This window comes from Myzus persicae, unplaced genomic scaffold (genome assembly GCF_001856785.1).
Source record: "Myzus persicae strain clone G006 unplaced genomic scaffold, MPER_G0061.0, whole genome shotgun sequence".
Classification (NCBI taxonomy): Eukaryota; Metazoa; Arthropoda; class Insecta; order Hemiptera; family Aphididae; genus Myzus; species Myzus persicae.
Genome location: NW_019101898.1, coordinates 246,401 through 318,489, shown reverse-complemented (window position 1 = coordinate 318,489; position 72,089 = coordinate 246,401). Strand labels below are relative to the sequence as shown.

The following is a 72,089-nucleotide window of genomic DNA, read 5'->3' as shown; positions in this document are numbered from 1 at the left end:
TGATCTACCTACTAATATTTCTTTTTTATAAATAGGTATTCATTTGTGTGACAATTTTGTAAAATGTGCTTAGTAAATATTGATGACAGATATAATCGTGTTATCAAATATTATGGTTAACTATTTAGGATTTATTTTATTTGTATAAAATATTACAAGAAAAAATATTCTTATGCATTGAAACAATTTTTCTGTTTGATAATGGAGGAAGATTGTTTAAATTGTTTTAAATTGTATTTTTTGGAGTATACCGCATCTCATTGTCGAATTACTAGGGCTCAAAAACTATAGTTAAACGCAATAGGGATGTTGTTTTATCGGATCAACAATAATGGCATTGTAGTCCGCCGACAATATAACAGTGATAAGCCGATAACAAAGATGGCGAAGAGCAAATGAAACCAGACTCCCAGACATTTAAGTTACTACAACAGAGATAATTCAAATTTGATTATGATTATTCCCTCCTATTATTACTCTTTGTTTAATGTTTTACACATAAACCAGTACTTATGTATTCTAGCTGTATTACCAGGCGTTGCCCGGGAGAGATTAGTCTGTTTTAAATATTATTTTTATCTTTAAAATCTTCTTTGTGTATGACATTGCTGATATAATTGATTACAAGGCGATGAGTATCATTATTGAAACATTGAGCATCTACCATTCCGTGTGAAATTTCCACATACATTATTGACCACGAGAGAAAATTTAAATAGAAGAATACTTCGGAGACTTGCGCCACTTACTTTTTTATTTTTGAATACTTTTTAGTTTTGTGTTGTTGCAAAATATTGGATGTTTAAAATTAGAGATGGTCCTGAAAGGTTAAGCGAGATTCAATCGGATAGTGGATGACTTCGTCTATATTTACTACCGTACTTGCGGATGTTTGTGATTTGGTGGATATTTTTTGGGAAAGCCTTTAATTGCTTTCCTCTGGGGTTTGATTTTTTGTTGTTACTATACATCTATGTTTCGACCACAAAATCAATCTGTACCGTTTTCTATTATACGCTCCATATCTCGATAAACATTTTCAATACGTTCTAAGCTATCGGCAAGGTTAACACCATAAACTGAGTGAGAATTAGTAGTTGTTGATCTCGAGGATTAAAAATTATGCTGTTTGTATAGAGATTAGGTCTTCAAATAGTTTCGGAATCAATGTAGAGAAGTGGGACGATAATTAATTACATGTATAATAATGAAAAATAACTAAATATTGAACAATTATTTTTTATGGCAAAGGGATACTAAACTAGAAATCAGTAAAAATACCAGATAAAAGGGAGAAGTCAAATAGATAGTGATGACTCCTGAACAAGATTGCAAAAACATGTTTTCATTTGGAGTTAAGTAGGAACATCTGGAATCTTGGTTGACGGAACCTTGGGAGACGTTTTTTTTGTTGGTTTAAACTTTTAGAAAGAATTTAATGTTTCTTGTCATAGATAAACTGTCAATTTAAATTACTATGAAATCATAAAAGAGTAATACAATCAACCTTTAACAATAAACATTTTATATTTTATAGATTGTACTGTTCACGGAGGAGGATTTTTTGATTAGTTATTGTTATATGTTTATTAGTGAAGAATGTTGATGCACTATATAAACCTCTAAAATTTCTCTAATAAAAAATATGCATTATTCATGACATAAAAAATTGTACATTTTGTTAATGACCTACAAATACATAACAAGGTACGACGCTCATAAGACTATTAAAGTTTATTATCAATTTCATAATTAAAAATTACAATTTATAAGCATGTGTGATTAAAATTAAAATTTGATTTTAAATACTGATATTATATAGAAAGCATTTGAAAATTTTGTTCAAAATAATTTTTCTGATAATAGGTAAAATTAAATTATTTGATATGTGGAAAATACAAAAATAAAATAATGGCAAATAATTATTAATTCCTAATTTTTCTCTCAACCAGGGCTTGCATTTGAAAAATAAATTTTATTTTACGTTACTTACAATCAAAACGTTATTCAACTTTTGTGTTTATCGTTATTCAGAATTAAAACGTTATACAATTTTTGCGTTTATCGTTATTCATAATTAAAACGTTATACAATTTTTGCGTTTTTCGTTATTTAAAATTTAAAAGTATACGACTATGACCTTTTTTTGGGGACATAATTTCCCTATTCTGAGTTTTAAGTAGGTATTGTTTAATTTTATTTATTTAATTAAATGGGTTAAACTAATATAAAGAAAACGTATGCACGTTACAACTATAAGTATATTAGTATAAAATATAAATATTAAACATTTGACAACAATTAGACAAACACTGACGAGTGAATAAATCTGAGCAAACTGAACACCGAACACAGTAGTTGAATAACTTGAGTGGTATAAATTTCGACCGTAGTACAGATAGTACAGTACAATATTATCGGAGCATCACTATTATTAGCTATTGGTAATTAAATTATTCTATTAATAACTTCTTATTAAGTTTTAAAATAATATCTAATACGGGATCTCCCGGATAGGCCGGATACGGAATAAAATTAATTCTTGGATTGAATAAATAATTGAATACAACTAAGTATTATTAAATAATTGGGAATTAATTATTTCGTTTAATGGAATACAATATATACCGTTTTGCGTTATGTTTTGTTTAATGATACATCATATATTTTGTTAAACGTTACGTTTTGTTTTGTGTTATTTATTTATTTACGTTTATCGTTTTCCGTTATAATTACGTTTACAAATTTCAATCGTTTTTTATCAAATATAACGTTATAATCATAACGTTATTATAACGTTTGCAAGCCCTGCTCTCAACCGTTAAAAAAAATGACTTTAAATGTCAAAAAAATTGCCTAAAAACTAAAATCCTAACAATAATTAGTTGTATGTATTTGTATGTTATTGAAACACATTTTAAGCATGGAAAGCATCGTCCATCATGTCCCAAAAAAAATTAAAGAGTCATAAACATCCGGGCTTTTTACTTATTACTTGGGTACTATTCAGTTTCTGTTATTCTGTAATTGACGTCATGGTAATATTTATTACTCATATTGGAATATTGCTTTCTCTCTTGTTAATTTACAAATTGAAATTCTTGTTGTGAGAAAAACTCGGGAGATACCAAAAGGTAACAAAAAACCTTCTGTATCCTATTCCTGTAAGTTTGTTTGCAACAGCTTATAGTCTTTGAGTTCGGTAAGTGGCGAGTTCCGGTTAACTAGTGAATACGCTGCCCATCGAGGATTTCCCGATTTCCCGATGGCCCAATCCGTTCCTGGCATCATGTATAATGTATATAATTTTGTTTTGTCAGTATGACTGTTCTTATAGTATTAACGAGTGCGACGCATGTGCACAGTGCGACGGTCGACACAGAATTGAATTATAGTAATTTTACTAATTATTGATATTGGCATATTTTTCGTTGGAATTTGATGTTGTATACATTTCCTGAGTGTAATTTATTAGTACTTGATTGAATATTACCGGCATCTATTTTATTTTTGATGCGAAACATTCATTAAGGATTTTTATTTTTAGGACCTAAATACAGTTTAATAACTCAGAAACTACTCTCTCAAATTCTGATTAAGTCACATCAACATTTTCAAAAAAAAGAACTTGTATTTACATAATTCAATGTATATAGTAACGATTTACAGTAAAACGGATGTTTTCATCTCAAAAAAATAAATTTTTATCGCCTCAGGACACTCTTTAAACAGTAAAAATTCTCAGTAGTTGAAATAGTTAGTTTATAGTTTATTTTGTGACCAACTAATAATAACAACGTACATACAAATTTAAATTAATTAAAAGTAGAATATTCATCCCCTGTAAGCCATTGTTTGAATTGAGTTTAGTTAACACTTTTTTGGTTGAATTTAATATTCAAATAAAAAGTGAACACTACTCATAAGAGTATAAGACGATTGGTATTTAAGTTCATTTAACATTAAAACGCAGTCGGGCTCTGACAGTCATAGCGATAACTATTACGCGGCCGTTCCGTACTAGATATAGGTTTATAATAAATTATATTTTAGTGCATCTCAATATATTATGTTATATGTTCAATATTATTCATAATTCCGAAATTATTTGTTTAACGAAAACATGTTAGATGTATAATAATTTCCAAATTATGCAGTTTGAATGATTTTGTCTGGCACTCGTTGGATGCATTTTTAGAGAACTTCTGACGTGCTGCTTACCCGTAACGATATAATTTTGGGAAAAAAAGTCAGAGAATGCTTTAAACAGTTAGCATTTTATTCAACTTATTGGCGCAACATGTCGGCGCCATGATAGGTAATGTTACATAATATTATGTAAAATATCCGACCACAATGGATGTTTTTCACGTTTCAACGGACGGCTCTCGACGATATTTTGTTTAAAATTACATTATAATATTATTATGCGCAACACAGACTGTCCCGATGATAATAGTATATAAAATGTGCAAAATCCACTGATTATACACGGCAGTTAATTTATCGATGACGACGGTGACGACACATCGGGGATGGCACATACACCCACCACGTGGGGTAGACCGTCGAGACATACGTCGCGAAAAACACGGGTATACACAGTAGGACGAGTGGGGCCAAGCGAACCGGAAAATTAAACGTCATTTCCAGTTAAAATATTTATTATTATTATTACTATCGAAGCTTTAGACGGATATTTTTGTTTTCGAAACGTTTTACCGTCTGCTCCAATTATAATATTTAACGCGGAGACAATATATTGTCTGATAATGCATACAATGTACACTATATATGTATATTAGTGTTTAGAAATCTCTATAATCTTACATTATTACACGTCATATACTGTTCGATAAAAACGTCACCACCGTTAAACTCGAAAATAAAACATCTGACCGCTCGTACGTATATTTATAGAACGTTTATTTTCGACGATTTTTATGTGTAGCAACTGCACTACTGCAGTTTATATTATATAGGTAGTAAAATATATAGTTATTAACCGACAAGTAATATATTATGTTTAGATCACGGGGACTTCATTTCGGAAAATGGTTTAACAATGTTTCCCTTCCTTTTGTCTGAAGATTGGATCGTCCTGCAGGAAATACAGACGAATCGCATCGGACGTATGCCATATTATATACTTACACGCATCTACTTGATTAAGTATTTAATGTATGTATGTTAATATGTTATACAAGAAGCGTACAATTCCATCGCATCATTATAAATATGAAATCGTGTTTTCGGTTCAGTGGTCAGTGTTAAAGTCAGTGATAATAAGGGTGTTATCTCATCTATAGGATATTTTTTTAATAGAACGCTGTAATACTTTGATTACCCAAATATTAAAACGTCACACCAAAAATGTTGGATACATTACGATCATGACAGTCTCGACAGTATTGCTATAATACAATGCTCAGAAATGATTTTTTCTTTAACACGTGACATTTGGACAACAGAACATACCTGTAATGTTTGTACAACGGGTAAACAATTGTTAGCTGCAACAAAGTAACTCTGAGGTATTTTGAGATTACATTCAGTTGACAAAAGTAGCCATCTGTCATTTTAAAAGAATGTCTCGACGAGCACGTTAATTACATCTACGTGATATATTTTGTTTTAAACGTTTTAAATTAAATCTTAAATATTTTGTAATATAATTGAAATTATAAAAGCATGACATATATTTATAACATGAATGAATCCAAGCTTAATACGAACACCATAATAATCAAAACTTGATGGAAATTAATAAAAATCTACACCCACTGCGCCCGCTCACTTTCGAGAGCATATTATGCAGTAGGATAAAACTTAAAAACCATAGTATATAGATTATAACTTATTACTCGTCTGGGCGGCACAGAGCTGGATGATTAAGATATATATATACATACAAATGTAATCGCTTTGATTGATGCACAACAAATTGGGAAATCAAGCGTCGTTGCTCGTTACCCATCAGACTTAATAACTGAATTCATATTAATTTTTTTATGCATTTTTTTTCCAGTTTAGTTGTATTACTACAACGTATACTGACATTGAGATTTATCGTTAAATACAAAAATGAATATGCCCAATCGTGGTTGGCAAATGTGACGTTTTTTTTCCTTTTTAAATTGGCGTAACTGATGTATATAGGATATACGTTAACAATGACGACAGTGCACTAGTCCTGGGTCCTGCGTAGTTACATGTATTGTACATATTGTAATCTGACGCTTTCATCAATGGACGGTAACGTTTCTGTGGATAATTTGATCAGCTATATCGTTATATATTCGTAGTCATGTATACAGTATACTTATTATTGTGAGGTATATTATATAATGTCGCCATACAGCTACTATACGCGAATTGGGTACTCGGTGATCTCCATATTATATTAACTTAGTTATTCCTCATCAAGTTATTAATTAGAATACAATTTTTGTATTTGATTGTGAGGCGCCTCACATATTATTATCCTTTTGTGCGTAATCGGCATTGGCGGCTGGTGCACAAACGGGGTGCTACTGCATGTTAGCCCTTAAATTAGCATCACCTACACTCCTCCCGCCCGTATTTTTAACTAAAATACTTTAAATATAAGATACACATTTTATAATTATTATTTTATTATTTTACTTTAACGATTATAGACTATAGCTGGGTACAACTGTTTCGTAATTAATAAACTCATGTTTGCGGTTTGTTAGTTAGTTAGAAAAGTATATAAACATTTGTATTTCATAGTTATTGTAACAACTCGATTCAAAATCACTTGTTTTGTGTAAAAGCAATTATCTTGTAAAATATAGTTAAAATGTATAGCATTACAAGCTTGTAAATAAAATACATTTTTTTTTAATCACAATGGTTATTTAATAAGGTTTATAGGTAGGTACTTTTTATCAAATAGTTACAAGTACAACTATATTCAATATTTAATTGTATAACAAACTGAAGCAGAATATTTGTTTGAAAATGTTTATATAGTAGTCAGATATTAAACCGACAAAATAATATAGTTTATTATTAATTAAAAAAAAACATCTACAATTTAGCGGGGAGTACTGGAATAGCAGAGTAGTAAAAATTCGAAAAGGGGAGTCGGTTATACCCTCACTGGTCTTGTTCAAACTTAAAACGTTTATTAAAAATAAACTATTAGTTGGGTATTTTTTTATTTGTAAAAATCAATATTTTCAGAAAAAAATGTTATTCGAATACTTAAGATCAAACCGTAGAAATTATTAAATTAAGATAATAAATGAGTTTCGTCATAATAATAAGTCTTATTGTTATCGCTCTAATTTACAATGATCGATTAATATTTTCTTGATAAAATAATTACAAAAATTATACCTCTATATATACAGTGAAACCTTCCTTAACGGACACCTCTAAATAGCGGACACCTCCAAATAGCGGACGTTTTTCGGGGTCGGGGACATTTTTACCATTTGTGTATAGGAAAATCTCTAAATACAGGACACTCTAAATAACGGACATTTTTATGACACAGATATTAATAATTTTTATCTTAAATTAAGAATTATTTTGGAATACCAGAATAAAAACCTCAATTATTAAGTTATCTTATGTGTACATTATTAAACTGTATATGAAAATCTTATTTTTTCCGTTCAGTCACTTTATCGCGTCAACGAAATATTGTAACTAATGCATTGTCCTATATGCGTTTAGTTGTGTTTATGATGCCAATATAAGAACGTTTTGGCATTGCTAGCAGTAGAAGGCATACGTAAATATATTTCTTCTATCGAGATACAGAATAGTTCATTGTACTCAAACAAAGTGAAATTAAAAAATGCTTTAACACACGAAATAATTACGCCTGCCATTAGTAAACAAACTAAAGTAACAGATTTTATTCAGAAAATAAATGTTAGTTTTTATTTTTATCGTGTACCTATTTAATTAATGTAAAAATAATACAAAATAAAATTATTGAATTTATTTATCTATTGAAAAAATTGTTTTCCTCTAAATAGCGGACAAAATTTCGGCGACCGAGAGTGTCTGCTATTCAGAGGTTTCACTGTATATATATTATATATATATGCGTTTACAGACAATACATTTTGAATAACTAACTATAATCTCATACAAACATAAATATAACACATTGGCCTACAAGTCAAAAATAAACGCCGTGTACACAATTCACGAAGTGCCGAGGTTTTTTTTCATCGACTATAGTGCTATAATTACTACAATAATATAATACACAGAAGCCACTTTTGCCACGTATCTACACACACACACACACACACACACACACACACCACACACACACACACACACACACACACACACACACACACACACACACACACACACACACACATAGATTATGAAATATAAGTCCTGTCGTCGTCGTCGTCGTGATGGTGATGATCGTTGTCGCGCGAGGCTGCTGCACCGGCCGGAAGATTATTTTTCTCGAAATATATAAATAACACTACGAACTACTAGAATTTTCAATTAATACCGGAACGTGACACATTACCGCCGGAAGCAGCTTTCCGCAATCTGAAAAACACCGCGAGAAACGCGATATCATAACACACACACACAATAACAATAATAATAATGATGAACCCTCCGTTACACGTAATGGCCTACGCGAATCTTCCATTTTTTTTGGTCATTATAATTTTAAGTTCCGGTGCAAAATTATTTTGGAAGTTCATCTTGTCCTGTCAAAATGACTGCAAATAGAATAATATGAATTTTGTTCAAAATTAGTCGTGTAGAATAATAATAATAATATTAGTGCTCTGCAAAGAGATTTAAGCGAAAGAGTAAAATTAAACTTCTAAGAGTTCGTTAATATCAGATGTTTACTTTGATGTTATAGAGATCACAAAAAGTAGTTCCACAACGAGCACCACGTTGAGTTAGCCACGTGGTCTCTTAAATTTTATTATTTTACGTAAAACAATCCACGTGCAAAGATTTCGGGTGCTCAAGAATTTTCTACGAGGAGATGGGAAATTTTTCGAATAGACCCTGATTTTAAGAGACATTATATTATTGTTTCTGAGAATGAAGGTAAAATATGAGAGCCAACCTTTTTTTTTACTGTAAACTGTTAATCAGGTGATTTTATTTGAAAATGAATAATCTGAATCCAAATCCGAACGTGTGGTTTCTGATAAATCTGAGTTATTAAAAGTATATAATATTCTAAATAATAGTCAATAAAAATCATTTAACAAAAATAGATGTAATATTAAACATGATCATATAACATTTATTATGCTCAGTTAATTATCACAAATTATAAAATGTTGATAGATTAATATTAATTACTATAATTTTTAAATCAACATAACCCCCATATCTACTAGACATTTATTATCATTAATCTATAAATCAGATCTGAAATAAATCTATCAGTGAAAACTGTCTAAAGCGGACCCTGAATAAAACGGAAAACTACACAATACGGAATTTTTCTATGGTTCCGGCACGTTCCTATAGTTTTATATAAACGCTGAACCTCAATAAAACGGAACCTTCTTAACGCGGAAACGGAACGATTTTGTAAGTCCCACACAAGTAAAAACCTTGCATAAACCGGAAAAATGACACGCGCGTGTGTACTTTAAACCAAAAATAAGTTATAAAATATAGCCTAGATATGCGTACGTACAATGTACATCGTTAAATAGTGATAGATAAAGAAGAAAAAGTTGTTCTACACATATTCGTACAACATATGTAAATACAATGCATATTATCGCATAAATGATACGATACTATACGATACTTTCAAAAAAAATAACAGTTATCGATGCAATACAGTGATTAGATGGCGCTGTAAAACTATTGAAGCGAGACACGATCAAAGCGTGTTTCACTAAAGCTGGTTTTACCTATGATGATACAAATGGTACAGATGTAATAGAAAAAACGAATGAACACATCAAAGAAAATATAAGTGAAATGAACTTAACCGTAAGTGAAAATAATGTTAATGAATTTTTGATGATTGTTGTACAAATTTGGTAACGGAGAGCCTTGAAATACATTCACAAAATGACTGTGAAGAAGAGATAATGCATGAAGAAGTCACATTGATAAACACATACAAAGAAGCATTAATTGAAATAAAAAATCTATATCGGTTTGCTATTGATCAACAAGATGATAATCTTTTTCAAATGGTTTCATCCATCAAACAACACACAGAAGAAAAAATAGCAGCAACCGTGACAAAACAAAAAAACTCTTCATAATTTTTGGAAATTCTAAATGTTTGTATGTACGTCATATTTAATTGCCTTAGTATGTAATATGTAATAAAAAACCAATATTTTAGTTTAATTTTAATGAATTATATTATTTAAAACAATAATTTGAAAAATATTCTTTGGTATTTATTTGAATTGAATAATCCGGAATTTTTCCATTTTATTGAAAAAGCGGAAAACTGCTTAAAGCGGAATTTTTCGTTAGTCCCATGCGATTCCGCTTTAGACAGTTTTCACTGTATATTATCCTCAGTATACAAAGTTAATTACTCATCTGACTTTTGATTTAATCATATAAATAAAGTTTGAAAAAATCATCTGCTTACAATTTAGGTACATTAAAAATAGGTTATAGTTCTTTTTTTTATTTTTTTATTTAAATACCAACATTTAAAAGTTAATATATATTTTTCATACTCAACCATTGAATTCTGAAATTAATGTAGGTACCTTTACTTATAATAATAATTGAAAAAATATCAACAATTGTTTTTACGTATAAATATTGTATGACCAAAAATGTGAGCACATAACAGAAAGATGAAAAAAAAATTGTTAAGTTGATCTCGATAGGAATAGTGTGGCCAATCTCATAACGCCGCCGTCGGGATAAAATTATGAGTACAAATCACCCCCAATATGGTCTCCTGGTTTCGACACATCGTGGGTTATGTATGAACGACAACGATATTATCCGAGTTTTATATTATTATATAAAAATTATGTTCATTTTCGATTTTGTAGGGCGGCTGCTGTGGAAACGAACCGCTTGTCTCTCGTCCGCAACCGACGCGGAATATAAGAAAATACGAAAACAGATTTCATATTATTATATTCGATTATATAATAATATATCCCTCGCGCCTCTTTGTTTCGATGAATTTATATTACAAGGATATTGCACTGAGTATAGTGTATATAAGCTACTGGAGGCGCTGCCTTGTTTTCCCAAGTTTTTTACCGTTTCAATTTAGACACATCCTTCGCCCTAAACACTTTCGTCCCCTGAATGTATCTACGGCTATACATACACGCGTTATCTGGATATAAAATGAGCACTCTCCGATGGCTATGTTATTATGTAATATTATGGTATTATAATATAATGTGTATAATGTGAATGTTGTTTCAGCTAAACATCAGGTGAGTTGAAAACAGAATTCGACGAAAGGGAAAAGGACGCTTATAATACATAATTATTATCCACTAAACCAAAATGAATTTCCACGTCATAAATGATTTTCACTAGAGTATTATAATCATCGGTGCTTTTATGGTATTATATAAGCGTTACCTCGATCTTTTGATCTCATCGTATGGTATATCGATTGAATATATTTATCGCAATTACATAATACGCGTATAAATAGAACGACATATAATGTATTATAAACCTGTCCTATACATGCAGGGTCGAGTATAACCTAATTAAAATGTGTAGAATAATTTTACTTGTAATTTATGATACCGATAATATAAGTTGAATCGTTTAAATCCCCGCGAAAGCGTCGATTTGTATGATAAAATCAAAATCGCTATTGTTAAAATTTGATTAGGTGCTGCAAGCAAAGTACCTTTTTTTTCTAAAAAAAAAAAAACCGAAAACGGGTAGGAACTGTTTAGCACAATACTGCTACCCGGTTCCGTATCGTTTATTCGCCAAACCAAAAAAAGTACCTACTTAAAATAGTAAATATTACGATTAGTTTTTACTATCATTATTTAAATAGGTATTATAATACAATTTAGGATAACATTTATAAACCATTTAATATGGTTTCTCAAACCAATTTATTTCTGCCAATTTTCGTATTTTAAAAAGTAAAACCATATTAACTATAGGTACTTATTATTTAACTGGTAAATTTAGTAAAATATATTTTTCTAATGATATTTATTACTAAAAGGTATGTTCTATGATGAGGTTTTGCTTTAACTGTCTATAATTCACCATTTCAGCATACCATATGATTACCCACAAATTCTTGTACCTATATTCTGATATTATATAACCCAGCTGTAGCCAAGTTTAAAATAATATATAAGCAATATAAAGTTGGAAAACAATGAACTCATCGAAATTGTACATGTTGCAGGAAATCTGGAAATTCAAACAAGACGATTTTGATGTATACGACTCGATATTTAAATAATGTTGCGTATTTCGGTAAAAGATTACTGACTAGGTTAATGATATTATATAAGTTAAATTTATGTGATTGTATTTTTTCTCGAATTTGGTGCGAAATGCACTGCACTCACTAAAAATCATAAGCCGTGAAATACGTGTAAGAAAAGAAATTTCTTCAAACGATACACTCGCGCAACAAAAATATGCCCACCAGTTTACCTGCAGAGACCGCAATAAACGAAAAACATCGAGACTCTAGATAGTTTCGGAAAACGAAGGTCGAAGACAAAAATCTAACAGGAAAAACAGCGCTATCGTGTCTGCTGTCTTTAACCTGAGGTCTATTTCGTAAGCCGTACAGTCACATATGTGGTTAAAAAGATATAATAAAATACCGTATTGTCATCATTTTATTTACTATACACGTGCTTAGAGAGTAAACAATATTTGAGAGTGCTCGTGTGGTCGCTAGCCAAAAAACAAAGATCACTTATACGGTTGAATTAACCATCCCTTCTCAACTTAAATATCTTAAATCACATATTTCCTTTAGGTGTGCTCATATTATACATATGTCTGTGACTTGGTACAAGAATGGCTCAAATGTCAATGTTTGGTAAAATTGATATTTCTATGTCAAATTACGTTCGTCTAAATCTTTTTAATATGTTTTTAGTAGTTTTGTTTGAAAGGGCCAATATATCAGAACCAAAATGTCACTTGAAACATAATATTGGCCATTTTAATTTGAATTAACAGCAATTATAGTGCAAACTAGGCAACAGATAATTAATATTTGATATAATATTATGTGCAATATATACATTTCATATTTTATCAATATAAATATAACACTAAATAATATGATGTTCTCGTCCCCTTCCACTTTACGACACTATTTTATTCGCAAACGTCACGTGGTTAGTTTAAAAGGGTGTTACATGACGCGTATACTATGATGTGACATTCTGAACTTTCTCTCTTTTTTGAATGTCATTAGGTTCCGAGTTAAGGGAAAAATGTGTGATGTACATTTAGTATTGTAATACTCCAACTCCGTTGCAATTAATTTGAATTACTTATTATGAATTTGTTGTCCGTCATCTTACGTCATTTCCGTCATTTCCGTCTTATTAGAATGAATTTATAATAATATTATTCCCAGACATTTTGTACCTAGTAAGTTATTTCTTCTCGAATGATATAATTTTTTTTTTCACTTCTAAGTGGCTGAATTAAAGCTTCCTATATTCCTTTCGGAGTAAAAAAATGAAATTTTTTAAATTTCAACAAGCCTTTATTTAACGTGCCCGGAGTATGCGCTTGTAATATTTTCCAGAATTTCAACAATGCTTTATTTTTGAAGAAAAACAATTTTGTTTACTTTTTATATCTTCATTTTCATGTTTCAACATGTATAGCATGTAAATAGTTTAGTACTTAATAAACACGAGTACACGACTAAAATTAGAATTGACCGAATTTTCAGTTTCAATGATCAAGAGTAGTTTTTTTCTCTTAGCTAATTGGAGAAAACTATATTATAAGGATAAAAATAAGGACAATCGATATTCAAATAATTATCGTAGTACCGACTTCAGCACTTGCCAATTAAACGTATTTGTCTACAACACGGATTCGAATTATCCAAAATCACAAATTACGAAAAAATCAATCAAGTTGGTATAACAATGTGAAATGTGAAATTTTAAAAACTCAAAGAATTAACATAGGCAATAGTGCGCATAAATCCAAACTTAAAATGATGTATAATTACCGTTTACGTTCACGATGAGGTTCGGGTATAAAACGCGTACCTAGGTACCTACTACCTACAGTATTGAAATAATGTCCACACGCCTGCTGTATTCGGTTCGATCGTGATATTTATCTATACACATTGCACTATACACCTAAACATACGCGCCATGAGCTCCTATTGTGTGGACTGAGTGTTTGTGTTTTCGTGTAGCAACTGGAAGTAATTCGATGTATCTCGAACCATCCACGGAGTAAAAGCTAGAACAAAAAAAAAAACAAAAAACAAAAAATCGTTTACAATAAATCACTAATAACAATACGTCTTAAGATGATGTTTTTCGGAACACATACAAAGATCGATCCGTATTATTCATCGCCGATGGTGCGGTATATACAAGCAGTGACTATATACAACGTCTCTGGCACATACCGCGGTAATACACAATAACATAATATTATGTACCCACACCGCGGTAACCGCCGCGCGAAGGTGTTATCTACACCGAGCACAAAGCCGCGGCCTGTTGAACTGGAAAATAGGACGGCGTGTATCAAACGCGTATTTCTATATACCGTTTCGTTCGATTACTCTTCACGATGAGTTTTATCTTTCGTAGCTTTATATAATACAATTTAACGACACGTCACATTTCAAGTAGGATCTCCGTGTTTTTATTTGAGCCGACGAGCGGAAAACCCGGAAAAACCGCCCATGTAAAATCAAACGAAATATCTAAAAAAACATTTCAAGTAAGTACCTGTATATATCTGTTGCTGCAGTCTCAAATTATTGCACCGTCGAACTTTTCGAATTATGCAAGTTAATATATGAATGTATAGGATACAAATTCGCAAAACGTAAGTCAATATCGAGTTTTAGTTTTATGATGATAATATATTTTATAGTATACATATCATGTTGTATTCCTCAGGTACCTAATACTTATCATGCATAATGCATAATAATTATAATATAATGATGATAAGTTGTATATTATTGAATCGTTTGGTCGGCTATTCGAAAAACAATAAGATATAATATAAGAATCTTTGTTTCAGACTCGTGCAGTGTGTTATTTATTATTATTACGGTTTCTCGGAATTGTTTCTGTTGGAATAATAGGGTCTTACGCTAAAGATCGATTTTCATTTATGAATTCGGCAGTCATACGATACCTATATGTAATACCTATATATATACAAACTGTACATAGAAATAACTGACTAATGCGATAAATTTTGTTATGCCTTATCAATAATATTATCAACATTTTTTTAATATATGATTTTTTAACGCTTGCACTATATTTAAAGTATACATTTTTTCATTTTTTTTTCTTGAAACTGAAAATACAAACATCAAAATTTCAAAATAAGCATTTTATAAATAGGATTATAAGAACAATTTTGATGTTAAAAACAACTATCTAAATCAAGTAGTTTATTTTTCAGAATTTTTTTAAAAATCAATATTTTTCTGGAGTAAATCAATTTGAAACGTAATAACTATTTTCAAATTATTTTTTTTTTGGAGAATTGCATGACATGTTTCTTAAACGATCTATGATCTATAGAATTTCAAAATTGTTGTTATATGTTTAACTAGAATAAATTTTTTTACTCAGATATTTGTTACTCCTTGTATTTATGTATGTATATGTCTATATACAAGTCGAAATTTGATTGAAAACGACTTACAATAATAATAATATATGTATAGGTATGCAGATTTTTAATACAAACATGTACCTATGAAAGATCATATAATATCGTGTATACTGTTTCAAACATAATAACATACGTTTTGTTTATTACTTACAAGTAAGTACACATTAATATATTATACGTACTGCAAACAGGACGTTGTATAATATAACGTGTATACAAAAATATATGATATAAGTATACCAATTTATCTATAGATACTGCATTTTTTTAACGTTGAATTTATTCGGTTTAAAGTTTTCATATAAATTATAATACGTTTTACGTCCATATATTGTAATCGATTTTTTGCATAAAGAATTGTGCACACTTTAAAAAAAAATACATTTTCATATTAAACGTATGTAGATTTTACAGACAAGTTGTTGAGACGAGCATAACATTAATATAATATCGTATTTAACGAAATGGAAACTTTTTATTTTTTGACATACTGTACAATGTACATGCATAGTATTCATAAAGATTTTCAAAATATATTTGCTTAAGTATTTGTCCATTGTTATATATTTATTAAACAAAAACGTTTATAAAAGTACAGAGTTTCGGTTATAAATTATATTACGTATTCGTGTAGTACTGACGTACTGTAGTATATAATGCAGCATTGGTCAAAAAATCTAAATGTTTAAAAAACTCTGACCAATGATTAAAATTAATAAGGATTATATCTATAGCCGAAAATTCATTAATTTCATAAAAAACGCATACATAATTCATTGAATTTGTCACTACATATATATTTCAATAAAATAATATAATAATTAAAAATTTATTTTATGACTAATATAACTATAAAATAAAGCTAAACAATAATATGATGGCGTTTTAATTATTGAGTATGCATAATTTTACCATCAAGTATTTTCTATAGACAAATTTTATTTATTTTAACATAAATATTCAACCAACTTAATCCTGTAGTATTATCAAATTTAATAAATGTTATTTATTTATTGAAATTTATTAGTTTTTAATTACAAAAATAATTTTTATAAAGTATAAACTATAACTATCTGTTGATCATGGAGTGTATTTGTAATTGGATAATTATTATTAAATTATTAGTACCAGATACTCAGATACTCTGTATCGTTTCCGGCAGCATTTAAAATGACGGTTTCCGCCAATTTTAAAAAAGGTTTGATTCCTGTTTCCACCAATATAACTGCTGTGATGTAATTAGTACACTTTTTTAATCAAACATTTACAAAGGAAATTGCATTTTTGTGTCATTACATGATAATTTTTAGTGTATGTTTGAATTATAAATCTCAAAGTCTTAACTTGAAATAATTTTGCCTGGTTTAAACTTATGACAATGATTGACCTTAAATATATAATAACAACATATTAACAAATTGAAGTTATGTGAATATATATATTGATTTTTAGTTGTTTCTCAATATTCTGATCAAATTGGTGGAAAGTATAGGATATAGCCTTATAGGCTGTACTAGTGGAAACGGGTAATTTATCTCAGATGTTATTTACTAAATGCACATGTTATATACTCGTATAGGTAATACCTAGGTGTATCTAAATCATAATTATGTTTGACCGAGAATCTCAGAGGTGGTTTACTGTTCATTGCGTCTTAAATTGTGTTTATTGATAATTATTAAAATATTTTAAGGATTGTATGTGTTCAGAAATGAAATTATTTTTACACTTGATATTTTCTACCATAGTAGGTACTTACGACAACAACTTGGACAGTAACTAAACACGTTTAGAATAGTAAAAAAAAATTCGAAATGGTGAAGTACATTCAAATAATCGAAATGCCACGAATTTATCTGTAATTTCCACATACCTATAATATTGTAATGTTTTATCGCAAACATAACTAAATGTTTACAAAATTGTTTTATATTCAAAACTATAGCACTTTATTTTCGGATGGTGCTTGGTATTTTGTACAACTGCTGCTGGTATGTAAAATGAAATTCATAAGATTTTCCTAACTGCGCAGCGTTCAGTCATAACCTGATGCGTAGGGCGTAGCTGAGATTACGAACATTTCACGTCATAACCTCTGGTTTCGATACGCAAGAAAGAGGGTTATAAAGTCACAAATGTTTCGTCAAGTAAAAAACCCGAGGACCATATATTGTAAGACGAATATAAATAAATGATATAGCAGCTGGAGTATAAATTTTCCTAAATCTGTACAGTTCGTGATTCAGAACAATGATATTCATTGGTAAAGGCTATTTTTCTGTACTCTATAGATGTTGAGATATATTATTTGCTATATTTTAATATTGTGTATAATATCTTAAATTTTGTATTGTATATGATATTATAATATGCCAAGACGATTCCGCTGCCAAGACATAAATGATAATTCGTTAGAATATAATCACGTATTAGTGATAGTTTTTAGGTCTGGATTGGGTTGGTAGTATTGGATGTTTATAATAATGCTTACACAATAATAATAATAATAACCATTTATATTATTATTCTTTATTCTAAGTTGGCCGCAATTATAATTTATAATATACCAAAGTATTTTATGCATGTATCAATATTGCCTATATAAGACGCCCTTACACCCGTTAATTTATGTAAAATAGTATTATATTTTTGCTGTTCGAGCATTTCATCAAATTTAGTAAATTGGGCCCTTTAGACTTTAAACTGTGTTTGGACAAAACATTTTCCAGTTAAATGAATAATATTCTACTTGACATAAATTAATACGGACTTCTAAATTGTTTAAAATAACAAACACTAATATCAAAAACATAAAAATGCAATAACCCAAATACCCAATTATTTACAGTCACTCCATGGGACACAACCATCAAAATGCCATCATCGATGCATGTTCCTATTAGTGTATATTATTAGTATTAAATATTTATATTATTTTTATATCAACGTGGCAGGTATTATAAGTTATAACTCACTAAATCTACTTAGACGACGACTGAAAAATGTTTTTTCTCTGTTATTAGGTGGGTATATAATACAAATATTTTATACAGGTAACTAGTCGGAATATTATCGTTTTATATGATAAATTGCTATTATTGTTGTTTTTTTTATATTAAATATATATTTGATATTGTATATTGACCAGTGTGCCGATAAGACAAAACCCGCAGTGTAATCCTGAGAATATGATGGAATCGTTATAATGAGGATTTAAAGGGGTTTATATACGGGTATACATTTTAAAAAACTTCCAGTGCTTGTGGGGCGGGGATGGGGGTGTGGAAGAGCGGTTTAGTCGGGGTTCTGAGTGGCAGTGGGAGGGGTTAAAACGCGTAAACCCATTTCGATGCCCGAGTTTGTATATATATGTGTGTGAGTGAGTGCGTGCGTCATATTAATGGTCAGTAGTGGACGATGGTGCGTATACATACACACATACATACATACATACATACATACAAGCATACGTACATTGCATGTATATATATATATCGACGAACTCCACCGCACATTTATGACGTTAAATCACGTAGCCGGGCGCCTAGCTCCCCTAGATCCCCGACAGCGGACGCGAGTCACGTTCGGTCTGTGCACAATAATATGTATATATGCACACCGGGATATATAGGTACGGGCCCGCGGCGGCGTGTTGTTTGTCGGGCGCCGTTCGCATCACCTCGTGGACGTTTCGCAGGAGCGGGTGTAAGGTTGGTGGGTCGTCTGGGTGGTGGGTGGTTGGGTGACACGATCCGTTACAGGGCGCGGCGACGACGGGTTGCGACCGGTAATACGGTGACAAGAGAGGGACTGGGTCGCATATTTTATAATGTACTGCACAGGTACTATATTGCAGGTAGGAGATATATGTATGAAATATATTTAAAGTATATATATATGTATATGTATATTATAATAATGTAGGTACGTGTGACGGACAGTGTAGCGGAAGCATTGCAAACGCACGTCGGGCCAAAAAAAAAAAAAAAATTACGCACACGAAGTAATTATAACATGTGTATACGAGTATTATTTTTATATTTTTTGAAAAAAAACGTTCGGCTTACCGCTACCGTGCGAGTGCTGAAAATAAGACTATATTATGATACGGTATTGACCTACATAATACTCGACATGGCGAGCTTGAGCGAGTTGAAACCTTTCCGATTTTTCAATTGGTAGATTGTCTATATATGGATTTTATATTTTACAGATCAAACGGTTTCCGGTCGTAACGCGTCGTCAAATTCTGAAAAAAATAAAAACCGAAAATATATCATCAATATAAATATGTACATGGTAAATATATGCTTATTAATGTTTGTCTAACACTCCACAGTCTAACATATATATGTTTGAACATCTAACGCAAGCATGTTATTACATTTATTATATGTGCGCACTCTATTTATAACAATCTACGTAATTTTCTTCTGTTTTGTTTTGTTTAATGTTATTCGTTTCGAATAATTAAAATGGACTATAATATTAATATTGACTTAAATAAATTATAGACATTATTGTCAAATATTTGAATAAGTTTTATTTTAATATTTAGTTTTTGCTGCATATTTTTATGTACGAATGTAAATTTAATTTGGACACGGACGAAAAGAGAATGTTTTTTTTTTTAAAGATTTTAATGTTTTATAATAAATTAACGTTAAGTCTTGAATAAACAATTCGCATTTTAAATGTCGTTATTAAATATTTTTAAACCGTACTGAATAAGACATAATTTATAATTCCCTCTATTGAACTACATAATTTTAATAAATACTTTGCATAACGTTGTACCTATGTATAAAACATGCCATTCAAATTAAACATAAGTAAGCGTGCAACAGATTTTTTACCGTACGTCCGTTAAACATTGTTTTGAAAAGTACCTAAATGGGGTCAGTGAAAACCAAACTTCGTCACGATAATAATTATCGATAGCAGTCAACCTTTTAGGGAGAATCTACCGAAATAATACCGATAAGACGAGAAAACATTCCTAGATTAGGTTCTTCGAAATGTAAAAGTGTTGACATGACTGCAGTGTAATTCTTATCTTGTTTGTCTTGGCATTATCATGTGTATCTAATTCGAACGTGATAGGGTTTGGTGTTTGTATAGGACACTTTTTAAATTTCAACTATATAACAAAGGATATGCAGACCTTTTATTACATTTAAAGTCTTCAAAATAAATATCTAGTTCGTTTTATTAAATTACATCACGTCCTTTTGCTATACGCTGTAAAGATTTATTTGTGTACACATTCTTGTTTTGGTTTTATAAATTCTTTGGAATATTCAGTGACTGCATAAAAATAGGTGAAAATGTCACCTTGTGCTGCAGATATTATTTTCTGAAATACGACAAAACAACCTTGGATACCCGTATTTATTTTATAACAATGGGTACGTCAATACATAATAATAATCTATTCTAAATTTATGATATGATTCGTGAAGGCTAGATAATCATAATATTAATATTTCGTATAATTTAAAACATACATGAATTTAAATGCAAAAATATGCAAATCCAATAATAACAAAATAATAAATTTGGTTGTTTTTTTGGGCATATTATTTTTTGCTTTGTGTAAGTGCATATAAAACAGCTTCATGAGTATATTTTGTACATTTTTGAGCATTAAAGTTTGACAACATAATAATATTATTATTATTGCAAGACCAACAGTCATCGTAATATTATATATACATATTACTTCAGCATTGTACGTATCCACTATCGAGATACGAAATTAAACACACACTTACCTTCCACGAAAGTCGTCTTTGGAGAATGAAAATATTCTCTTTCTTTGGTGATATTATATTATATACCTAGTACTGCTGAAAACCGCCATACAATATAATAATAATAAGACTAATATATTGTATCTATTTTGGCGCACTATGGTTATTCGATGATTTGAAAAATTCTGCGTCAGAAATATAATAAAACAATATCCTCATATATAGTTTGCTCTCGGGTGTGTATATATGTATGATATGCGGAGGTTTACCTACATTTCGGCGGTGTAACGGGATCAGCTGCGATGGCTTATGGTTTCTGAATGCTCTCTACAATGGGGACAAAATCTACCATAGGTGTGTTGTGTGTATACTATATGACCAAGTTTCAAATTTCTGAATCCATTAGGGAATAGCCACGGGGTGTACTCGCGTGCACACACCAACACACGCACTTCCAATAAGTTTTCTAGAAACTCGAGACCACGCAGTGTTCATTAGGTTCAATATATTATTATATACATCATAGCATTGGTTATAAATACTATAATATATTTTGCGATCGATGACAATATCTATAGGCATGCATTTAATAAAAACGAATTCACTATATTCTTTATTAAAATTATATTAATAACATTAATAACATAATATGTTTAACTCGTTTCACCACATTTATACGACCATACCCACAACCACCTACGGTCACGGCGAAGTAGTTGGATATTTTCGACTGTATTCTGCAGGTTTATTACGGTAACGCGTTAACTACACGGTTTATACAGAATACGGTGACGGTATTATAGTACCTTCGGCCAATACATAAATTCGTGTGTTTTTTTTTTTTTGTAATTGACTAAGTGACTTAAAGTGTCTTGAACCAATATATATACCCGTTAATCGGTCACTCGGTGTTATTGGAATGTACGGTTATAAAAGGGTTCTCCGCAACCGGCGAGCGTTGTGTGTGCACTGTGTTCAAGGTAGGTCTATCTATATATACAGTCCCTGAAAGTCGCACGTGGGACGGCGAAATAACAGTGACCCATCGTGTNTATTTCAAGTTAATTATTTTATGTTATACCCACCCACCCCTTATTTTCAAGGTGTAGCGACCGCTACACCTAGTAATAGGGTTGGGCGCCACTGGTCTAACATATATATGTTTGAACATCTAACGCAAGCATGTTATTACATTTATTATATGTGCGCACTCTATTTATAACAATCTACGTAATTTTCTTCTGTTTTGTTTTGTTTAATGTTATTCGTTTCGAATAATTAAAATGGACTATAATATTAATATTGACTTAAATAAATTATAGACATTATTGTCAAATATTTGAATAAGTTTTATTTTAATATTTAGTTTTTGCTGCATATTTTTATGTACGAATGTAAATTTAATTTGGACACGGACGAAAAGAGAATGTTTTTTTTTTTAAAGATTTTAATGTTTTATAATAAATTAACGTTAAGTCTTGAATAAACAATTCGCATTTTAAATGTCGTTATTAAATATTTTTAAACCGTACTGAATAAGACATAATTTATAATTCCCTCTATTGAACTACATAATTTTAATAAATACTTTGCATAACGTTGTACCTATGTATAAAACATGCCATTCAAATTAAACATAAGTAAGCGTGCAACAGATTTTTTACCGTACGTCCGTTAAACATTGTTTTGAAAAGTACCTAAATGGGGTCAGTGAAAACCAAACTTCGTCACGATAATAATTATCGATAGCAGTCAACCTTTTAGGGAGAATCTACCGAAATAATACCGATAAGACGAGAAAACATTCCTAGATTAGGTTCTTCGAAATGTAAAAGTGTTGACATGACTGCAGTGTAATTCTTATCTTGTTTGTCTTGGCATTATCATGTGTATCTAATTCGAACGTGATAGGGTTTGGTGTTTGTATAGGACACTTTTTAAATTTCAACTATATAACAAAGGATATGCAGACCTTTTATTACATTTAAAGTCTTCAAAATAAATATCTAGTTCGTTTTATTAAATTACATCACGTCCTTTTGCTATACGCTGTAAAGATTTATTTGTGTACACATTCTTGTTTTGGTTTTATAAATTCTTTGGAATATTCAGTGACTGCATAAAAATAGGTGAAAATGTCACCTTGTGCTGCAGATATTATTTTCTGAAATACGACAAAACAACCTTGGATACCCGTATTTATTTTATAACAATGGGTACGTCAATACATAATAATAATCTATTCTAAATTTATGATATGATTCGTGAAGGCTAGATAATCATAATATTAATATTTCGTATAATTTAAAACATACATGAATTTAAATGCAAAAATATGCAAATCCAATAATAACAAAATAATAAATTTGGTTGTTTTTTTGGGCATATTATTTTTTGCTTTGTGTAAGTGCATATAAAACAGCTTCATGAGTATATTTTGTACATTTTTGAGCATTAAAGTTTGACAACATAATAATATTATTATTATTGCAAGACCAACAGTCATCGTAATATTATATATACATATTACTTCAGCATTGTACGTATCCACTATCGAGATACGAAATTAAACACACACTTACCTTCCACGAAAGTCGTCTTTGGAGAATGAAAATATTCTCTTTCTTTGGTGATATTATATTATATACCTAGTACTGCTGAAAACCGCCATACAATATAATAATAATAAGACTAATATATTGTATCTATTTTGGCGCACTATGGTTATTCGATGATTTGAAAAATTCTGCGTCAGAAATATAATAAAACAATATCCTCATATATAGTTTGCTCTCGGGTGTGTATATATGTATGATATGCGGAGGTTTACCTACATTTCGGCGGTGTAACGGGATCAGCTGCGATGGCTTATGGTTTCTGAATGCTCTCTACAATGGGGACAAAATCTACCATAGGTGTGTTGTGTGTATACTATATGACCAAGTTTCAAATTTCTGAATCCATTAGGGAATAGCCACGGGGTGTACTCGCGTGCACACACCAACACACGCACTTCCAATAAGTTTTCTAGAAACTCGAGACCACGCAGTGTTCATTAGGTTCAATATATTATTATATACATCATAGCATTGGTTATAAATACTATAATATATTTTGCGATCGATGACAATATCTATAGGCATGCATTTAATAAAAACGAATTCACTATATTCTTTATTAAAATTATATTAATAACATTAATAACATAATATGTTTAACTCGTTTCACCACATTTATACGACCATACCCACAACCACCTACGGTCACGGCGAAGTAGTTGGATATTTTCGACTGTATTCTGCAGGTTTATTACGGTAACGCGTTAACTACACGGTTTATACAGAATACGGTGACGGTATTATAGTACCTTCGGCCAATACATAAATTCGTGTGTTTTTTTTTTTTTGTAATTGACTAAGTGACTTAAAGTGTCTTGAACCAATATATATACCCGTTAATCGGTCACTCGGTGTTATTGGAATGTACGGTTATAAAAGGGTTCTCCGCAACCGGCGAGCGTTGTGTGTGCACTGTGTTCAAGGTAGGTCTATCTATATATACAGTCCCTGAAAGTCGCACGTGGGACGGCGAAATAACAGTGACCCATCGTGTACTGAGGTCGTTTTTTTATTATTTTTTTTTTTTTTTTTAGCAAGGGGAATAGAAAAACACTGCCGACACCCTCGCAATATTATATGGTATTTTATTTTAAGTACGTTCGGGGCGGGCGCGGGACACTGCTGCTGCTATTGCCGTTTAGCAGCCAATTCCTTTAAAACTGTTTCGATGTCAATTCGATTTGCACAAAAGAGGCGAACCTAATCAAATTTGCTCCGACGCCCTAACCAAATGAACTCGCGCGCGTCTTATTTACCGCTCTATCGGTTTGCCCCGCCAATGTTCGGCCGGGGAAAATGGAAAAGTGTTCTAATTTTATTTGCAATGGAAATTTTTGTGGAAACGCTTACCTATATCACCTACACATCTACATATTATTAGAATAATATAATAGGTACAAGTCGGGCTCGGGCCTGCACACGGCTGCAGACGCGCATAACTTTTAAATAACGTCTATAATATAATCGATAACGCCGCCGTTGTATATACTACACAGTTCAATGATGTACGATGAACATTATTATGTGCATACACCGCGGTTATCGCCACGATAATCCGATGAACGCTTAAATAAAGGCCCATAGCATAATGTTGCTGCACCAAACCAAAGAACTACGATTATTAATTATTTTAATTAGGTAGGTACATTCTGCGAGCTCGCAATACGATAGGGGTTTTTGTTTCGAAATTATTATTATTATGACTACCTACGAGTGTTTATATATTTCCATTTACCGCCGAATGATTTCCACAATGTCTTAGAAACCGGGGAAAAAAATAATAACGGTAGCACTTTCGCAAATCGTGGAATTGATATTAAACCGTCTGTACGAGATAGCAGTAAAATCACTAGGTACAATATCAATAATAATAATTATGTGTTTTCTAATTAAAGTGGTCCGGACAGTGTAGTACAGTATTATACAGAGTGTTAAAGAATAATAAATGACAAATTATAAACACTAGCAGTATTCAAATTTTGTGTATAATCGATATAATATTATTAATTTTTTTTTTAATGTCTATTAGTATATTAAAATTAAATTGTTTGAATATTGTTTGGAACGTTATTCAATAGAGTACAGCTCAGCTCAGTACAGTTGGTCAATTACATTTGTCTACAGTTTTTTTTGTAGTGCACTCTGTATAATACACAGGAGAAATGAACAGCTATAATAGCGGTGTTCTTATATTACCACCCCAAACCGTTTGTTATCAACTGCAATGCCATAAAACACCGAACTTGGCCGGCGGCATTATATAACCACCGTCAATTTATAAATTGAATGTTGGCATTGTGTGTGGCGGTGTTGCGAACAAGTTATAAATTGTAATTGGTCGTACCCATAAGAACGGCCTGAGGAACAATATTAGAATATCCAACTAATATTATATTCGATTAGCAACGACCACGTCTCTGGGTAATTTCCGAAAAGTCGGTACATTGTTTCTACCCTGTAAATCGCTACGATCGTCTAATTGCCTATGTAATCTATTTTATAGTATTAATGTTTATTATGTTCGTACATCGTACGTTATTGTCAAGTGAAGAAAAGGCTTCGTGATTTCATGGAAGTGTCTAAATAATACATCCAGCCGTGTGGGACCCTCCTAGCGTTTTTTTTTGTTGGCAATTTTCGCGAGCAAAAAGAATATCTGTCCATCGTGATTTGTCTACGAATTCAGTGATTTAGTGCAATTCGCATTATCGAGAGAAAATAATTGATTTTTTGATTTAATAAAGAATTATATATACCACCTTATTATTGTATGTGGTGCATGGCAAGATTGATAAAAGTTTAAGCTTAAGTTTAAGTAAATGATTCATATTATATTCGATGCATTACATCATCGCACAAACTCAGCCTAATACCTCACACAAAATACATAGCCAGATACCGCAAAAAAAAAAAAATAGTACAATATAACATCGAATTAAATACAAAATGTGTGTGTTTCATCAAAATAATTAAAAGTAGCATCTATATAGTAGATGTATATAATAGGGTGACCATACGTCCCGTTTTACCTCTGTCCCGCTGTCTCATGTGGATTCTTTGGGACACTAAATTATCCCGTTTTCAAAAGGTGGGCCAAGAATTAACGATAGAAGAAAAAAAATTGTGAGTCAGCTGGAACTGAGTACCAGAAATTACTGGACAACAGTAAAACCAGATGGCAGTAGGTACATACATACAACATAAAATTCTAGTTACGGATAACCGTGTGTAGATATTGCAATTTTCTATGCATCGTATAATATTGTAGTGTGAAAAAAAATCCATAAAATAACTACTGCACGGTGCTAGCGGTACGCGGTACCTGGGCTAACACCGTCGCAGGGTGAATTAATTTTCTTTATATAATTTCAAAGGATTTACAGAAACATGTACACACACCTACATTTAAATACGAATGCATAATAAAATAATAATAATGAACAGTGGAAAAATATTTTACTTTTTTAAGGTCCGTTAATTTCATTTCGCCGAGTTAATTTTGAAAGGAAACAGCAGCGGCAAGAGATTTAGATTGAGCCCTGCTTTGTGTCAAGTCGTGTTTATTAAATTTCTGACGGAAAAATCTTATTTTATTATTTTTTATTATTATATTTCACTGCTCCGCGTGATAAGGTTTTAATTATTATTCTCGTACATATGCGCTTTAGCTTATATTTTCGGCATTGGCAAATATTTAGATGTGTACAATTTCCAGGATTGTCAATGATCCAAATCCAACCTAACCACGCGTGTGGTGTTTGGAAATCAAATCTTGTAGGTGTATTTTACTGCAAAATATATACAGCAAAGGGCAAACATTTACATCATGTTTTCAATATAACCGATTGGGTTGATGATTAAAATATTTAATCGACCTTAATAATATTTTATCGTTTGGTATGTGTAATTGAAAATGTTAAGTCTTATTTTATGAGTATACGGTCTAGTGTACTATTATAATAGTATAACCTAATAACCTATGCATTAATGTACGGTATTATTTTATATTGTATTTTATTCACTAAAATAATATGTGGTTTGTTTTAAAAATAATTATTTTAATTGAAAATGTAATTATTTTAAAAAAAATGTGATTCAGATCAATAAGACAATGCCTAAACTTCGTTATTTGGTTTAAGTTTTTAAGCAACGTTAATGTCCATTTTTTGAAATTAGTTATGAGTCTTTTTATGTTAGGTCCATTACATGGGAACTGAATTGTTTTCACAAGGATTGGCCTCCAAGTAGTATTAGTAGTTACGTACGTACCTATATCCTACAGTCAAATCTGCATACTTCAGATACTTCAGAAAAATTTTAATCTTTTTAATTGTGCAATGACTGTGAAGACGAACAAATCTAACCTTCGATATATACATTATACGTAGGTACCATTAATTAGAGTTTATTTATTAACAAATCTAACTTCCTAACTACCTAAACTACATAACATAAAATTTTAATTTTTAACCCAACCTAAGTAGTAAGTATAATAATATAGTTACAAATATATATTTTAAATTTATAAGCGAGTCGATTGATCGGTTGGCCGACGACGGACGTGGTTCTTCATTTACTGTTGCAGAAATGCACTGCTCTTGCAGTGTTAATTAGTGTTCCGATCTCGAATGACGTGCCTATACGCAATTTGAAAGACCCGATATGAATGACTGAAGTCAATTCTAAAGTATATAACGTATCTATACCCATACCGATTGAATAAAATAAATAATCGTAGATATTTGAACGAAGCATCTCTGGTAAATTAGCTTCTACGTCTGCGATCAGTGTACAGATTTTTTTTACTACTATGTTTTTTTTTCAGAACTTAAATACACATTAATAATATAACCATATACAATGATTATACAATTATTAAAATCGTATTGGATGGATGGAAATTATTTCTACAATTTGTTCATTCGACGACTACACAGATAAGTCTTGAGCAGAGAATATTTTGAGTACATGTGGTTCATCGTCTCTTTCGAGCCTATGAGAACACTAAAGTATAATGATATAAAAAAAAAAAACCGATGAACACGGTTTTTCACGTATGTCTTACAATCTTAATGCACATGCATCACGAGTTTTGAGTTCATATTATCCTGGTTTTATTATTATTATTATTATTCGCATATTATAATATTATATCTTGGCGTTGTCACACAATTTCATGAGAATCGTTAATTTAATTTTTATAATATAACACTCACGAAATTCATGTACTCCAAACACACATACCTATACCTAAGTAGATACCAAAATATGCCGAATGTGTGGTGTGGTGGGTATAATCTGTTGATGTCGTATACACGTAGCATGTGATATAATCGTATACATTTTTATAAAGATCTGCAGTACATTATGGGACTCAACCGAAGTGTGCATTTTCTTACGTGGATTAAATCAAATAATGATATTCATCGTACCGGAACTACAATATAGCACTGCCGGGAAATGCGTAATAAATTATAGGTATAGGTACGCCAGCAGTGGTTCAGGAATTTTTCTTTCAAGTTTCAGACGGCGTATTAAATATTTATTGAATGAAAATCGGATGACATTAATAATAAAGCCAATAAAATTGTTGTTTTAAGTTTTTTTTCCTCATTTAAATTAACGTAACCTTACTTTTCCGGGAAATATATTAAATGTGTAAATAAATGAGGCTATATAAGGAAATAAGGGGCAAGATGCAATCGTAAATGGATCGCTTGTCCCTTATATCGTACATTTTTTTAGAGAACATCGTGCATATGAGATCTATATAAAAAGTGGTACAAGTGGGATATATTCAATATATTATTGCGTATAGTAATAATGTGTCAAACAATTTATTTATTTTTAGAGATTTGCAGTATATATAATGAAAACATAAATGGTTATAATTTTTTAAGATTAATTAATTAATTTTTGTAAAAACCAACAAACACCCCATATAAAGTTTTTTTTTGTATATGGTTTTTTTTATTCTCATGTTTTTAATTTAACGTTCAAAACTGGAATATTTTGAAAAAAAAAACACTGCAATAAAAAATGTATTGTTTTTTTCATAGATAAATATGCCTACCTATACAGGGGTAAATAGCTTCAAATTAGCGACCGTGGAAAAAAATAAACAAAAATCTGTGTTTTGAGTCATTACACTGCTTGTAAAATATTTACTTAAAAAAAATCACATGTGATGATTGTGCATATATTGTAAATATTATGCTATGTTATAAGGGTACTTCAAATATTAATGGCATTTTACGAATGCAGTTTGAGTAATTAAAGCATAATTATATCGACTAATCGAAATAAAAAGTGATTTTACTGAACCATTATGGTGTTTAAAAGTAATAAGTAACTATGCGATTATAATATTATAATAAATAACAACACAAAATAACCGACAGTTTTAAATTGTTTATAATATTACGCAGTTATTGAGTATTTCCATGTTTTAATTATTATTTTTTTTTTACTAGTGTTTAATGATTGAAAAATAATACGTTTAAATTATTTAATGGAATAACGTGTAAACAATTTTGTATTAAAGACGAAGATAATATAAGACTTAAGCGGAATAATAATTTTAAAAAACATAAAACTATGTACATATATTATGTTATGCTAACGGATTTTTGTATTTAATGATTATTTTCAATTAACAAGTTAATTATTAAACACATTTTTAAGAAAACAATTTAAAGAATTTAATATATTCTCAACCTATATTATTAACAAACATTTGAAGTTTAATCAATATTTTTTGCGCAGTTTCAATAGGTAGACTTAAGTTTTGGTTATTTTTCTCGAAGATAAATTCTTTTGAAATATTATGCAAACGGTGTTTATATATAATGTTTGATTCCCCCTCGATAACGTTGTTTTACTGAACATTTTCATTTATAAATACCAAGTAATAAAACGATAATTCGTATATGCCTATACATGTACTTCTCATTTGCAACAAAGAAGTACAAAGATGGACATGTAATAGCACAATAGGTACTTGAACGTTTATAGTTTTTCAAACTTATGTTCAACTTAAAAGTTGAATACAGAAACACAAAATACTTATAACATTTACAGGCTAATAAAGTAATTCCGGAGAAGTTTAAATTTAAGTCCATGATTTTTAAAGGAATTGTGAATAAGATACGCTTTTCATTCGACACCCTCATTATTATGATACCGTGGTATATATTATTCAGGACGCGTGTTCAGTCTTGTATGTCGTGGTGTTCTGATGATGTATTCGTAGGAATTACGTTTTTTTTTTTTTTAAGACGAACAAATTAATTGAAAGATAAAAAGACCCTGTATAATATTTTGGTAAATTGTAAAGCATAAATCATAAAAAAGGACCATCAGACGTACATTGCAATAACTTTTGTGTTGATCAGTAAAGTCTAATAACAATATTTTTCGGCAATTTAGTCGGTATTTGTGATATATACCGAGGTAGTCAATAGGTTTTCAATATATTGTATAGTTGAACTCGCAGAATGCGGGAAACTGTTTGACAATAAAAAATAAATTAGACAAAAAGGTCAATGAGTACCTACCTCATAGGTATAGGTAAGTACACAATTTATTAATATTCGCTAAACACAATAAAATTGTATACATAATTCACCCACGGATCGCGCAAATACAATAATAATAGAAAAAAAAACCCATCAATTATGAATTGAACAACAGCCGTAAACCCCAAAACGTTGTTATTTACTGACAACAGTAATATGAAAATACAGTGAAATTTCCATTTACAGAACAATATCCATTCAACAAAATGTTCTGTTTTATGAAAGATTTTTGAGAGCCAACCCAAATTACATCCAAATTTATTTAATTCTATTTGACGTGTTTTTCTGTAATACGAAATTTTGTTTTGCCCACGATACTTTGTAACACGGAAGTTTTACTGTATTATATACCCACCTATACGATGGTGAACCACTTGATGCACTTACATATCATTATGGCTGCAGGGGTTACCAAATCGCGGCCTGCGGACAAATGTTAACCGGTCCTAAGAACTGTTAATACCAGTGCTTGATTTGGAAAATAATTAGAAGAGGGACTCAACTGATGTTGGATGAAAGAACGTTCAACACAAAATTAACCGTCACATTACCCTGGGGTGCAAGGCCCCCACACCCTCTCCAGTGACAATAACTCCAAAATAATATTGAATTTGTTCTACAAATAATATTTTTAAAAAAACAATAGTTTTTAATATTATTATTATTATTATTACTCGTTTTCTATGAACGAGTTTGTTTTATTAATATAGAAATGTTGTAACCAACACGGCCGTGTTCTATTGTGCCGATACCATCATTAACAACACCATGCCGCGAACAAGACGCAATTATTCAATTGAATTTTTAAACTCATTTGATGTGCCAGGCTTACCACCGCACAATTTACGGCTAAAGGTTGGCTCCGCAGTAATCATGCTTCTAAACATAAACCAACCAAAACTGTGCAACGGAACGCGTTTGGTGGTAAGGAAATTAATGAACAGTGTGATTTACACCACGATACTCAAAGGAAAATTCGGAGGTGAGGAAGTTCTCATGCCGAGGATCCCGATGATCCCAAACGATACGCCCTTTGAGTTTAAACGACTTCAATAATTTCCGATCCGTCTTGCATTCTCCATGACCATAAACAAATCACAAGGCCATTCTTTGAAAGTTTGTGGTCTGAATCTAGAAAATCCATGTTTTTCCCGTGGTCAATTATATATCGTATGTTAAATTGTCGGAAGACCATCTGCCTTTTTTGTTCTTGCGCCTTAAAATAAAACGAAAAGTGTCGTTTATCACAAGGTGCTTCACCGAATGGAACATCCCATGCACCAAAATACATGGCCAATAAAGAATCATTCAAATGCTTGATTTTTTTTTTATTTATATTTATTATCCAAATAAAAATAAAATCCAAAATCTGCTCATTTATTTTCTCTAAGGCGGAACTATGTTCGCCAGGTCAGATAGTAAACAATAAAGGGGACTCCGACCCCCGTGCCCCCTCCCACCATCACAAATCAAACACTGGTTAATATTATGTGTTTTATCATTGATTATAAATTGTATGATTATTATTATAATTTCAATGTTCAATGGTGCTAGTATTGTCCTAGGTATAATGTATATCATTTTTGTTCATTGATTTTTACCGACATCAGTAATTTTAATGGCCAGCGAACAATGTTCAGACTTCCGGTGTGGTTCTTCAAATACATTTTAATTGGTGATCCCTGTTTATGATGGTATATTATAATATTATGAATTTATTTTGGTATCTTGCTTTAAATTTCTATAATACAACTATTGTATCGATTTCGTTTGATGTTTGCCGTTTGGTATCTCTATATTTTAATACATATAATATTATAATATGTGTGTTCGACATCTGTGTTATAATTATTAATTACGTAGTAAATTCGTTCGTTGTCCATTGTTTAAACAACAGTATATTGCTTTGAATATTATTATCATTAAACCTTTTTTAGAAATCGATTGACGCAGTTGAGATTTGCATTCGTTAATACCGTTTAGTTCTGATGTTTTATTAAGAATTAAAAAAAAGATTTGTTAGTTATTTTTTTTAGTCGTACCTATTATGATCGTACAAATAAATCCTCCTGTTATTGTAGGAACAAAAGGTTTTAAATAATTTGTATTTTATGCCTTGTTTTTACATAATATTATAGTTTGGTTCATCGTATATCGTTAAAATTATATTGAACATTTTTATAATGTTTAAAATGAATTATTGCAACTATAACGCTATTAATAAAATAAATAAGGTATTATTAAAAAAATAATTTACCTCGTTAATAATAAAGAAATAAAAATATCAAAAAGAAAATGTGTTGAGCTCAAAAAAAAAAACGGAATATTAAAAATTGTTGCAGTGAATAATTTGAAATCATTCTGAGAATCTCTATGACCATGCAAAATGTAGAGAATTTCTTACCAATTATTACTATGAAAATATTTCAATAATTATTAATTATTAAGTAAAAATAATTTCATTCAAATACTTACGTATTTACTTTACTCGTACTTACTTTTTCTTTTAAAAATAAACGCTTTGGAGAAAATGTGTTTAATTTTTTTTTTTTTGAAATCTATATTATTATAAAATATAATGAACACTATATAACAAGTGTTTTACACGTGGGCGTTAATTTATTTACGTATAAAAATAATAATACCAAACGATTGGAAGGATCTTTTTTAAAATGTTACTAAATATTATAAAGTCTATTAATTATAATGTTATGTATGGAATAACTACATTGAATTTATTACTTATTTATTAAGTAGGTACACTATGTGCATACGAAACGCGGAAAAAAATTAAATATAAATATGAACACATGTATACATAATATTATATTGTGTTATAAGTTATTATTTATAACTATATATTGTTTTATGTTTAGTCATTAGGTAATTAATGATATAGTATAGAACCTACTGTCAAAAAATATCAGTCTTATTTATATATACTGTATCTATACAAAAATTATACAACTATAAAAATAATTATATAATAAGTCACAAAACTGTCGAGAGTACCTATAATATTAGTTCTTTAGTCAAGTTTAATGCAGGGAGAATGGATAATGGATACACATCAATAGACCATAGATATCAATCATCAGATACTAGGCCATTACTTATTATTATTATCTGTTATCTTTATTATGTAGGTACTATTAAGTATTATTTTATTATGCTTTTTCAAATTATACAATCAATGAAATATTTAAAAAATACAAAATAGTATACAATTTTTTTGGCACTCGCATAGACTTTTATTTTCGTGGGATTTTTTTTCGTTGGATTTTTTTTCACCTACCGCGTATGCATCCAATAATTGACCTTATTGTACGGAAATCGTTACTTACATTTCATAAACGGGAAGTGAAGAATATCGTTGGTATTTCACTCCGAGCAGTGTAATGTAGACGAAAATAATATGATATAATAATATGTTACCTGTATAATATGTATACAACATATAGGAAAGCGACTAAAAAGGACCTCCGTGCCATCGCCATGTCCCCATTCGTCCTTATTCTTGCGCAGGAACATCGACATCCTGTCATTAGCCGACGCCGTCGCGGTCCTCGTTAGGAGGTTAAGGTTTTTCCAAACAAAACAATATAGGTACATATAACGATATATGTACATTATGTACAAATAGATAATATAATGACACGCTCAACATATTGATGTATTATACCCTCGTCGAAAGAGGAACACTTTTCGAAATAGGTATCGCGGTTTTCCCGGGGGGGACGACAAACGATTTCGGCGGTGTGCTTACTTGCAGCTTTCCAATGTGCAAAAGTGATAATAACAAAACGCATCGACCGTCCTCGAGCATTTCGTATTGTAATGCAATGTATTATTAAATAGTTCTAATACTGGTCTTAAGGAACCTAGGACGTTTCCCCCACCCGATTCATTGAACGCTTCCCTCCCCCAAAAACGGGACATTCCTCCCCGGACAAAAAAATAAGAGTAAAAATATTTAGCAATAATATGCGATTTAAATCAATACATTTACAAATGATGAAGTTAATAATACAATTAAGTAAATAAATAAATATTAATATAGTTCATTAATACGTTATAAAAATATCACTATTGTCAATACAAAATTCACTAATGTAAATATTAAAAATTTACGAATTATAAAAACAGATATATAAATGTGTGTACTCTTTACGATATTTTTCATTAAATAATTATACAAGTTGTTAAATTAATGTATAAATATAATTCAATTAAACTCTTACATAACTTTAGTTTATCAAACATTACCCATTAAATCGGGTAATAAATCCATAACGTGAATGATGACATTCGATAGATGATCATATATTATATATGTTATTGATCAATAACTATAATGTGAAATATATTTAAATTACAATGTAAATTAGAACAAATGTCCTAGTAGCCGATGTTATATTATTAAGATCAATAAAAAAAAATTATATTAAGAAATAATGAGTACAACGTATCATTCAAAATATCATTATAAAAATATACAGCAATATTACTAAAAAGTTGCTATCACCTATTAATATTAATTATCGAATAGACAATAGACTTATACGGTAAAAGTACATAGGTACAATTGATTACAGATTTTAAATAAAATAACATTTATATTAAGTGGATAAATGATTTTCCGTACACAATATATATGCGTCTTAATACTTATATATTGACATTTCTAAGTCAAACCCGTCACAAAAATACAATGACATAATATACTCAACAAGTGAGTCTTAAATATTATTATCTGCTGATTTAATAGAAAGAATTTATAAATAGTTTCGTTTAAAATGTATAATAAACAGAGTGAGTTGGGGTTTCTACTAAATTTCGTAAATAATAATTATTGTATTTTGTATACGAATTACGAACGATGTAAAATAAGTAATAACTTTGTTGGAGGTACGCGATTTCAAGCTGATATTTTAAATACCAAGTTTGAACAAACACATAACTTCTGAAAGTTATTTATTGATATAATAACAGATATATTATCTATATTAAGCAATTTCAAATTTCCCGATTCAGGTTCCTGATTATTTTATTAATATTTACTTAACACTTTTGTGCACTTAACCTTCGATATATTGTGCATGTAGAGTAAGTGTTACAATTTAAAAATTGTAATGTCATCATAATTATTATTACTTTAAATAAATAAACACTATTTATGTAGAAAACAATGTTTAAATTTGATTTTTTTGTCACTCAAATCTTTCAAAAGTTGTAAAAGTATGAATATTATTTACGTTTTAGACAATATTTTTTCAAGAGTATAGTATGAAAGCAATAGTGATATTGTTTAAATTTACCAGAATTATTTTTTAATTTACTGCAAATGATACATTATTACATTAAAAGTATTAAAAATATTATTTTCTCTTAGTTGCATTATCATCAAGTTTTATATTTCTTTTGAAAAAACGCTTAATGTCTCTGATCGAAAATCCCCGAGAGTTAAAGACCGTGGACGACTGAAGAAACTGAACTAAAAACTGCAGACTTTTAAAAAAATTAATCGTTTTAATTGTTTTTTATAATACACGTTTGTATGATTATACTACAATATTAATCAATATAGCCACTTAGAATTATAATATTTGTTTTGTATATATGGAGTTTTACATATCATTGTTTTTAATTCTTATGAAATAAAATGATAAAATATGACAACGTTTTAATAAAATTAATTTTTTTAACCTTCAATTTATTACATATCTAATCAGTACATTTATTTTGCATACAAACAGCTGACAAAAATGCATACATGATAAAACGCAGTAACTGTATGCAATGTATGCACCAGCATAAAAAATGATATGTATTGTTATGTTTAAATAATCGTATAAAATAATGATCGATAAATTAGTGAGTACAATTGAACAAACACAAACTATTAAAAATAGATAATTGGAAAAAATTAATCAAGTTCTTATTAGTGTTCATAATAATATTATCTACGTATTTGTATTAGATGATTTATTTTGTATAAAACACGTCAACATGAAATAATACAAATTGATCGTATTAGTTACGTGTGACTGAACCAAATTGCGTTTATAACAATTATAAAGTTTCACATAAAGCTATACTAATTATATTATTATCGTATACTAGTCGCTTTTTAATATATTGACGAAATAATCATGAAATTATTTTTGATACTATTAGGTACTTGTGTTTTCTGTAACTGGACATTGGTATTTGGGCAATACCAATTAATGCTTGTCCGTGGTCCGTCAATAAAATGTCCAAACAATGTAAATGTAAACTTCTGTCAAAATTAAGGCGAGCAGCCAGTAAAGTCAACACCAAAAGTGCGTCCGGGACGAACAAGCAAATGCCATTAAAATATTTTGAGTTCGAGTCAATATTGTAATGTAGTATTTTTTATAGTTTCTTTTTAATGTAATACATGCAGTTTAGGAAATAATTTTTTTTTTTGTTTTATATTTTTGTGTAATTAATTTTCATCGTCATCGTATTATAGGCTTGTTCAGTTACTTTATAATTTAAATTTGATTGAAGCCCAACACAATGAAACATGCGTCGATAAGTATAAATAAAATTTGAAACAGGACAGCAAATGTGACTAAATGTCTGGCAGTTAATACTGTTTGTGTGAGCATACGAATTCGGCAGTACCTATGCTGCAGGACAAGGATACGCAGTGGTGTCATGGCAGTTTGAGTTCATATTGTGAATTTCAATCGTAATTTCAGTGAATTTTCCGAACTTTGACTACCTAACTATTAAATATTTTTAACTTTTATCAAATGTAAGTCAATTATAATAGAGTTTCGTTTAGTCGTTAGTGCATCAATAAAGTGTAGAGCGCTCTATAAAAGTATATCAACTGACGAAGAAGTATTACAATATCTGGGTTTGTGCTGTGATAAATGTATCAGGTTTTCATTATTCAGATGTTTCAGTGAGGAAAATTAAATAGCAACGATGTCACGGTGGCATGCGTGGAACATTTTTAGAACTAATTTTCTAAACCAATCGGGTCGTCTAAATAGGTAGTTGTATTAATTTGTTTTTCTCTTATTCCAATCGAAATATTATCCATAAGTTTTAATAGTTAATTGTAATTGTATTTAAAGCTACTTAGTTGCAAGTAACTGAATATTCTTAAAATAGTTTGAATAGATCCACTCAATTGTATTGTTGGTAGAATAATAAAACAAAAAATGTTATTGTTACCTTCTTGTTTTAATACTCCCTTGCGGCTCGTTCAGATTACAGAAATTGAATAAAACCTAAACATAATAAAAATTTTCGAGATAATGATTCCAAAAATACAAAGAATGTGCTGGATTTTGCACACTAATTAATAGGTTATATTAGTAGGTAATAGTAGAAACTGGCGGCTACCTTTAACATATAGCCCATATAGGTTAGAGAATTCAGAAGCATAATATAACTCACTGTTGGTTATATCGCGGGCAGTGGCTTGAAGTACCCAATACAGTAAGTACCTACCCTCACTATAACCGCTACAATTGTATAGATTGTACTGCAAATCAAATGTAATACATTTTCATTACTCATTATAGTTTATTACCTGAAACTCATCGACTTGCACAGTCTTAGGTCCCAACCCCGTCCCCGTGCATCCACCAGCCGAAGCACGGTCCTATAAAAAAACGGACTTGGCCACGCCGCCGGGCCTGGTGGAGGCATTATTTTATTGTATTATGCCTAAGTGAGACCAAACGTCATCTGATCTCGGACCATCGGCGGCCGCGAGAGAAATCAATCGCAGTCCGTTCGTAATCGTGCGAGAACAAAATATTTTATACGGTGAAACCTCCCCAAACGGAGTAAACTGACACATCTAAATAGTGGACACTCCAAACAGCGAACACGTTTTCAGTAACAGAGAGTGTCCGGTATTCAGAGGTTTAACTGTATTTGCAGTATACGCCTGAGCGCGTAGCAATATGATGGAAATGGTTCTGTTTCTTCAGGCGCCTAAGGTCCTGGTGGTGTCGGATCAAAGACATTCAAAGAAATATAACACATGTTGATAATATTTTTAAATACTTTTAGTGTATCAACTGCAAATTAGATAACGATACTGGTCAATTTAAACAGCACCATTATTGTTTTTGTACAATACTCCTGAAACTATAATTGCCTAAAACGATAGTTGCCAAAAAGGTTAAAGACTATAAAAAATAACGGCAACAGTAAGTTGTATAACATCCGAGTAAACGTTTGACGATCATAATCAGACATGTTTAGTTCTCGGTTCTGGTAATAATTATAATGCACTAAATGCTAGTTAAAAATTCAATTTTTCTACAACTAAATTTTCAGCAAAACATTCATCTTTGGAATCTAAAATGAAAAATGTATATGTTGTCGTTAAAAAAAGTAAAAACATTACTAACTGGTAATGATAATTAATAGTATTAATTTATTTGTTATTGCGAATTTTTTAAAATATTGTTTTGTTAAGAATTCAAATTATGAAAAAAATTAATACTTTTATCGAGATAATGTGTGTTTACTGTAAATAAAAATGATCACGCTCTATGAAAAAGTACCAACATAACTAAAAATATTAAAAATATGTAATTCAAGTAGGTACTTTTATATTCAATTTTATTAATTTCCGTGAATTCTCATATATTTTTTTTCCTCAAATAATGATATTTTAATACTAGGTAATATATATTAAAGAAGTCGTATGGCATTTTTTAGTAATAAAAAATATTATTTCAAGTTTTTTATTTATTGATATAATGTTATATCCAGCAGTATAATTACATTATCTTATAATATAAAATCATAACAAATACTTGATAAATTAATCATAAAAATGGAATATCACAAAGTTAATCGTTATTATGGAGCAACCGTCTATATATGTATGTTATAGGTATACATAATCAAACTTCTGATAAAAAGAAAAACTTTTTTCAATAATATGTATTTATTTAAGGAACGATGAAAACTTTTGAATTTCTTATTAAATCAAACGAGGGTTACAAGTTTACAATGAATAAACAAGTTTACAACGAATAAAAAGTATTACTGATGTATCATGATATTTCAAGGGATAATATTTTTTCCTTCATTTATTTAAATAAATAAAGAACTGATTTTAAAAATTAGATAAGAGTATATTTATCACATTTTTGATTCATTTTTAAAGTTATTTGAAGTCAAAAAGTATTTATAAATGTTAAAATCGGCTGTTTGTAGGACACACGTTTTTTTTTTATTATCTATATGATAGTAATGCCGATAGTAATATACAGCTGTATCTAAAATGCAAAAAAAAAATAAATATCTAATTTAACGTGAGAAAAAATTATAAACTTTACAAAAGAAATACATTTTAAATTTTAAATAGTGTAAAATGTAAATAATTCGGTTCTTTTATTTCGTTGATGATTGCTGCATCAGGCGAATCATAATTATAAATTATGAATAAATTAATATATAATAGCTGTATGAGTATACAATATAGGTACTATTTTGAAGCGAAAACTAAAAAAATATTCTTACCTTATCAGTCATCACTTATGAATTATGATAAAACTCTGCGTCAAATATTTTTACACGTTATAAGACGTTTAATCATTTGTATCGAAATAAATAATTTTTTACTAGCCAGATATTGTGTGATATGTGTGTCTTCCACGTAGTCGGTCGCATTAAAATTTAAAAGTGATTTAGACCGCTCATAGTGTCTGGTGTTATATTTTAAACTAGACTGTTGTGGTGGGCGAAACAATACAGTTGTATAAATTTTGAATTAAAAATAAAAAATAACTCTTAGGTAGTATTATTAAAATGTATCGGTGCGATGCACTAATCGATAATAATACACCGGAAGTATTGCTACATAATAGCTTAATAAATAAACAGTAATATTATATTATTGTGCATCCAGTGAAGACGGATGTAGGTAACGAAGCTCAAAATATGAAAAGATTAAAAATGATATCTAAATGGTCGATTGAGAATTATCGGTTTGCATTTTGATCGTAAAATAATCCGAATCTGATCCGTCCACCTTTTTGATGGCGAAGGCTAAAAAATATATTTTAATCGTTTCACTGTCCACAATTCAAATACAGCACCTCTTTTTATTCTTACCAAACATGTATATGGTCATATCAGATTTTTAATTTACTTATGTTCATGACTGTTAGGTAGGTATACATATTAATTTAACAAACAAACGACGTTTTAATCCTTGAGCATTCGAGGTATAGGTATTATCTTAGTTCATGGTTTTTAAGCATAATGTCTATTTTTATAGAAAATGTTTTCGCCGACCTCATACATTTGCTACGAGGGCTGTGGGTTGCCGACCCCTGATCTAATCTACAAAATATTACCACAAAGTACTCTATCAAACGGCTTATTTATAATTTATATATCATAAATGCACTGCCCAATTTCGTGGCCGTATTGAGGGGTGGAGGATGGATTAGTGGCCTATAACATAACCTAACCAAAGGAAATGTGCACAAAGGGCGCCAGTGCACTAAGACGCCACGACATTTTTAGGGGCGCTAAATTAAAAGACATAATGTGTTTATTTTTATTTGTTATTATTTCATTTTAAAAATATATTTCATATCTACTTTGCGCCTTATTTCATGGCATGAGATTTGAATCGAACCTCCCCAACGATACCCTTTTGAAAAAAACATATGTGCAACTCATATTCAGTATGCAAATAAATCGAGATTGTTGGGCATGCCGAACTTCTTTTTTTTATAGCAAATGGTTTTGGTACCCAAGTTCCTAGAAATCATATCAAATGTCATGTTGATTAGTTGCACGAAAAATATTGGTTAGGGAACCAATGATAGTGTTAGCATACCGCTGCCTATACATTACTTTAACTTTTATGCAACGCAATGTAGTAAAACCTCCTTATAACGGAATCGCTCAGTACAAACTGATTTTCCAGTTAAAGGGAAACTAAAATATACGCGGGTTACACAGGACTGTACTGTTATTTTCCGTTTTAGAGAGATTTCCGTCTTCCAGGGGCCCACTTAAAAGAAAGCTCTACTGTAATATAATAGTTTCGTATTATTCAATCATGACACATTTACATAAGATAAAAAATGATAAGAATAACGAGATGTTGAGTCATCAGTCAATTGTTTAATGCAAAAAAAAAAAAAGTACAATATCAATTATTTATATCCTATATACTATTAGAATAATTAATTTTCATTACATTATTACATTATACACGGCTCATAAAAACCTATACAAATATAAACTTGAGATGTTACACTTAATTCTAAAAAATAAAAACTATATTACATTATTCTACACAAAAAGTAAGATTATTGTCGATGCAGCACAATAAGTTTAAACTTGTCAACTACGTGTATTCTCAAGCAATAACAGTCTTAAATATGTGTTATGTCCCAAGAATACGCGGGGCCAACCAAGTTAGTCTACGAAGGTGCGCTGTGGAATCCTGTCCACCTGAAGAATTGTGATGTTTCTCGTCGTCATCTTAAAATCATAAAATTCGAATTATACATAGCAGTTTTAAAATAAAATACGTATTGTTAACAAAATACATTTATTAATACCAAAAATCTTTTTTACTGACATAGGCAGATGCATATTACTTTTGTTCATTAATTTTATTTTAATCGTTATTATATCCTATAAAAACAGTTGCGTTTCGCACTCGAATGATAAAAGAAACAATGTATGAACAAACGTGATTAAAATAAGTATGACAGTAATACTACCTATCGTTATTTATGTGACAAAATATAATTTACGTTATACTTGATGTCGTATAATAAATATATGACTCAAATCATACAACAGAGTATAAATTTAACCCACACATTTGGTGGGTACCATCGCCTACGGTAGAACTAAGTAGGTACACATCTACAACTGGCCATGCAACTGTTGCGTGATTATGGTTTTAAAATATTGTAATCTGGCACTACAATATAATGGAAAAATAATTTCACAGTATTACTAGAAGGAATTTCACACGTGTTATTTAATTAAAACATGAGTGGTATCAGAGGTACATAATATCTTATAGCATCTTAGCTTGAAAAAGTTTGAAGGGAATATTTTCTTTTGATCTGAAAACTATGATAAGATATTCGTTTAATTCTAATCATTTGAAGTCTACATAGCCATCATACGAGAAAACTTAATTTTTAAATGTGCACAGGAAAAAGTTTTGTTAATTCATTCAAACAAAACTTTGATCAAAGGTATGCTCTAATTCTCATTTTTGCTCGTAATATATAAACCTAAGCCGCACTTTGTTGATTGAGTTGACGACCCATTAAGATGAAACTCAATTTAAACTTTACTATACTCTCCTGTAAATTTCCCAAAAAAACTAGTACATAATACATTACCTGTATAACTTAGAAAAAGTATGTGAGTGTCTAAGAGGATATTTTAATCTCGAATAAAATAATCAAAAGTGCTTTTTAAAAATAAAACAGACAACGTTTCAATATTATAGTACGCACCTATATTCAGAGTTTTTTAATGACAAATTCCTTCACTTAAAACATCGATGGTAAACCTCAAGTAACAGCTTGACCATACAATATAATATTTAGTATAATATTAGTAACCTAACCATATTATGGTGCTAACATACGTCGGGCACTGAAATGATTTTAGACTTTAGTCGGTGGGCAGGTAGACAGTCGAGAATATTTAACAATACGTAATAATAATTATTATTTTAAAATATACGTAGGTACTACATGTTCAAAAATCACATAAATCTTTTTTTTTTTGTAAACGCTTGTGTGATTTTCAATTTGCCATTTGTGAAATACACCAGAGAAAAAGTGCAAATAGACGACATTAGATCGATGCGTACATTAAAGACGCGTTTGTATTGTGGATCTCGTGTTCTGAGTATTATTTTTATTTTTTTAATGTGTGATGTGCAGTATATTAGTCAGTACAACCCTCGTCATCCCCTAGGACTCCAGGCAAAAGTATACGTAAATACGTTAGAGTTATTTTACCCCGTGTATTGTATAATCTATGATGGTATATACTCATATAAAACGCACGTATCGCTATATAATATTATTGACTTCTGAAAACTTGCATTGATAGCTACCGCCACTGCGTGTGGGGGGGGGGGGTTGCGACAGCTACAGCGCGGCACCCATAGAAGCGTTTAAAACGTTTCGACCGCGGCGGCGGCGGGACCGCTGAATGGGTGAGTATATAAAATAGCGAATTGTATACCAGTGCCGTGGGTGGGTTTGGTTATCGAGGGATGATATCGTCGTGAAAATAAAAATAAAAACCGTTCACGGATTCCTGCCCGCGGTGAACGACAAAAGCGCGAGTGTGTGCCGTCGTCGTCACGCTGAATAATAATAATAATAATAATAATCATAATAATATCCATACCGCAATCGGTGCTCAGGGAAGCGGTATATGGGCGGTGAGCGCGGGGAGACTGCGGGGCGGCAAAATGGTGGCGCCGGAATACTCGGAAATCACCCCCTCCAATTAACCGTGAATAGAATCTTAATTAACTCGCAATATTGTGGCGGCCGGGGGTAGTCGTGGGTGGGAGGCGTGCTGGCGATACGAGGGGTAAAACGGGGTATTGGCGGAGGCGCGCTTCGAGTTCAAAGCGATTTTAACAAGGACATAAGTACGGCTGTATTATAAGCGCCTTTGTGTTGTGCAATAATAATAATATATACCTACGTGTACAATAACACCGCACAACAGATATACATGTATATTATCATACATACTTATCATAAATAGGCGTGTGAGATGTGTAGGTACACAGCGTATACGTGTAATTAGGCTTTCCGGAGTGTGTGCGTGTGTGCCTTTGGTTAGGTTGGGGTAAACAGATCCTATGCGAGACGGTCATTTTTTTTTTAAATTTTTTTTTTATCGTGTTAACGTTTCGGAAGGTGACAAAAACAGTAATATTTTACGTCTCCAAACCCCCCCGTTAGTGTTTATGATATACTACACTCGAGTGAGCTGCAGGGGCGTGGAAAGGTGAAGACCGAACAGGATGCGCTATGGTGAAGTACATGCAGGAGAGGGAACTTGTCTGAAACTGCAGTAGCAGTATTATACACGGTGAGAAATTGTTTACGGGAAGAAAAAGAAAATACAAAAAAGCTTCAATTACAAGACGACGACGGCGGCGGCGACGGCGGCGGGAGAGGAAAAGTTATCAAAAGTGCGAAACTGCAGCTTCTCCGGATTGTGCAAATTTCTTACTAAAGAGGACTTAATGTAATTTAACTCTGGTTTAATTTGTCGACTTTATAATCCGGTTGTCTCAAGCGTAATTGTTTTTAGAACACAAGCTGGTCGTATATATTTTATAATTTATTAAGATACTATGTATATTTTATACAGTGCAAGTGATACTTTTAAAACGGTCAAACAACACAAACGCCACGGCTCGCGAAGTATAATTTGTTCGAAACTCGCCCAAAATGTTTGCCTGGAACGAGAAAACATATTATAATAAATAAAATTAAGTACGGCATACTATCAGTTATCTCCGTTTTTATTCGTGATACGTTTTCACGGTAAAATGATCAACTCGTGTTTAGGAAAACCGTACATGTACCTTGTACGACCACCTGTAAATACCAAAGAACTGAAAAATGAACGAAACAACTCGAAAGATCTACCGACTAAGTATTATTTTGACATATTTTGTAAATAGAGCACACGTAAGGCCGCGAGAACAAAAGAGAAAATGTTGTTTTTCGCTGAACCGCGGTATTATTGGTACATGTCGAGGTCGAGTAGAATATAGAACCGGATGTTTGTGATTTCATTGTGTAATTTTTTGTTATAAATGTTAGTTTTGTATGACGTAACAAAATTATTAAAACATGTCAACAATTTCAATTCGAGACTTTAAAATAGTTCCTAGATTATTCTAAAGGTTCACTCTAGTTCAAGTTTAATATTTGTATATTTAGGCGTAGGAATAATAATTGATGGGAATATTTTAAACTATAATATATTAGGTATATATTATATTAAACTGAATTTAAAACTAATTCATTAACCACGTTAATAAAAAAAAAAATAACAATGCAGATTCCACTCAATATTATTGTAATAATTGTATAATATAACTTTACAATATTGTAGTTAAATATAAATAAGAAAATTATTGCCGCATATTATAGTTTGGTATCAACCAAAACAATATTTCAGGTTATTAAATTATATCGATTAATAGACAATTATGACGAATAGCTTTGAAAAATTGAAACACGTAATTATGTTTATCTACAATATTTTAATATTACTTACATTTTAGTTTATATCCTGTGTATCTGATATTGCTTTAAAATAATTTTTGAAATTTTAGTTTAAATAAAATTGAGGCCCAAAATATAAAACTTGATTCCCATTACTCATGAAGTTGAAAAATAAGCAGAATAATTCTGGGGCTACTGCATTTGAACTGATGAATTCAAAATTTTGTCGGCATTTTCGTGTACAATTTGCAAGACGTGACATTTGTTTTAAATGTTCACAGACATACCTATCTCGATGCAACGTATTCATAGCATAAACAATAATTCATGATAATAAGAATACAATAATTTAAAATTGATTAATTGTACATACGTCTGTAGTTTCAGTCGGTATATTTTTTTATTTAAATAGGTAAATTATAAATAATAATGATTTTACAGTTAAAATGTGTGTTTTGATTTTGAGTATAGGAAAAAAGACTTGTTGGCTATAGCCCGTCTAGTTCTTCTTGGCACTCTGAAACCGTTACGAATTTAAAAAAAAAACACTAGTCCAAAACCTGTGTACTTATTTATATTTTAAAAATATATAGTTTTCGGACCACAATTTTTTTAGACCATAACGAAGTACCAAGATGAACTGGATGAGTAAGCAATGGTAAATAATAATCATATTATTGAGATCTTCGACAAACGAACGCGAATTAAATTATTTACGGTGAAATTAGGTTTATATTTATGGTATATCTACATACGGACGATTAATCCCCGAGAATCGGCCACGAATTTTCACCCATTCATCCCTAAATTAACCCTGTCCAATGTCCGATTGTAGGCTGATAACAGTATTTAAATTGAAGTGCTATTGAATTATACTAAAAATAATAAAACATCACCCCAAAAATACCATAATTTAGTGGATAAAGGCATAATAATTGTATTAATATTTAAATATGTTTTTTTTATCGACTTTAAATTACTCTAACGCAATGCCACTTTAACTCTATTTTCCTGTGGGCCTGTGCTTATTAATTCTATCGCAAAGTCATGAGTTCATTTTTATGATGGACACATTATTATATTGTAGTATTAGAGTTTTAAAATTTAGGAAGCACAGTTAACACTTCTACTTAGTTAAATGATAAGTAGAAAATGTTATAGAAATATTGTTTGCATCGTACATTACATAAATTGCATAATAATCTACCTTATGAATACAAATATATCCTTTCTACATCGTGATCGGGAGTTCAATATTGATGATCACTGTACCATACATTTTTCAATATTTTATTGGAATATTTCAAGAAGGATGAAAGTTTCAAGTTCAAAATATTTCATACTCATAACCTCGTGTAACATACATCATCTCGATATCTTGCGAGTCGGGCGCTTTATTATATTGGTAAAAATCATTTTTGCGGATTCTCAATAAAACCTTACACAGCTAAGGAGAACAATAAATATCGAAATCTCGCATTCGTCACACGTCGCAGGATTCCAGAAAAAAGTTATTTAAGATCCGAACTAGTTTTTTTTAGGGGGAGGGAGGTTTCAGTTTAAATTGTGATATTTATTTATCGTGCTCGAACTCAAATATTGACATTCTCGAAATTACGACTTCATTATACTGCAGCTGTACACATTATAATATATCAATCAAACGACGATGACGATGACGACGACGACGACGACGAACAGTCGACGGTCACGATATAATATATACTTAGTATATATAACATCATATTAATATGTTAGTTTTATTGCCATCGAGACTTGACAAGTGAAGTAAACAAATATAATATATATTATACGAAGATATATGATAGACCAACATGGCGACATCAGTTGAGGGGATTATTGCTCTTCAAACATGAACACAACGGTAAATACTCAACCCTGCAGGTTCTGTCTCCTCGATATATACATAGTCAATACCAGTAGTCTGTTGTATTCGGGACAAAAGTTATTTAATAATATTTAAAACTACCAATATCATATTATTATGTATTATAGAATGTCCTTAAACGAAATGCGCGTGCTCCGCGATCTTTGTACGACGACAAGGGACCGTATAAAATACGTCGGTATAACAAAATTTGATTTCGTACATAATATGAGTAAACGGAATTTTGCCGGGACCTTGAAATTTACTTTGTTATACCCCATAATATGTCATCGTTATAACCGGCGTCATTATAGATGATACCGACTGCATTAATGTTTTTGAAAATACATTTGCCTAAGTCATAATAGGATGTTTGATAAAATTATTGTATTTCTTGCTTTATTTTTTATCGTTATCGTTTTTTTGAGTTTTTTATTCTTCGATAACAATAATATGACACTGCCACTTTTTTATAGGAACATTGTTTGGATTGTATGGTGTTCCGGATGAAACTATTTTTCTGATTAGGTATTTTGATACTTGTGAAAATCGAATTTCAAACGTGTTGTTAATTACCTAGTCATCTAACTATCTAAGCACTAAAGTATATTTTGAAGTTTAGATAAGCGATATGTTTCAAAATATTGAATTCTATCGAAATACTTTACAATGTTATCAGCGAAATTCCGGGACGTCTATAATTAATAATCGTCTTAAGGACACGTTTATGGACTAATATATTATTATATCATATTATGCACGGTGACAGCCGTACACGATATGCCGAGACACAGAGGAGATGGACTCTTCCACATAGTCATAATAATATGTTGTACGCAAGCGATATATATTATTATATAATACCTATCAAAAGCGAAATAGGACCACTGTGAGGGTACATATACAAGCCAGGACGTGCCTGCAGGATTCGCAAGATCAACAAAACTATATTCTGAGATTATAATATAATGCACCGTAGTGAGTACCATCGATTCGATCGTTGTTTTATTTTTTTCCAATAAGTTCTTTCTCCTATATTTTTACAACTACCTATACATATGTGCAATATTCAGTATGATGGGTACTGTTCACATCTATTATGTTATGAATAATATTATATAAGTGCTACTAAAATAAATGCATTCGATTAAAATGTCTCACATAAGAATGTGTGTGTGTGTGTGTGTGTGCGCACTAAACCATCAAAGTTCAATACTATAGTAGTGGAAATACAATCATGAACTGGGAACAATTTTTTATCGAATCATTTTTTTTTCAATTTTACCTGTATGCTTTCTTCTTGTTACTAAGGCCGATCGATCTCTGTAATTTAACGATCCGTCAGACCTGGTCTCACACCACCTACGCCACGTGACGATGATTTTTTTAAAGACTTTGGAAATTTAATGAAAATGTTTTTCATCAATTTTTGAAATGTAAAATAAGATTTAGATTTAAAAATTGAAAAATACCCCAATTGAGCGGAAAAAATGTTCACACAGTGTAGAATTAAGTATAATGGCGATTGAACATTTTTCCAAATTGATCCTGTGTTTGAGTTTATTTCTGGCTTAACGGATACGGATGATTAGAATAAAATAGTAATTTATAATATTTTATCCTTTTCAATTCCAATACGCCTTCGCGGGTCATACCACTACATCCTGCGGATATATTATATTTATTAAAATAACGTCAAGTATGAAAATTACTAACACACTCGTCGATCTCAAGGCATCGCTTCTGTAGTATACATCACTCTTAGGAGTATATAAAGCGGCGGCATCAGATATCTACAATGTCCTATGATTTGCGCAATGGGGTAAAAATCCTTAGGATAAGGCGAATAGACTTTCTGAGCGCACATCGTATTATATTAATATCGTCACGTACATAATATACTGTATGTGTATATAATACTACTTAGGGCCTCTATAAATTCGCTGTGACAATATTCGACGGCGGCAACGGCGCCCGGTCGACGCCCACCCGCGCCACCGTATAATATAGTCGTCGGTTGATTAGAAACAGACGCCACAACCCCCTCTCCGCTACATGTTATATCGCCGCACCCCCCTCGGTCGTGTGTTCGGCGGGGTCTCTCTTTCCCTTCTGCAACCCTCCCTCCGTCGTTCCCTCTCACTCGCTCTTGCCCTCTCGCACAAACACACTGTCACCTCACTCACCCGGTATACGTGTTATTATTATTAATATTATTATGTATACTTTACCTACACCCGCCCCGCGACAGTCGTCAACACCGCCGCTGTCGCCGAAACAAGGCCAACGCCCTTACCGCAAACATCGTCCGTCATAAGTCATCGGATTCCAATTTGCGTTGTAATAGACGTCGCACAAATAGCTTTCTCTCCCGCCGTCTCCTCTCCGTCCCGCAAAGTCGGCTACAATATATAAATATACCTATATAATATAAAATACAACTGCTATTTCGTCTCCGCCGACCCACGCCGATATACATTACGAGTTTTTTCAACTCTGCCCTACCCTCCCCCGCTGGGATCGTGTTATGATAACCCTTCGCCGCCGGCCGACGTTTATAACTCGGTGTATTCGGTTACCGAATTAATGAATTGGGTTTGTCGTTTCGCGTACAAACAATACTCTCGCCCCCCCCCCCCCTTCCGTTGCGGTGTAGCTAGAAGCAGGAGCAAGACGAGAAACCACTGGGTTCGTGCGCGCGACGTTTTGTATTAAAAATATAGGTCCAATGAGTATAATGAATATCATACAGGGTGGTCAATAATTCGTGTCACAATGATAACATAATATGTAGTCGTATAAGGCTTTCGAAGAAATCGAACTAAGATATCTCTGGCATTTTTCACTTTTTTGAAGTCGAATAATTATCGTCCTGCAGTATACAACCGTTAATAATCGTATAATATAGTTATTACTGCGCACTCGTCTGTCACCGAGGAGAGAACGGGTGTCTGAAGATCAACCCGCGGTTCAATTAGCCGTCCGATCTCCTCCCCCCCCCCTGTTCAAGAAGAAGACGAATCCGGCGTCTCAATTAGCGGACACGACGATTTTTGCTATGAATAATAAAAAGGTTTTACTTGCTGCGGAACGTAAGATGAATTTGTATTATATATAGGTGAACGAAAAAAAGGAAAATATAATATTCCTAAAAATGTAAACGAAAGCGAATAAAATCGCAAGACACCAGTATGCAATTTTTCAAATTAAAATCGTGTCCATGTTTTCGAACAAGTTCACAGCGAGTAGACGAGAGTTGTGAGCATTATCGTATATTTGTATTAAATATTATAATGATTCGCGCATCACGGTGATTCAGTGTTTGTTTTTGACCATCAAATCATCACTGCAAGAATAATTCAATAGTTAATGATTTGAGTAAAAAAAGCGATAAACCTGATTAACGTGGCTTACTTGAATTTACAGTTCAGTTGCATGCATATCTGTTTTATTTCAAGTACATACCCAATAAAAAATATCGAATTCATATATTTTCCTGTCCACTTTAATCGAATGCATTTTCATTTTTTTTTTGTAGCATCGCGTGTATGTATAATCATATTGCATCGTATTGAAAATGTACTTATATATTATTATCACAAATATGCTGCAAAGTTATAAAAGAAGTTATTTTAAAAAGAAATATACTAAAACTTGTTTGTATAAAATGAAAATAACAATTTTTTTAAATATAGCATACTATGCGTTCTACGTCCATCAAAAAGTCCGACAAAAATAATCAAGTAAATTGTAAAATATATACCGATTTGATGTAATATTAATTGCATCGTAAAAAATAATAGTATTTAAATTTTTAACTGCAGCACGTAGTAAACTGGTTTTTGGCTTTTCAATAAGAAGCGTATATATGGCTACATATGTATCGTAATGGCTCATGAATATATAATATGTTTCGTTAATTTTCCACCTATAGTAAAATTATTCAAAATATGTGCGGCTGAAACTTCGAATAATGAATTATTAGCGTTTTGCAAAGACGTCAAATTTAAATTCGGTGTACCATAATAATATGTATGAGTGTATACAACGGACTGCATCGGTTCTTTATCGAGGAAAACAAGTGATATTCTGCATAATATTATTACAATATTATTATATTGTGTGTACGACGTGTTGTTTATTATATTATTAGGTTATGCGAGCAGTGTACGCCAACAATTTATAAGCCCGAGCGTGACTAGAAAACTGAGAAGAATATCGAATACGATGCTGTTCGCATATTGTACGTACCATATACGATTTCAGAATTAATCGCCAAACAACGTTTATGGTAATAACATAAAATTATGACGGTGAAGTAAAAACTCAACCAAAAAAAAAAAAAAAATAATGAATGCTCATTCGTCAGTTACCGTGCCGTCCAAAATGTCAGTTATTCGTAGCAATTGCACTCCTTCAATTGGATTCACCAAAAAAAAAAAAAAAGAAAAAAATGAAAAAATGATAAAAAACAGATGCCAATGAATCAGTTGTGAACACAGAGATAAATTAAATTTTTTTTAATTTAAAAGTCAAACTATTTATTTCAAATAAGTACTCACAGAAACAGAACTTTAGTTTTCGAATTTTCAGCAAAATATTATGTTAATATCATTAATTAAAAATATAATGTCAAAATAATTACACAAACAATTTAAAATGTAATTATTTCCGTAAGCATGCGCGATAACATCAACCACCGCGGTATTATATATAGAATTCGAAATTTGTATAATTTGAATTTTAATATAATACTTCCAAGAATTAAAAAAAAAGGATGTTCGGGAAAATCAATTTGACGAGACTCGTACTCTTAGGTCACGAAATGGGTTATCAACTTAGCGGAGGGGTAGATTACGCGATACCCTTCCGAACACAATATTCACATATTATATATATATACATATAATACACAGCCCCCTTTTCCCGCCCCAAACATTAGTGTATAAAGTTGTCTGCTTCTGTAATAGTTTGGGTCCTAATACGAATATTTGAAATTTCAAACAATGAAGATGTCCTTTTAATTTGCATTCTGGCCCGTCGTTCAAGACGGAGGGTGTACAGCTCCGAACACACTATTTTTATTTCAAAAACTTGAGACTGCTGTTAAATATATATTTTTTTTTTTTACGCTTTTTCGCTTTATGAAAAATAATTTGGTGAGTTCGCAGTATTAATAATGTTTGACATGACGCATAGATACTTTATCTGGAACTTTTGCTCCGTCTGTTTATCGTCCGTATACGGTTCGGATGATCCTAACTATGATCGAAATGTTTAGTGACCCTACCCTTTTACATCATAAAGTCGGTGCGTAAACTTTTGACATGGTGAAAAACTATACACAGAATGAAACAATAAACACGCTATACACCGACCGCCCTATAGTTATTCGGTACACTCTTGTTATTTATGGTTTCAATAGGAAAAGGCTAAACCCAGTCAGCGATTTTCGGGGGTATTATATTATATATTTGACTAATAACTAAGATAAATCTTTTGGAAATTTAGCAAATATTTCAGTGGTATACTCATAATAATATTATATTGTAAAATAGTTAATACTGCACGTACATTAACCTTTAATACTGCTATATTAGCCGGTAACAATATGTATTATATTATATGAGAATTCGACTCAATTTTGTACAAGTTGGAGTGATGTACAATTTAACATTGGTATAGGCCAGCGTTTCTTAAACTTTTTTATCCGTGGAACCCTTTTTTATGTGCACTTTCACCGTGGACCCCCAACTTTTTTTAGCTGTTTTTTATTGAGCTCTCAGCAATAAATTATTACAGCTCGACAATTAGAACCACTACATTGTTTCAATACTTTCAATGCGTCATTTTATGTAAGAAATGTTTGCAATAAAAGTTATAATTATGTGCCAAAATTTAAAATTTTGAATAAAAACCACAAGTTTCGGGGAACCCTGAAGTGACCTCCCCGGAACCCTGGGGTTCCACGGAACACAGTTTAAGAAACGCTGGTATAGGCGATTACCAATGCATTAATAATATTTTTACGCTTGACATCTGATTTATTTCAACTAGAATAAGAAATATATTTTTACGTTTATAATGTTATTGTGAACCCTGTGCCCACACTGTGGACTCTCTAGACAGAGGTTTCAATGATCAGTTGTACTATGGCGACTAGTTATACAGTGAATAATACTATAAATGAATGACTATAAAAATAATATAATCGTAGAGTTATTATGTCAATATTGTTATTTTTAAATATTTAAAAATATCAACAAAAATGTAAGGGATGGAGGACTCGTTGTATACGAACGACGATTCTGGGTGATTCTACATAAATCTTTAGATATAAATAGAAATTTTTTTATGAATTTCTATCCAACTAAATATGATTTGCTAATTTTCGTGATTTTTTACGAATTTTGTCAAAATTCTAAGTTTAAACTCTCATAAAAAATTACCGTGGATTTACGCTCAACTTTTTTTTTTTAATTTCCATCAACAACAACTTGCAAGGAACCTTGGATAACATTTGTAAGTTTTTTTGACCGAGCAAACATTTTTATATCGAATTAAGTTTTAAAAAAACAAATAATAATTCAAAATTGCATATACATATAAAATATTTTGAAAATTTTAAAGTGTATAGAAAATTCTAACACAAATATTCAGTGAAAATTTCATGAATCTACGGTCATTTTTATTGGAATTACACTAAAAACCAAAATCGATTTTTTTGAAAACTGGTTTTGCTTAAAAATTGTGGTTTTTCCTCAATTTCTTTTGTTTGTTTTTCCTGTTGCTTTTGAAAACTATTGGAAATTTTAAATTTTGACCTCCCGAATGCACTAACTAGATTCACTTTCCTGCCAAAAAAAATTGCTGTTCAAGAAAATCAAAGCACTTTTACTGCAAGAAACCGTGATGACAGACACAAAAAAAAAAAAATAAAGTTGGAAACACACATCATTGTAAAATCAATACATTCATCGCTCCGCTCAGAATCCAAAATACCAATTATTGGTGAATACTGTATTTTATAGTATATTGATTATGTCTACAACAAACAGACTTAAGTTCATACATGTAATATTATTGTACAAGTTGGATTCAATTTAATGGAAGTTAATCGAAAAATTATTATTCACAATACCCAAGACAATACATTTTTCAACTTAAATATATAATAATAGTATTGTTTTTAATACATATCTAATTTAAAATACTGGTAGGTAATTGTAGTTACTTTGGAATAATATAAATTACTTTATGTTTGTAGATTTTTTTCTCATCAAATATAGTATATTGGTAAGTACTTATAAATACCTATAGTCTGTAATTTAAAATATATGCTTATAAACATTTTCAATAAAACAATAAAATACGGAGTATTACATTTTTTTTTTAATAATGGGGATTTGTTTTTTTATGATTATTTAAATTTGTTTGATAAACGGTTGAATATATTATGATAAAAAGCATTACATACAAGTTATGTATTATTTAAATTATCATTTTCTGCAGTTTATCTCCAGAGGTCTCTTGTCCTTCACATGATTAAAGCTGTATCCTTAAAGTTTTAAATTTGACCAGCATTCCTAATTAGAGACACATTGTGAATGTATCATTTCTTACTAAACTTTTATCTAACTCAATTGATTGGCCTCTACCCTCAATTCACAAATTAAATTTAATGTTGCACCTTGTCATACTAGATATTCTACCCCCCCCCCCCCACACACACTTTATTTTATTTTCCTCATCTAATTATCTATTCATTAGATATCTATTCCTAGCCTAACTACTCTCTCAAACGTCATATTATGCTTCTTGCTAATGAAAAAGTGGGTAGGGCGATGAATTGGGTCTTTTATTATTATTGTTTATTCCATATCATTGTTAATATTAAATAAATATCACTCTATGTTTATGAATTATGGGCCTAGACATACAATATTATAAAATATCCATCAGAATTGGGATCGATAAGAACTTCATAATATCCTAAATAATCTTAATATATCTTAATGACTTGAAAATTGACCACCCACCACATGACACACACCGGTTTCTAAGGCATTAAATTTAGCTAGCCTAGATACCAGAAGGAAAGTATTGGACATACGATTCATCAATGCCGTCAATGACAGTCTGCCATTAATGTCAAAATAGATGCTGCTCGTATATTAAATAAAATTGCATTTCGTGTACCCAAGATTGAGTCACGAACTATGCATACATTTCAACCCAGTACTTGTTCAACAAATTACTTATGTAATGATCCTGTATAGTAAACAGAGAATAATGCGTCTCGTGAATTTAGAACCCAACCTGTAAGACTTTATGTCTTACTGTTTGCCATAGTATCGTACATAAAAATATTAGTAAATTATACAATGTAAATTTGATATCTTTATGCAATAATTAAAATTTGTGAAATCACCGTCGGGCTTTGATATATACAAAATAAAATAAAAATAGATATCCTAATTTCTAATCAACGACTTGCTTCGATGTTCGATCAATATAATATATTTATATAGACTATTGTATTCTCTATGTTTATCTTTATTTTTATACGGCGCATTGGGTATGCAATTCAGGTACATTTCGAACGGCGGCAAGTTTCGATTCAATAGTTTTGTATATTAATATATTATTATATCACGACCAAACTATAACATTAATATTGTAAAAAAATAGAATATAAATATATAATATAGGTATATTATTTATATATATATATATATATATATATATATATATGTGGTGAATTAATTTATACGTCTCTCTTAATTTTTCTAGTAAATTGTAAATTTTATTGTCTTAATTTTTAAATCAATGTCGGAAATTTATTATGAATTTATCGTAATCAATTCTTATTTTGAATATTGTAAATTATTACAATAATAGAATGATATAACTATATAAGTTATAACTTATAACCAAAAATAATATAAGCCCATAATCATCTGCTTGACTCTAAATAAATAAATATTGAGATTTGTCTTTAAGTCTGCACATCATAATATAAGAATAATAGGTATAAATGTGTAATAGTTTCAACTGTTTCAAGTTTGTCATTAAGTACTAAAGTAAGTAGTTTAAAAATAAGTGTATAATTTATAAATTTTAATCAAAAACGGCGTTTCTGTATTATGCTGACGTCTTTTTCTTAATTAAAAAACCTCATAGAATATTCTGTCTGTGCAAATAATGAAACCTGTTCTAAACATTTTGCTTGATTTCAACTATAAAAGACGGGAGATAAGTATAACCAGCATATTATACACTATTATTACTATTGGATATTATACTGAATATAGGCTATATAGTGCGGAATTGTGTATTGTATATTATCCGTTTAAAGTCACAGCTAAGCAATGCTTAACATATTATGTTAAAGCAGACCAAACACTCGTTGTCATGATCAAAGTACCCGGAATGATAATAAACTATTAATATAAAAGCCGTGGTTAGATAATAGTCATTGTCGATCGTTGCAATATAATTAATTATAATAATTAGAACTCGTGAATGGCGGAAAACATTCCCGACAATAATGTAGGGATAGGTATATAATATAGTTTGAGGTTATTTGATGATTTCGTAGGTACAGTACTTATACAAGATCCGACTTTTGTCCATCACTAGAAATCTAGTCGTCGAAAGATCAATGTGTCAAAACGTCTGATACTGATAATTCATATTATTATAGTAGACACGAATTATGGGACTTAATCACAAACTCGCTGTACGGTCGTTGTCATAATATTATTATTATTATTATTTTGTTATTATCGCGTACAACGAGAGCGTTAATATTATATTATAATATCTCGCCATCGAGTCTTGTTCTCGATCGTCGTGTGTACAGCCAGTTTGCAGCCAAGATCAAACGATAAATCAGCGATCGCGACGACGACGACGACGACGACGTGTGTCAGCGGCAGTTGGGGTAACAAATTGCCCGGTATTCTCATCTATTCATCGAATGCGCGAGGCGTTGAAAAGGAGAGACAGAGAAAGAGAGAGAGAGAGAGAGAGAGAGAGAGAGAGAGAGAGAGAGAGAAAGTGAATCGCTTGGAGACGAAAGGTTAGTACATAAATATAAATATATATATATACGGTACTCGTACATAATAATATATAAAGCACTTTTAACAGCAATCCGTTTTAGAAATCACTGAGCGTTTAACCCGCGACAACAATGGGCGGCCGCGCGCACGTGTTTATCTACAAAGGAGACCGAATAAGTCGAAAAGACCTGCAGCGGAGGAGGGCTCGAAAAAAAAAGTCAGTCGAATAAACTCACGGCTGCAGGAGTGACTTGAACTGTATATTATATACGAGAGTGTGTGCTGCAACGTCGTCGGGTTCCTTTTTATTTTATCGACTGCTATTGAAAAGGAAAGGGAAGAAAAGAAGTATTTTACAATATTAATAAGTATATTCGTACAAAAGCGAAAACTCGCCGTTTGACGTCGGGGTGTCCCGTTCGTCGCGATCGGAGAACTATGTACAGTATATACCTATAGTCCGGAAACAAGAGCTCGTCTAGAGTCGGAATTCAGATATTAATATTCGAAAAGCCAAATCATCTGGCTGCACGTTTATTGTATATCGGATGCCCTTACGCACAACGTTTCGTCATACGACGACGACGACGACGACGACGATAATAATAACGACGATTTTATATTATAATGTACGATGCACCGAAAAGTGTACACATCCGCCGCCGCCGGCGCACAGAGCCATCCGACGGGAGTCATTAATAAACCTCGAAAACGAAAAGTTTTGAGGCCCAAGACGAATGAAATAAAATAAAATAAAAAACAACTTGACGTGTTTCCGCATTGTTCTGTTTTTTACTTTGTATAAAATATACGGCTCGCCGCGCTTCAAAAAAATACCACTAAAATTCCAGGTAGATAAACACGTTAAAAGTTTCGGTTAAAAAATGTACATCCCCGTTCCATTTGTCACGGAACACAGAAATATAATACCATTTAGAGCCTAAACGAAAACTATAAGTCACCTCGTATGAAAAATTGTGAGAAAACATTTTAAATCCTAGTGTAATCATAATTTTTTTTTAAATAATATCAAGTAGTTACCACCAAAGCCCCGGATAATTTAATTTATAAAATCACTTAGAATCCATAATATTTTTGTTGAATTGCTTTTAAAGTGTAAGTATAGGTAATTATTAGAAGTTAAACTAGAAATATTATTATCAACACAAACGTTCTTTGCTATGTCATAACAGTTTAAAAAAAAATAGAGTTATTTCCATATTTTGTCATTTAAATATTAGTGTTAATAATAAATTATGTGTTTTATATTAAAAATTAAATTACACCAATTGTATTTTTTGCGTTCATTTGCTTTTACAAAAACAACTGTCAAAATAAAATGTTAAACATGTTGAAAATTACATAAAAATTAAGAAAATAATTTAAATCACTGTGAGTTATATTTGAAAAACAAACAATTTCACGTCAGTCGAAAGAATTGTTTTTCTCGCGTACTAAAAAAAACAAATTAACTAATTGTGATTCAGGTTGGAATTCCAAACGTCTGAGACATCAGCCGAGCATTTTATTTGACACATTTTTCTCGTCCACTTTTGTTCTTATGCCGGGGACAAATATCAACAACAAAATATTTAGATTTTTCTCTGTTTATAAATTCATTTTTTTTTTTTAGATTTATGTTCTCCGACGTCTTAAATTATGTAGGCACATCACACAAATAAATACATGCAATAACTATTTTATATATTTCATAACCGTCTGACAATATTATTATTTTTAACGGTATTTTAAGAAAAATATTATTATTTTTTACGCACAAATCTGAGCTTGGAACTGTTTTTTCCGATAAAAGTCAACAATATTACACTTAACTCTGGCACCAACCTGTGAGCTCAGGTCTGGGCAGCTACCGGAAGTACACCCACCTTCGTTAAATCTAGTTATAACGTAGATGTGTAAAATCAATTATTTTCTATTGTCCACACACTCTGTAAAATAACATAAAATTATTTTTTTATAATATTTCTTTCCGGAAAATGATCAAACTTCAAAAGACAACTGCGCCCGGTTGTAATATGACGCATAACAATGATTTTCTGCGGATTAAACGCAATTTCTTGTACATGACAAATGACGACTTAATACGATTATATTATATTTGTACATACGGTGGTAATGGACGATAATAATTAATACGTTAGAGCGAAAATAGAACGTTAAACAATAATTTAGAAACTGTGTCGTTGTTTAAGTTCGATAAATTATACGTACGATTGAATAATGTCCTTAAACATATTCTATATAAGTTGACCGGTGAATGGCAGACATTATACCTACCCGTATACTAATATTTAAAGACATTTATACATAATTTAATCATTAATTGATACAACGGTATATAAAGACAAAATAGTTTTTAAATACATTAATTTATCATTGTATTTTTTTTAACTTGATTTGCTTTTTAATGACGATAATGCGACAATATATTACAGTGCCCCATCTCATACCAAAAATCAAAATCAAAATCAAATTATGTTACGGTTATAATAATATTATTATAATATTTGTTAATAAAATCATAATAATTTAGTTCCTAAAAATATTTAAATTAATAATAGTAAAACAGTTAAAAAACTACGCTTTAATAGTTTAATATAATATACAGGATGATTCACCAAATATGCTGAACCCCATTTCTTTTTTCCTTTGTTAATTTATTCGAATTCTAGTTATTTAATAATTAAATATACTCGAAGACAATTTTTTGAAATTCCTGAATTTTGAATGTACTACTTAAGCCCCTGACGATACGAATTTCTGTTTTTTAAATGAGAACCCCCCTTTTACTATAAAATATTTAGTGGATATTTATTTTTAAATCATAAACTTCTAGTATGAATTTTGATTTTGATACGTTAAATTTTCCAAAAAAATTATCCACCGAATAATTTACAGTTGAAAGGGGGCTTCTCATTTGAAAACAGAAGTTTGTATCTCCACAGGATGCTCCTTAAATAATACAAAAATCTCAATAATTTTAAAATATGGTCGTTAAGTCTAATTTATACAATTCCAAAAATATTTTTGATAAACTACATTATTGAAGAAAAAAGAAGGTTATCATGCTTGGTGAATCACCCTGTATATTTGGACGCTGTAAATGTCGTGTCACTAGTACCCGCAACATTCAGAAACTTATTCGTCATTCAGACTTGATCGAACACTCTAGGCACCTCTACCTGGTATAAAAAAAACTTAGAACACACACTTTTATAATATTGTATCGCAGTCAAAGAAATTGTATTTATTTTTATTTCTCGTCGTGTGTAATTTAAAATCTCGCCGGCTTTGGTGTGCCACGCACGCCTTACGCACACACCGTACGCTCAATATTTGCCAATGAAATGACGTGAAACTCATAGGATTCGACATTTCTCCCAACGACACATATATTATTATTTCGTATGCTCGTGAAACACATTTTTTTTTTTTTGTCAACTACCCCCCCGAGTGTGGTTTTATCCCGACATATCTATCTAACCGATTGCGAGTATCGATGGTGCACAGCTCTTTTATAATACTTATGCATTGCCCAATACTTACACGAACTGCATTTGTACATCAAAATAGGTACGAAATTACTATACTCTACAGTCTACGTTGTCTTATTTTACTTAAGAAATCTCGCATGACTTACAAAATATATAACTTTTTTTGTACACTACGACTCACAAATGTGGTTTTTATTCAGTCATATCAATCTAAGCGATTTTGTGGATCTATATAAATGTGTAGCCCTATGCATTATGCCAATACACTACATTATAAATTAATAAATTCTCAAGTCATTACACTCTACGTGGTATTAGCCACTTATAAAACTAACAAACGTGCTTTGTGTAAAGGACAAAATCGATGGATAAAACAGAAACTGTACGTCTGTACCTACTGCAGCAATTATATCACAGCGAGGGATGAAAAATAAATGAAATGGTACACAATAATAAGCATTGTAGTATTTCTTTCCATAAGGTTTTCCCTCAAGAAACATGTAGCAACTGTGTATAGATAAGTTTTTAAGGCTTTAAATCCATCCGATATCATTAATCATAGCTAGGTTGGTACCGTTTTAAAATAATGTAGACATCCTCTTCACCGCAGTTATAATATATTTTAAAATATTTGATTTTTGAGTAGGTATAGGTACGTACGTAATAATTATGGGACACAATGATCAAGCATCGAGTGTGTGACATTTTTGTTTACGATGTTTGTAGAAACGTTTTTAATGTTTACGATACTCAACACGTATTGAACGTAATAATATAATATTAAACATGTCTATCGAATATCGACTTTCAAATATTATAGTTTATTACACGAAAATTAAAATGGATAACAATTTTAACTGTACTAAAAATAGAACAAACAATAAACGTGTTAATATTAAAAACGTTATCATTCTGAATTTTGAATAAACATTTTACATGAATTTTCAATTAATATAATTTATTATGTTTTCATTCATTAGTACATGAGCGTATACATTTTTTTATTGGTCAGAAAAATGATACCCACGTTACAATCAAAATATTGTTATATTATTCGAAAACCCGTAAATATGACACCGTAAAATTAACCACTTTCTAGATTCAACTTAAATCGTATAAATAAAAACGTTCTCTACCAATTATTGAGTAAAAAAAGTGTGTTAACAATATAACATAAAAATTAAAATGTCGTATGTCAATAGTTTTATTGATAACATGATATCGTATAATATGTGTGTATACTGTATACGGTAATACTAATGCACTTTACAACCACTGAACCACGTCATATAGGTACAGTAGCCTATAGGATATAATATAGAGCTCAGTTTTGGACAAAAGTCCACAGAAATTATCTCCCCCGAGAACATAAACAACCCCTTTGTGTCAAGATGTCACATAATATTATGTGGCATAATACGTAATAATATTTAATCTAATAATACGGTCTGTCAACGTAAGCCGAAGCAAATGGTCTTGGTTTTTAAGAATGTTACATACTGCGGGGATAGAGCTTATAGTTTTAACAATATCATTTTTATATTATTTCCGAACCGGACGAAAGGAGTTTTTTTGAAATACAACTACTATGGATTTTTGTACGATGAATGCAGTGCAAGATAAAAAAAATTATTTCAAGTTAATGTGGATAAAATGGTCGTATGCATGACGATGACACTTTAAATCAAGAAAACTTGTACCAGGAACATCAAATATTCAAACATATTACTAATAAGCCAAGTATTGCCCAAACAGAATATTTAACCTGTCAAATCTTATTTCATATGAAAAATTTATTTCAGTTTTATATCAAGAAACAGTATTCTTTGTATTTTGTAACTTGTATAATGCCTAATAAAGTACTGCAGTACAACGGAAGCGGCTAAGTAAGCATTAAAGCCAGTGGATCCCACCAAAAGGACTACCTACTCACAAAGAATTAAATTATACGTCGACTTCTTTTTTTTTCATGTTTCAAGTCTTTCATAAAAGTTCCCAAAAACCTCTAAAGTTAAGGTCAGAAGCTCACGTCCAACATATTTCGCAAACTTAATCTAGAAAATTGGATCACTTTATATTATAACAAGAGTGGTTTTTTTTTTACTGCGGAAAAACGATTAGAAATAAAAACTAATTTAGAACGATTATACATAATGTGTATTATATCTAATTTAAATCGATATTTGAAAAGATGAATTTTATTAAATTACAGTAAAATAAAAAGATAATTAATTTAAGAAAATTAAAAATAAAATAGTAATTATTTTAATTCAATTTAATAATATACTGAAACTTTTTAATTATTTATCTAGAGTTTTTTCTTCTACTTTTTTTTTAAACTTATAACCGTTCATTGTAAAGTAAATTATATTTTTATAATTGGTTTACAGTTTTTATAGGTTTTACGTGATAATATTTAACAGAATTATTGTATTTTAATTGTATTAACTGTCTAAACCGTTATGGATCAATTAAATATCATCGATTTAACAGTTTAAATATCTATCCTAATATGATGATAAGATTTTACACAAAATACATTTTTTGTCAATACACATCAGAATTAAACTTCACTTCGAATTCGTTTCAAGTTAATCACATCAACTGATGTCTTCATATACGCGTATGAGCCTGCCGTGTAGCCGGAATACGCATATATAATCTACATTCGTCGAACAGAAAAACCTGACACATGTAATCAACCAAATATGCAATAACTCCACAAGTTTATTCTTATCAATTTCTTTTCTCATTTAGATATTGTGTAATTAAATTTAAAAAATATATATATATAATGTTGTTTGTAACAAAAGTTATTATTACTTAGTTAGTTACTTAGATACATTTGTCAGCTTGTTCTGCTATATGTACCCTGTATAATTAAATTCTGTTTTGACTGAATATACAAAATTGTACAAACCATAACTTTACCGTCGGGTTACTGTAAAAATAAAAACCACAAACATCGATACTTTGCAGTGATCCGTGAAAAAAAATAAGCAAAAACGCGCTACAGCCACGGCTAGATTTTTGGAAAAGAGGAAACGATTGTTTTTCTAAATAAAACTTTGACATAATAATATATCATTGTTTGTACACTTTATACCGCACAGTTATTTAAGTTTTTCAAGTGACCTATTGTGAATCATTATATTTAATGTGAGTCCTTGTGTAAACAGATAAAAAAATAAAGACAAACAGTGATTTCCCAATGATGTCGATCATATATAGAAAATGTTTTCTCGTGCAATGCGTTTCCGGGGAAGAAACTCCGGTGGAAAACCTCTACACCGGGAAAATGTTTTATCTCAAACATCTTTTATTCATATGATTATTTCAGATAGTCTTTTTTCCTACTATGCCCATCACCATTCCATCGTATATGTATACGCCGTTTCCTTTCTATATTTCAGAAACCTTCACCACACGGTATACATACGCGAAAACGACGACCCAATCAAATTAGGAAAACCCCATTTATACATACGTATGTATATTATTATATATGATATAAATGAACACAATATGATGTATGATTGTGTGCATACAACAATAATAATATGCATCTGACATTGAAATTAATTTAATGTTACCAATACTGGTGTTGTTATTTTTTTTTTTTACTTAATTCCACACAAAAATATAACATACAGTCCCAATCATTCTCTTCCGGTCAAACACATATTATTATTATTATAACACAAGTTTTAATATTATACTCGTATACAAAGTCATTAACTACAATAAAGGGTGTAAACGCAACAGTCGCCAAATTGAGCTCCACAGGTACGCATTCGTAGCTGCTGTTCGTGCAAATAAAAGAGAGAGGTCCTTGAAGTTCCACTTATAGTCGACATTTTTCATTTCAAGCCTATAAGTCTGAATCGGTAATTTGTAACCTCAGCTGTTTCCAATTATCTACATAAAGTAGTTTTATCAAAAATAAAATATGCAGTGGCTTACATAGTTGCATTACACGAGTAATAAAATGTTTGTTTAAAATGGCAAGCCAATGAAATAAATAGTTTAATCCTCAATTCTATTTGGTTAAAATAAATAAACACAAGCTAAACTAATTTGTTTCTAGATTATTTACTATGCAAAAAAAATAAATATTTTATTATTTATTACTTAGTTCTACTATTTTAATCCTGTTTCCTTTTATGAAAGACTTTTTATTTATTCGAAAATAGCCCTTAGAAATAAATAAGCTAAATACAATTACATTACAAAAAAAAATAATGGATTACCTATCAATAGTATTATACAGTCACAATTGAGTTGAAAAATTGTGCAAATTTGTAACGTATATCAACAAAATGTATAAATAAATAATAACAAACTTCTTAACGGAATAAAGTATTGACATTTAAAATCCGCACTATAACCACGGATTGCGTCAAATTTAATATTCAAATTTAAGTAGAACCTATTGTAGCAACATTATTTATAAAACGTCATTTTCGATAACTCATACTAAATGATAAAATATTATATAAAAATTAAAAATCTTTTTTTCTGATAATACTAAATAATTTAATATGTATAATTAACACTATAAAATATGCTATCATTACTTCAACATATAAAAATATAAAGCTCAAATCTTATAATATTAAGCCGTCGTATTCAGTAGTTTACGTAATGTACTAAATTGTATAATATAGGTATTTAATCCCGCTAGTCGAATAAACATAATATTATATTAATCGTAAGAATAAAAATATTTTACCTGGTGTCGACCCCGTTGATTTATATTTTTTTGCAATTATAATATTCTTGTCAATTTAATAATGAGATTGGCTAGGTATGTGATTTTGAAATCTATAACACAAAGAAACCAATAATTATGAACACAAAGTATAATATTTTAATTTATAATAAGGTACAAACATTTTGTTTAAATTGTACATGAAAATATTGAAACTTCGAAATATTTGTTTAAATTTATATCTTGTTTAATTGCAATACGGAGAAAAAACCGAGTATTTCCTGAATCCTATTCGATCTCCCTCGAGCCCCATACATTTTTCCACAACTATTTTGCATGCGCTCAAGCTAAAATTAAAATTGTTTTCAATGATCGGGTCGGAAAATTATTCCTCCTCGATGGGTTTAGGGACCTGTCTAAAAAGAGGAAAAAAGAAATAAGGCATTTTTCGTATTGGAAATGAGAGGGATGTGCACTAGCATATTAATTTAATAATAATAAACACTGTGAATTATAATATTACCTGTAGTCGAGAGTGGAAAGTGCAGTTTATAACTGGTGCAAGTGCAAGAGAGGTGACCCAAAGCGGCGAGCGATCGCCGACGGAGATGATGATCACGATGTGATGTGAAACATTTGGCCGGTGACATGCGATCGTCGATATCGGAAAAAACGAGTCGGCGATCGAGTGCGTTGGACGTAGTGACTTGTGAAATCGGCCTCGGTCTCGGGAGACTTGGTCGTCGGTCGGTCAGAACAGACGAAGTAGTACGTGCGTTGTGGTGCGATGCGCGGACGCGAGTGTCGACGTTCTGTGGTCGTCGGACGGCGGTCGGGAAAAAGCTCCTCCGGACGGCGGCGGCGGTTCGCCGACAGAGCCCTGCGTGGCGACTGCGAGAGGCACGCGCATAATGATATTACGTATATAATATAATGCGCCGCCGCCGTCGTTGGCGCGCATGCCGGTACACGTGACCCTCGCGACCCTTGTCGACAGCCTTTGCCCACCTTCTTCGTCGTCTTCTTCTTCTCTCCTTCTTCTTCTTCTCCTCCTCTTCTTCTCCTTATCGCCCCTCGTCCTTATCGCGCCCCCGAGCCTAATGAAAGTGTAATATTGTGTGCCGGACGGAAAACCGACGAAATAATTAACCTGTTATACGCGCCGCCCGCCACCACCGACTCGGTCGAAAATTGTCAGACCTATTTGTACACCTGTTTATAATGCAATGTGATGATACAACGTTTTTCGTTTAAAAGTCGTCCGAACGAAATCCCCTACAACGTAGTTAAACGTCTAAAACGTCAAAAATCTAAAACAAATTATTATTAACCATGATAAATTATAAGTAATCGACTTTCATACGAAATGGGCAACCCGCATTGTCGTCCATGTTAAGGCAATAGCTCAACCCCCCTCCCCCGTGCCCACTAAAAAGTGGTCGTTCCAGTTCGATCTACGACTGTATTTTCTGCTCGAATGTTACGAGGTCAAAAACGGTCAACGACGCGAACAACATAGAATTGGGCAAAACGTAAATAAAAAATTATTTGACAAAACACGAAATGAACAATCAAAACGATGTTCGAAAATTCTGGCCACAACGATTGCAAAAAAATTGTGTGTTCAAATCATACACGCGTAACCCACGAGAACGATTCTACAGTATTTTTTAATATATTGTCTCTAAAATCTCAATCAAACAGAAAAATTTGTAGAAAGAAACGGAACTTGCGCTCAGTGATTATGACCTTTTCACACTAACTCAAAAAGTTTTTTAGGGGGATAACATTTTTCTGACGATAAAGAGATAAAAGAGATATTGTTAGTAGAAAAGTGGTGGAAACAGAGGTATAGTGTGAGTTGTTCGACACTGGTTAGTGGTTACAAAAGCTGTGCCACGTCTACGAATTTGCACGGCCATTATGCATAAAAATAACTATATACCGGCCGAGATTATATCTCCACATTGATTCATTTTTTAGTTTTTTCAAAAAATGTTGTAACTCTATTTTCTGGACGACCCTCTTATTATATTATTGAGTGTACTCCTCTAACACTTCGATAATATCATAATATATAGTAACATGACGTGTAATACATATTATTACATAAATTATATTGTATAGCAATGTTTTCGTTGTACGAACTCGTATTTTCGGTCACATGTGAGCTGCGATACGTATATATACGTTATATATTATATTAATAATAATAATAATAATAATAATATAAGTCCCTTGTTTGCGGCTTGGGACACGTTTCGCGTCTTATACCGATCTTTTCTGTTGGCACTGCCTTCGCCGCCTATACACCGGTACACTTCCCCGCTGTACCCTCCGTTGCTTATACCATCACTAGGGCACACTACAGCAGCGTATAATATAATATCGTACACTTTGACATATTTCCAAACGGACCACTTCAAAGGTGAGAGAGACGAAAGAGAGAGAGAGAGAGAGAGGAGAGTGTGGGAAGCAGGGGAGAGACAGCGAGAGAGAGAGAGTAGGCGGGGGAGGTGAGAGAAGGGGAAAAAAGCTCAGACAATATATACATAAAATAATATGGCCGCAGCCAGTGGCATTGCAGGGCTTTATGTTATTGGTTATATAATACACATGTATTATACATGTATGTATAATATTAAATATATACTTCTGGAGAGAAAAAAGTAATTTCCTTTGCACTGCGCTGCGACAGCCGCCGGGCCAATTTCCACACAAAACTCGACGCGCGCGAAATAGCTGCCGACAAGCATTTGTCCGGTTTCTGCAAGTATACACAATAATAATAATAATAATAATAATAATAATAATAATAATAATATATAATAACGATGGCATTGTTGTTCTGACGCAAACGGTTACGAGCGACCGAGATCTCGTAAGTCTTCTCGCCTCAACCGCCGCCCCGCCGGGGGAGGTGCCACGGCTGCTTTGGTTTAATAATTGTACATATTTTATTGTAAGTATAAATATACATAGCTACCCACGCGCGTTTCTCAAACATCCACTGTTGAACATTTCATATATTTATAGAATATAATTATATGTATACAAGTTATTCCACACGTGATTTTGAAAAAAAAAAATAACAATTGGATTTTATTAAGCACTATTATTATACTTGCCTGATTTTTGCTCGTTTTTTAGTCTATGTATATTATTTTTTCAAATTTCAATCAACTATAATTTTTATTTCATAATCGCAAACTGTTCCAATCACCAAACAAAGTACTTTTTTTTATTTATTTTGGAAGGAAAATTCAGTAGTCACACGATGGCTGTACCTAATAATTGTTAGAAAATGTTAATAAGGCGAGTCGCAGTATTATTGAACTGTTTTGAGCAGAGATGTTGAAAAAAATTTATTTAATATTTTAGTATAATTATCATATGAAATTGGTGCCTATACCTAAGTTAAGTATAAATTAGCCATCTCTAATTTTAAGTTACAGAAACAATAATATATTACACTGAATGATTATTTTCAAATTATCGCTGTAACCAGCAAAATGTTGACTTTCATCATCTTAACTTTAAATACTTGTAAGTTACAATATTTATAACTATAATTGACTGCTACTTTGAAATTAAAGTTGTATGTACCTATTGAAATTACCAAAAAAATATTCTGTTTAAGAATATGAAATTAAAAATGCATGCTGTTATAATTCAAAAATGGCTAAAATAAAAAAAATAACTATAAATTAAAGTAATCAGCAATGTAAATTTGTATTCAAAAATATTGTTAATTATTAAATATTAAACGTTTCGATAAAAGAAGACGTGTTTAAGTGCCTCTATGCTCTGTATAATAATCACTTCGTCTAATATTTTAATAAGACAAAACAATCAATACAAATAAGAATTTGCCGAGTTCGTAACATTCGTCCCTAAGCACTAACTCACGATAATTTAATTTTAATAGTACCCAATCTATTTTTATATCCGCACGGCAATATATTTGTATTATATCCTCTTCAAATGTGTGCACGTAACGCCGTAGTAGTTGTTCTTTTCACAGTAGGAATCTAAAATAATAAACGAAACGTCCTGGAACGTTATTTTAGATTCTTTTTCAGCAACGTAGAGAAGCGAATGTATTGGCTTTTATAATTAGTTTTTCCTGTGGACACATTTTCCGGTCTCTGTATCCTGTCCGACTTTTTTTTTTTTTTTGTTAATATAGATTTATTTACGCGTGCCGCGTTCCTATATTATATATTATATTAATGTCGTATCGGTTCGCCGCCGACCAGAGGAGCTGACGTTTTTTTTTTGTCACCGATACCGCTACGTCTGTTTTAATCGCACGTAATAATTTAGGCAAGTCGAGTCTCCTAGTTTTGTAAAAAATAATAATGATTACATTCGGGGGTGTATCACATTGCGACTTCAAGACCGAGTTGCTGCTCTAAACGATCACGGAAATTTCATTGAAAACTTTTTGACGGAAGGGAAAATTATTGAACTATTACCAGAGTCGCCTATTCTTTTCAGGGCAGGTAGTAATAAGTAATTACCATTTAAGTCTAAATAATAATTGAATATAATTAAATATTATGTATGTTGTTGAGGGTGTAAAATTATTAGTAATATTTGTTGAAATATCATTTTTGTGAATTAGTTTATAATGTATTTTAATATTATTATTTAATATTATAATTCTTCGATGCAATAAATTATTGTTGATGAAGAGGATAAATATCCTCAATTTTAGTAACGTATTTTAATGTTTAACTTTCAAACTTTTTACTGAAGTTGTTTATCTTTTTTACTCAATCCTTAATATGAGTTTCGACAATTTTTTTTTATAGATGTTTACTCTTTAATTTTGGTATTGGC

The 72,089-nt window shown here is 31.0% G+C and overlaps 1 long non-coding RNA gene across 1 annotated transcript; it reads right to left on the bottom strand.

Annotated features, from left to right (window-relative positions):
• Window positions 1-43,061: 43,061 nt before the first annotated feature.
• Window positions 43,062-68,090, bottom strand: LOC111030729. Its single transcript, XR_002604128.1, has 3 exons — window positions 67,768-68,090; window positions 67,266-67,357; window positions 43,062-43,302 (listed from the first exon to the last, which is right to left on the bottom strand). It is a non-coding gene; the product is annotated as an uncharacterized LOC111030729 (long non-coding RNA).
• Window positions 68,091-72,089: the final 3,999 nt, after the last annotated feature.